Consider the following 65,392-nt stretch of genomic DNA (forward strand, 5'->3'; position numbering starts at 1 on the left):
CCGTGCGAGTGGTGGTGCTGAGCTGCACCAGTCCCTCTTGGGCCATTTTTCAGAGTAGTGGCGCGATACTGCGCCAGTTTGCTAGGCCATTTTCCAGAACTTTGGTGCGATCTTGTGCCATAGTGGCGCGATCCCGCGTGAGTTTGCGGGAAAAACATGACCGGTGTTTTTTAGGGTAATTTTGGAAGAAGCGCGAAGAGTAATATAAAAAGGATTCTGAAAAGACAGAAAGGGGGATCAATTATCGGAGAACCGTGCTTCAGAGAAAGAGTTCTTGCGAGGAAATCTTGTTCATCCTTTCTTCTTCCATCTTCTATTTACAGTTTATGTTGAATTTTTGTATGTTAGCTATGACAATGGTTGGCTAGTACTCTTTATTGTAGTTAGGGTCACAAACCCTATGTGAACCCTTGTTACAACGGATTGATTTATAATTACTCTTTTATATATTTATATTTATCTCTACTCTGTGCGTAATTTCTATCTTCTTTGTTAGAATTGATCAATCTAATAGTTGATGATAGTTTGAGGGTAAGAACCATAGATAGGAATATTGAGGTTTTTGATCTTGAAAGGGAGTAGGATAACAATTTATATGCGTGCTAGGAATAGACATATATATTATTGCAGATGTTTAATTTACCGTGCTCTTTGCTTAATTCCATGAGAAACCTTGCAAGGAATTGAAGGTTAGCTATTTAATATTTTTAGATGATAAATTATCTGAATATGTATTTAGATGAGTATTGTAAGTCAATCCAGAGTAAAAAGCGGGATCATATGGTGAGTGCACTCTAGCTACAATGCTTTCTTATATTTTTTTAAAATCCATCTCTGTTTTATTTTTCAGAATAAAAAGCTAAAAATACGTCTTTACCTTTAGTGCTTATTTTTACTCAAATCCACAACATTTTTCCAACTATTGAATTTCTTTTCGTCTTAAAGGGAACAACTATTTGATATTCGATCACAATCCCTGTGGAAATGATATTCTTCTTATCATTGTATTACTTGTTCGATTGGTATACTTGCCAATACGCATCACTGAGCCTGTAAATGTACAGGTCAGCGTATAATATATTATTTATTTTAAATAAAATAAATAAATTTTTATGTTAATAATTTTAAATAATAAAATAATATTATTTTAATTATTGAATGACTATGGGGGAAGGATATACTTACCACCAAAAAAGTTTACCACCTTTATAAGCAACCTAATCTCTGTTGATTTCCGTCAATCTAATGGTTATAATTTATTGGATCACATTTATTAGTTATTTATTAATTTCCAATAAATTCAGTAAATTATAACCGTTAAATTTACGAAAATCAACGGAATTAGGTTGGTTGTAAAGGTGGTAAACTTTCTTGGTGGTAAGTATATCCTGCGCCATGACTATAATATTAGGGTTAAACAAACTTAAAACAAGACTTTTATTTTTTAAATATAAGTCAGACCATAATCATAATTTAGGCCTATACAGACTAACAGATCAGGTCAGACCTAAAATATTTTATAGTATATTTAAACTAAAGTCTAACCCGACCCAGTTTATTTATACCTCAATTGAGAAGTATGTAGCATGTTTGGTGTTCAAAAATATTATAGTCAACCAGCCCGGCACAGTTGGTAGATAGCTGAGTTAAGCATGATGACAGGGAGTTCGATCTCTGATCGTGTGTATAAAAAAGACTTTGTTGGGAGAGACCAAGGTAGTCAAAATCGGGATTTTACCTAAAATCAGAAAGGGAATAAAAAATCGTAAATCGTAAAATCGTAACACAAATCGTAGATTTTACCTGCACTCTAAAATTAAATTTTTTTTATACATATGCTTATGTATAAAAAAAATTAAGAAAAAATAGGCTACCTGCCACCATCCTTATACATTTGCATACAATTGTCACACTCTAAGGGTCTAAGCTAATAAATCATTCAAGTTATTATCATCGAAGACATTCTGTTCCACGTGATCTTCAACTACATCATTCAAAATTGTCTTCATCTAAACTTTTATCATGAGATAAAGTTCCTTAATTTTTCACAATCCATTCATCTACGGATGAAACATCAGCAATGTTATATTCAACAATTTGTCTAACTTGCTTAACATCATTCCAATAGTTAAAATCGGGATTTAAATCTAAAAATCGGGACTTAGGTGTCTAAATCGGGATTTTATATTGAAAATGATTTTAAGTGAAATCTAAATCGTTTTAGCAAAAATAAATCGTTAAAATCGGAATTTTCAGATTTAAATCCAGATTTTAACTACCATGGGAGAGACTATACCCTTGATCGCGTGATTTCTCCGTCTCAAGGGAATTAGTCTTTGACTTTTGGCTAGGGATACCTTTGAAATAATTTCCAAAAAAAAATTAAAAATATCATAGTCAATACGTTAACTCGTTGAAAAATCATGAAATTTAATTGCTTTTCTCTTGAGTTTGACAGAAAGCAAATGAGTTTTAATTGTTCATAGTTATGAGAATGAGCAAGGTCGGTAAGCTAGTAAGATTGCCGCGTCAGTTTTTTTTCTTTCTTTTGAAAAGTAAAATATCACAAAAAAGTATTATTTATTATTATTATTATTTTTATTTTTTAGTTTTATCAATTAAAGTCACCGTATTTGAGCGGAAAATAATCAAACCGTTCACAATTGAACCGACTACGCAACTTGGGTCTCCTCCTTTTACGACTACGGTTTTGTGTCAGCTTGTTAGTATGGGGTGGGGATTGCGAGTTTAACGTGAGATGACATGCATTTTGTTGATGCAATTGACGTATAAAAGGTATAATAATCAATACTCCATCGTGACCTTGAACGGGAGTTGCTAGTAACGTTTGGACTAACATGCTAAATTTGCTTACAATGCCAAATTGGAATTTTTTTTCACGTTAACAGTGAGGTTATCTCTGCTTTTACATCATTTATAAAAATCATCACCATCAACTCAAAACCAAAGTTAAAACGCATGCCTGGTTGTACCTTTGTCGCAAGCATGGCCGAAAGGAGTGTTTCTTCCATAGCTTTACCATTGCTAATCATTTACATCATTTCAATCTTCGTGGTTTCTATTACTTGTTTTCAAGAAGAGCGATCATTATACTTAGTCTTATTGGAAGGAGACGCGGTTGCTTTCCATGAAGGTTCATGGGACGAACATTCATCAAGAATTGACCCCAACAGGTTAGAAAGCTTATATATTGACCATGATACTTCAGTTTACACCCCTACCTCACCACGTGACAATCTCTCTCTCTAATTAAAGACAGTTCATCCTCATTTTTTATTTTTATTTTAAATTTGTTAGTAATAAATTTTTTTGTACACACTGAAGAGAGGAAATGGATAAAAGCAAGATTTTAACTCAAATTTTTATAATCAACTGTAAATGAATTGCTAATTGACATCTTCCAACAATATCTTGTCACATATATAAATTAGAAATGATATTGATTAGTATATAAAAACCTCACTAAGCTGCCCTGTGAAAAAAGCAATATATATCAAAGTGAGGGATTCTTGGTGTGGTGATAGATCCTTATAAGCTCCTTTTATAAGGCTTGTGGCACAATTGAACATTGGAATTAGGCAAATTCTCCTTTTCTCACCTTCTATTCGCAGCGAAAAATAAATAAAGTGCACTGCTTTTTTGCACCACTTTGAATGAAACTCTTCAGTCATATAAATAATCCTTCGGAACAAATATAGTAGGCTGATAAATGATAATTTCCTTATTATGCAAATTTGTTGGAAGTGACTAGTAGGCTTTTGTCGCCTTATATAAATATATATATATATATATATATATATATATATATATATATATTTATTGTTTATCATGTTATTAGGGATAAATTTAACTCCTGCATACACATAAAATTATATGGACCTATATTTTTCTTTTTCTCTCTTCTTCTTACATAGGTACATATGGGCCCCACAAGCTTTTATGTGCGTATACAAAATAAAATTTATCTCCTACAACATAAGAAACATTATCCTCTTATATATAGATATATATATATCGGAAAACACTTTCTCCTTGAACAGGAGAATTGTTTTCTCATGTTAGTGAGAGATCATTTTGTGTGCAATATTTTTTTTATTTTTTGTTTTTTGTTTATGGTGGGACCCATTTAAATTATGTATGTGTAGGAATTTTTGTAACCTATGAGAAATGCAAAGCCATATATATATAAGTAAAATTATTTCTGCACCAAGTAAAATCATTTCTGTAGCCGCTTTATGTACGTGTATAATTATAATTCTCAACATTTAATGCTTTCATCCTTTGTATGATTATGATTAGCCACACTTTCAAATATATATATATATATATATATATATATATATATATATAACACCAGCAGATGGAGAATTGTAAAGCCCTGTATCTATGCTTCGATCATCGATTCCCTTAATCAACAAACCTGATCATATATATATCTTTGCTTCTTTGTGTGTATGGCTAATTAGCGAAGCCTCTAAGGCGCATGCAAAGAACTTGTTGGCATCTCACGATCTACTTCTGCAAAGCGCTTTAGAGAATGGAAGCTACAATAAACTCCACAGTTTCAAACACCTCATTAATGGCTTTTCCGTCCACACAACCCATTCCCAGGTCCTCCCCTTTATCTCCATCAATTTTGTACGTTTGTGTGTGTATGTGTACATATAAAAACACACAAACGTGTCCGTTCGTTTTAATTTATGTGCATGTTCTGAAGTTCCGGGTCATGACCAAAAATTTCAGGCTAAAAGACTGAAAGGTGTCCCAGGGGTGAAGTTGGTAGAGAAAGACAGAGGAGCGAAAGTGATGACAACGTACACTCCTGAGTTTCTAAGTTTACCAACAGGAATATGGGCGCAGGAAGGAGGAGACAGAAACGCAGGTGATGGAGTTGTCATTGGTTTTGTCGATAGCGGTATCAATCCACTTCATCCAAGCTTTGCTTATGATCCCATGCAACCTTTCACATCAAATCTCTCTCATTTTGAGGGTGCCTGTGAGAGTGGTCCACTCTTCCCAGCTAGTTCTTGCAATGGAAAGATAGTTTCAGCGAGGTACTTCTCAGCTGGGGCTGAAGCTGTTGCTACCCTTAATGCTTCAGTGGATTTTCTTTCACCATTTGATGCAGAGGGACATGGCAGGTATTCATTGTTATCACCCGGACCCATTTTGGCATCAGAGTTGTTTCCCTCTTTATGCAGAGTGCGTAGTAGTAATTAAAATGTTCCTTGTTATATTTGATTGGTTTCAGTCACGTGGCATCTACTGCTGCTGGAAATGCTGGTGTTCCTGTTGTTGTGAACGGTTTTTTCCATGGTCTAGCAAGCGGAATGGCACCGCGTGCAAGGTGAGCTTTCTGCTGTTTCTTTGTGGGTAATTGATTGTTTTAGATATTTACTTATATGCATGAATCAGTTATGCAAGGAGAAATCGTTGTTTGTCATAACTTTTTTTTTTTTTTTAAATGCTTACTTTTCTCGTATAGATATTAGGTTGTTATATATAACCCGTGTGTGTATATATATATATATATGTGTGTGTGTGTGTGTGGATGGTCCTTGATTTAACCAATGCCACTGCAAGAATAAAAATGTGAAAAAAAATTCACCACAAAATGGTGGGTAAATATCAGATTTGTGTGGCTACGAATGTTGCTTTCTTTTGCAGGATTGCTGTTTATAAGGCTGTCTATCCATCCGTGGGAACTCTGGCAGATGTTATTGCAGCTATCGATCAGGTAAGTGCTACTTCCGTTCTCAATTTGATTAGATCCTTTAAGCAGCTCAAATTATTCAACAATACAAACCATCATTTCCCCTTTGAATAGTAAAAGGAAGAAGGAATAATATTTCAGGAATGGACAAAACTAGCTTGTGGGCTAGCTATCGACAACAGGACAAGTTATTTGGTGGAAAAAATTTTAAATTGCTAGTTAAATCACATTATATTAGTACTAGTCTACTAAAGTAGTGAAGGCTACTCAAAAAGCATATAAAAAATGGGCTTAAAAGGAAATCACGTAAGAAACCCAGAATGTTTCAAAGAGAGAAGGCACAATTCTGTATCTGCAACGCTTCAGGGAAAGCTAGAATAGCTACTAATACTCCCTAGCTTGTTTGATTTCTGCAGGCCGTCCAGGATGGGGTGGATATCTTAACACTCTCAGTTGGACCTGATGAACCGCCAAAAGACACATTAACCTTCTTCAGCCTGTTTGATATTTCACTATTATTTGCACGAAAAGCAGGAGTTTTTGTGGTGCAAGCTGCAGGGAATAAGGGTCCATCACCTTCAACTTTAGTGTCATTCAGTCCCTGGAGTGTGAGTGTTGCTGCCTGCAGCACAGACAGAAGGTACCCTGCTTCACTTCTTCTTGGAAATGGCCAAATACTAAATGGCGTGGGAATGTCAGGTAGTTCTGGTTCCCAAGACAATCCTTATATGCACCTATGTTTTCTTTATGTTTAGCACTCCAAATGTTCAGTGTTTGAAATTCTTACCTATAGGACCAAGTTTTGGAAATGGATCAGTTTTGCATAAGCTCGTATTAGCTAAGGATGCAGTAAAAACAAACGGAACATTCCCTAGGACTCCAGAGTACATAGACGAGTGCCAACATCCTGAAGTTTTGGACCCTCACATAGTGTTAGAAAGTGTCATTATCTGCACTTTCTCAGCGGGCTTCTATAATGGAACCTCAACACTCGCTGCCATTATTGACACATCAAAGGCTCTAGGATTCATGGGTTTTATTCTAGCTGCGAACCCAAGCTATGGTGATTATATTGCACAACCAATACCTTTTTCTGTTTCTGGTATTATGATCCCTAGTGTGGCTGATGCCAAGGTAAGGAAGAGAATAAGTCATTTTTTTTTAACTGAAACCGTGCAATCAGATAAGTAAAAGGTTGCTTTTTGAGTGTAGGTGATATCACAGTATTATGAAGAACAAACCAAGAGGGATGAGAGAGGAACTGCCACAGAATTTGGTGCTAGGGCAGGTGTCGGGGAAGGAAGATTTGCTTCTTTCACAGGGCGATCTCCCGTAGTCAGTAGATTTTCTTCAAGGGGTCCAGATATCATTGACATGAACAGAAACCTTGCTGATGTACTTAAACCTGATATTCTTGCTCCAGGGCATCAAATATGGGCAGCCTGGAGCCCCATGAGTGCCTTACAACCCATGCTAAAAGGTATATTATGTTCTTGTTGCAAACAGGACTGAATTTTCCCCAACTCTTAGCATCTTTTGTGAAAAAGGAATTTAATCCTAAGGACTAGTGATTACTGCGAAAAAAACTTTCATTAGTTGAACCAGTTAACACACACTCAAGTTACATTTAACTCTTTTACAACCAAAACATACAGGGCACAATTTTGCATTATTATCTGGTACCAGCATGGCCACACCTCATGTGGCTGGAATCGCAGCACTTATTAAGCAATATAATCCATTATGGACTCCATCCATGATAGCATCTGCAATCACCACAACTAGCACAAAGTATGATAATCTTGGAGAGCATATGATGGCTGAAGGCTTTGAGATCAACGGCTTGCATCCCGCCACTCCTTTTGAATATGGGGCAGGCATTGTGAATCCTAAGGGTGCAAATGATCCAGGCTTGGTACTATCATCAGGTATGTTATTTGTAAAGTAACCGAGCCACAAAATTGAATGCTTGATCAACTTAGTTCTTTTACTCAAAGCAACATAAATATTCATTGTTCCTAAAACAGGATATGCAAATTTCATCAGCTTCTTGTGCTCTTTGCCAAACATAGATGCGACTACAATAATTGAAGCCACTGGAGAACAGTGCAATAACGCGTTTGCCTATCCATCCGATCTAAACCTTCCTTCAGTAACAATATCTGCACTGAGAGGATCAGTTTGTGTGCGACGAACTGTCATGAATGTGGGGAACCACACAGAGACATTCTTAGGCTCTGTTCTACCTCCTAATGGAACTACAGTCAACCTGTATCCAACTTGGTTTACCATAAGTCCACAAGGAACACAACATCTGGAAATACAACTCAGTGTCATCCAACCAATGGAGAATTTCAGCTTTGGTGAAATTGTTTTGATAGGAAATTTGAACCACATTGTAAGAATAACATTGTCAGTTTTACCAGTTTCGGTATATTGATGATTAAATTTTCAATATACCTGGCTTGGGTTATTAAGCACAGTTGAAAAAGCTGGGTGCTAGCCAGACGAAAGAGACACCTTTATAACCGGGTGTTTTAGTTGTTTAAACTCTGATATGGTTGTACGATAATATTGCATTCCAAAATACCGCTATAGCATAACGCCTAAGTTGTTCCAAAGAATCTAAGTTCGAGTCTGCAAGAAGCAAATTAATTCCTATGCGATATTTCGTCTATAACAAAGTGCCAATCACACTACGAGACATTCGCGCCTGGTAGTATTATATTAGTCTTGACTATTTTAACAAAGCTATCCCTGTTTATAGTTTCTTATTTAAATTAAATTTTCTTTTAAGTTTCAAAATTCAGAATAAATATGATGGCTTGCTTTATATACGAGCTACGAATTCAAGGGATGCCAAGATTACCGGGGTCGTCCAGTCCAGGATGAATTCTCTTTCCAGAGTCGAATGTTTGCAACACATCATGCTCAGAAATTCACGAAGGTAGGAATTCCACAACTAGTCTCATAACTATAGAAAGTTTGAATGATGGAACCAGTTTTTCCATTAAAACTAAAAGAAAAAAACGTACAATAAATAGACACCAGAAATATTCCAGTGCAACAAATCCCTATAATCAGGGAAAGAGATAAAACTAGAAAACTGAATCCTATTTTAACTAAACAGGAAAAATATCAGAAACAAACTAATCCTAGGAATTTAAATAACAAATAACGAAACAAACTCCTAAGATTAAGGAGGAAAAATAAAACATTCTAGATGCTGAAAACTAGGGATTGCAACACTCCCCCTCAAGCTGGGTGGTAGATGTCCAGCATTCCCAGCTTGGAAATTAGTCCTTCAAATTTAATTCTTGATAAAGACTTGGTTAAGATATCAGCAATCTGGGACCCTGTGGAAATGTGACTTAGATCAATAATATTTGCATCAATTTTTTCCTTGATGAAATTTCTATCAAGTTCAACATGCTTGGTACGGTCATGATGGATTGGATTATTGACAATTCCAATGGTGGCCATGTTATCACAGAAAATCTTCATAGGATCCTTGTATTCGAGGTGTAGCTCCTTTAGGACTCTTAAAATCCACATTCCCTCACAAGTGCCTAAGGACAATGCCCTGTATTCGGCTTCAGCACTGCTTCTGGCTACCACAGACTGTTTTTTACTCCTCCAAGTGACCAAATTTCCCCACACATATGAGCAATAGCCTGTGGTTGATCTTCGATCGATAATGGATCCTGCCCAATCAGCGTCCGTGTAAATCACAATATCACGGCTGGAATTTTTCTTGAAGAACAATCCTTTACCAGGAGTCATCTTTAAGTATCGTAGGATTCTGTAGACGGCTTCCAAGTGCTCTTCATTTGGGCTGTTCATAAATTGACTGACCACACTCACAGGGAAACTAATATCAGGCCTAGTGTGGGCTAAATAAATGAGTTTTCCAACTAGTCTTTGATATCTCTCAGTGTCTACCGAAGCACATTCTTGTTTGAGTCCTATCTTGTAGTTCGCCTCCATTGGTGTATCAGAAGGTTTACATCCCAACATCCCTGTTTCATTCAGCAGATCAAGAGTATATTTTCTTTGAGAAACTGAAATTCCTTCCTTAGTTCTTGCCACTTCCATTCCAAGAAAATATCGTAATTTTCCAAGGTCCTTGACCTCAAATTTGTGAGCTAACGTCTCCTTTAATTGCTTTATCTCATCCTCCCAATTACCAGTAATCACAATATCATCAACATAGACAATTAATATTGTAATTTTCTGATGAGGTGCAGTTTTAACAAACATAGTATGATCAGTTTGACATTGGGAGTACCCTTGATTTTTGACAACTGCAGTAAACTTATCAAACCAAGCCCTTGGAGATTGCTTCAAACCATAAAGGGATTTTAATAATCTACATACCTTTCGAGATCCTTGACCATCTTCCACTCCTTGGGGAATTTCCATGTAAACCTCTTCTTCTAAGTCACCATTTAAGAATGCATTCTTCACATCCATTTGCCAAAGGGGCCAATCTAGGCAAGCAGCAATGGACAAAAGAATTTTAATTGAATTAAATTTTGCTACTGGAGCAAAGGTTTCCTGGTAATCAATGCCCTGTGTCTGAGTGAATCCTTTGGCCACAAGTCTTGCTTTATGGCGATTAATACTCCCATCTTCATTATATTTGATGGTAAAAATCCACTTACAGCCAACCACTGATTTTCCTTGTGGTAAGGTAACTATCTCCCAAGTGCCATTTTTTTGAGTGCATGCAATTCATCCTGGATAGCAGAACACCATTCAGTAGTCTTAGATGCCTCAAAGTAGGATGTAGGAATGGTTTCCTTGTCAATGTTCTTGACTAGATGCTGCATCCTGGAGGAAAGATTAGCATAGGATATAAAATTACAGATGGAATGACTTGTACATGTCCTTACCCCCTTACGAAGTGCAATTGGCATGTGCAGAGCATCATCAGAACTTGGCAGCAAGGATTCAGTTTGGTCAAGTGCAGGACTAATGGTTTCTTCAGTTGGACCAGGAGCCAAGGTAATCTGTTTGTCAACATGTTCAAGCATCTCAGAAGCTGTTCTGTATTTGGGCCGTCGCGTGTAGACTTGCAGGGGCTGCTGTTCAGGCGGTTTCTGGAGCGGGCCGGAAGAGGATAAGCCATTAGATGAAGTGTCATTTTCCTGAGATTCACCTAAGACCGGTGTAGGGGCTGTTGAAGCAGAGTTTTCTGGAGTATTAGTCACAAACAACCATTCCTTGGAATTAGGGATCTCCCCCTGAATGGCGGTTTGGGAAAAATAAGGCTGATGTTCAAAAAAGGTGACATCTTTAGTAATGTAGAATCGATGTGTGGCTGGACTGAAGCATTTATACCCCTTCTGAGTAGGGGAATAGCCAAGAAAGATGCCCTTAAGAGCCCGAGGATCCAATTTACCACCTTGAGAGTTATGAATGAACACGGTGCAACCAAAAATTTTTGGTGGGAGATTTGGGGTTAAGGTCAATGAAGGGAATGCAGTGAGGAGTGTTTGGTAAGGTGAGGAGAAGTGTAATACCCGAGATGGCATGCGGTTGATAAGGTAAGTGGCTGTAAGAATAGCTTCCCCCCAATAATTTTTGGATGTATTTGAGGCAAAGAGTAGGCTACGAGCAACTTCAAGTAAATGGCGATTTTTTCTCTCAGATACACCGTTTTGTTGTGGGGTATTGACACAAGAGCTCTGGTGGATGATGCCATGGTCTTTTAGGTAAGCTGAAAGGTCCAAGTTAAAATAATCACGTGCATTGTCAGATCTAAGGGTAAGGATTTGGGTTTGAAATTGGGCAAGGATCATTTTGTGAAAGACTTTAAAGGTGGATGTGACTTCAGATTTATTGGCTAATAGGTACACCCATGTCATTCGAGTATGATCATCAATAAATGTGACAAACCAACGAGCACCCGTAAGGCTTTTAACAGTTGCAGGTCCCCACACATCACTGTGGATAATGGCAAATGGTTTAGAAGGAACATGCATTTGTAAGGGATAATGAGACCGAGTTTGTTTTGCAAGTTGACATATATCACATGAAGGAAAATTCGAATTCTCATTAAATAAAGAAGGGTACATCTTTTTCATATATTGAAAGTTTGGATGCCCTAATCTAAAATGCCATAAAAGAGCCTTATTCAAATTGCTAGTTGCTGCAAATGTGCTGTCTTGAGTCTTCATAACCGCGGCTGTGTAAAGTTGATATAAACCATTAGAGACCCTAGCACTGCCAATCGTCCTCCCCGATGCCAAATCCTGAAAAATACAATCAACGTGGGTAAATTTGACTGTGCACTTTAAATCCTTGGTCAATTTGGTAATAGAAATTAAATTGCAGGTAAGAGATGGAACGTAGAGAACTCCAGTTAAAGATATGGTTGACGATAGGTGAACAACACCAATTCCGTGAACCTTGGCTAAGCCTCCATTTGCTGTTTTTACTGATTTTGCCTCGAAAATGGGAAAGTATTCAGAAAGAAGAGAGGAATTACCAGTCATATGATCTGTAGCCCCAGAATCTACCATCCAGGAATCACATTTATCAAGATCGGATTGGAGAGCTGTATGGAATGTACCTGATTGATGACTATCAGATGAGGGATTAGATTTGTCCTTATTGCAATCTTGCAGCATGCGTTGTATGGCTATCACTTGTTCCCTTGTAAATGTATGGCCTTCGGATTTTGCTTGCGGAACATCTTCTACAACTGCAGCAACATGATTAAAGTCTCTGTTTTGTCTTGGCTTCCAATCAGCTGGCTTGCCATGGATTTTCCAGCATGTATCCCGAATATGCCCAGTTCTGTTGCAATGGTCACACCAGAGCTTACCATTTCGCCTAGGTCTGGAGTCTGCATTGTTGGGTCTAGAGACAAAGGCTGCTGCTTCCAAAGGTGCATCAACTTTTGGGATGCTATTGGTCAAAACTTTGCGGCTTTCTTCCCACTTTAATTCAGAAAAAACTTCTCGCAAGGATGGCAGAGGGCGAGTGGCCATGATGCGGCTGCGAGCTCCATCATAGATTGGATTGAGTCCCAAAAGAAGGTTGTAGGTGCGGTCTTGTTCAACAATTTTCTTATACTGAAGAGTATCGGCTGGAGTAGTCCATTCATGTTGATCATAAAGATCCAATTGTTGCCAGAATTTTAGGAGTGAATTATAATAGCTGGTGACATCCTTGTCCTCCTGTTTGAGATCACGAAGAATCCCCTTGATGTGAAACAAGGCAGCTGTGTTATCTTCCTTAGAGAAGGCTTCCTTCACGCCATCCCAAATTTCCTTGGCTGTGGAGCACAACATGTATGTTTCAGCTATTTCAGGCACCATGGAATTCAGCAACCAAGACATCACAAGGTTATTTTCAATGGACCACTTCTTGTATTGTGGATGACTGGTTTCCAGAGGAGCAGCATCACCCGTACCGGTGAGATGATCTCCCTTGCCACGGCCTCCAATGAACATACGAACGCTGCGTGACCACAACATAATTGTCTCCATTGAATCGATGACCAGTGATGACTAATGCTGGACTATCGTTGGTAATGACAGCTGCTGAGTTGTTGTTGGTTTGGTTTGATGCTGAAACATTGAGTGGGGTTGTTGTTGGAGTGGTATTTGTACCGGTGGTATTGGAAGAAGTAGTTCGGTAGGCTCTCATGGTGCCAAAGAGTGGCACATTGGTAGCCATGGGTGGATCAGTCCCTTAAAAATCAAGCTCTGATACCATATAGAAAGTTTGAATGATGGAACCAGTTTTTCCATTAAAACTAAAAGAAAAAAACGTACAATAAATAGACACCAGAAATATTCCAGTGCAACAAATCCCTATAATCAGGGAAAGAGATAAAACTAGAAAACTGAATCCTATTTTAACTAAACAGGAAAAATATCAGAAACAAACTAATCCTAGGAATTTAAATAACAAATAACGAAACAAACTCCTAAGATTAAGGAGGAAAAATAAAACATTCTAGATGCTGAAAACTAGGGATTGCAACAATAACCACTCCTCTTGGCTAACCTTAGGATAACGGAGCTTCTTGATGCTATCTATTCTTGAATTTTCAGCTTTTAGCAACAAAATATTCTGAACATAACCAGCGTGATGGAACGTAAAAGATGATTGTCACTCACTGTCTGTCAGAGATTAATCCCACGCAAAGTCATGGTCAAGAGTGTAGTTATACTGGCATGGATTAAGCAGATTAGCCAGAGGAAAAAATTGAATGGGAATAATGAACAACGGTGTTACAAATTACAATTGGCAATTACAGTCAAGCTTAGATAATTAAATCAATCTGTCCTGCACATACATTCTTTACACCTAGGATACCTATAAATACTTCTCGCCTTAGGCCTTGTCTGTACATGTTTAGTTTGTCTAACTGCTTTCCTCACTCTCTGTTCAAACACACGCCATTCTATGGTAGAGTTCTTCACAAATATACTAGCAAGCCTGCGTTTATTTGGACGTATTGTTGCCATTTTTCCTCCACCATAATATATTCGATACCCAGACACCAAAGATGATAGCTGACTTCCTGAATCAGTCATGGCAAATGCATCCGAAGCAGTACAGCCTATGAAATCCAATGCGGCTAACTACAATAGAAACAGTTTCTTGTCATTCTTCAAAAGACTAACACTAGAACCATAAGTTCTTTCTCAATTACCATGCTGATAAAAAGAAAAAGAGATAGAGCAGGTATACACGCCCAAATAATGCCAAAAATTGAATAATAAGCACAAGGAGCAACGTACAGAACCAATAGAGCCCGCAAAACAAAAAAATTTCTAACAAGGAACTTAATTAAACTTGTAATATCTTCAACACAAATGAAACAAGAATGACGATAGCAACTAACCTGAGATGAATAATTAGCAAATGGTTCCAGTTCGGCTGATGAAAGCAAGTTCTCTTTGGTGACTAATTTAGGGTACAAGCTTGTCAAAGCAACCAACCGTGAGCTACCTCCATACAAATTAGAACCAGCTACAAATATATGTGTTTTGCGGTTAAAACCAAGAGCAGCAAGCATAAGGATGGCTTCTTCAGGTGTCAAAGGACATAGGCCTTCAGCCCTGAGTTCTGAAGGAGAAGGTAATCTGCATAGAAGATTCTAATTATTTTGAGTCAAAGTAGTTAAATAGTAAGGCTCTTCTCTGTATAAATTGAAATTGCTGTGCGTAAAAGAAGATAAGTATGTCAACCAAGTTTTTGCAATCATAGTATAATAAGTGGGGAAGAGTTTCAGATGGAAAGATTATGATGCATACTTTGTAGTCTTCTTCAGCAGTGCCAATGCAGGAAAATGGATTTCACGGTATGCTTCCAATTCTTTCCTCTCTTCTTCACCTCCCCCAAATTCACATAAAGAATGAGATACCATGTCAATTTCAAATCTGAGATGCAAAGCTAGGTACTTGGATGCTTTCTTCTCATGATTTCCACTTTCCTCCTTAATTGATTCTGCAAATGGACCGACAAGATAACGGTCCAATGGTCCTATAAGACCTGCATGTTCGCGCAACCTTTTAAGAAGCAAAGCACCAGTTTCTTGTATTCTGGGAACAAATTGCAGGGCATGAAAATTACATCTGCAACGAAGTCTCTAGATGAATTCCCCAATTAGGAAGAGCATAGTAGGGCTTGAGATCAAGAAAGATGGTAATAGTAGAGCATTGCAGGGCTTGAGATCATGAAAATTATACTGTAAGGTTTAAGCATCAAAGGACATTTACCTGCAGCTCAAACGGTATTGGATCAAATGCCAAGCGATTCCCAAATCCAACAAAGTGAACAACTTGATTTTTAAGTATAATAGGTAGGATGTGTTTCAAGTAAAACCTTGGCTTGGCCTCCTTCTCCATGTCAACATCTGTCACCTGGAAAAGCATTCCAACAATTAAATACAAATAGAAATGATATAGTTAAGTTTAATTAATTTACTGGAGGGGATAGGGAGAGACTTACAACACTACCGATTGCCTCCAAGTTCAAAGACTGCAGTTCATTAGGAAGTTCCCTCACTATCCGAATATCAGGAGTCAAGTAGTTAATAAAATACTCCTCCTGATAGATATCGCTGAATTGACTATGAAATTATACAATAAGCAATTATAAGTTATGTTGACAAAGTCAAAACCCTTGGACTGCAGATGTGGCATTGAAATGATACAAGACAAAAGCTAAAACAAGGAATTCTCTTAATGCATGCTATTATGACCCTCAAATACATGAAAAGTAAAATAAAATTAAAAGCAGTAACCTATTAAGTCATATGTTCAACCTATCACCATACTTGTGAATAGCCCCGTTTTAGCGCGCTATAGCGGAGTTGCGTTGCGGTGCAGTGGCCAGCCACCTCAGACCGCGCCGCGACGGTCAGGCGAAGTGTAGCGGATGTAGCAGCCGCTATTGTGCCGCTACAGTAGTTTCTGCAAAAGTGTTCTCGTCGTAGAAAGAAGAGATTTACAACTTAGATACAAGTGAAAGTGAAGATTAAGATTTGGATGTTCATGATTTCAATTATGATTAGTGTTGAGATATATAATCCCACATTGGTTGTATGTGCAACTAATGTGGAGTTTATAAGGTCTTGGGCACTCACACCCTTTGAGCTAGCTTTTGGGGTGGTGCATCCCAAGGTTCTTTACATGGTATCAGAGCCTCGCCGCCCCCCACTTTCTCTTGTGGCGTTTCTTAGCACAGGTAGGCTGGGCCTGTTGCATTGTCCACTCTTCAAGCCCAATGGGCTCTCGTGTGAGAGGGGGCGTTTGGGGTGGTGACCTCAAGGTTCTTTACATGGTATCAGAGCCTCGCCGCCCCCCACTTTCTCTTGTGGCGTTTCTTAGCACAGGTAGGCCGGGCCTGTTGCATTGTCCACTCTTCAAGCCCAATGGGCTCTCGTGTGAGGGGGCGTGTTGAGATATATAGTCCCACATTGGTTGTATGTGCAACTAATGTGGAGTTTATAAGGTCTTGGGCACTCACACCCTTTGAGCTAGCTTTTGGGGTGGTGCATCCCAAGGTTCTTTACAATTAGTTCCTTAAGTTCTTTGATTTTGACATTTAACTTAAGTGGCAGTTTGAATTTTGACTAATTTTGCTACTTTATTTTGTTGTGTTACATTATTTGAGACTTTTATTCCTTCAATTCACTTATGATTTGAATTTTAATGTTTGAAATCATTTATGTTTGAGTTTAAGATCCTTCAAATTTGTTTTTTATGTCACATTTTCATATTTTAAATTTTATATTTGTGGAGTACAATTTAGTATATCACTTAGGTACACTTTGCATAGTAGCGTTGTAGCACTACCCGCTATAGCGCTATAGCAATTTGGAGGGTCAGCCGCTACGCGCTGCTATCTGAGATTAATAAGTATGCCTATCACCCAAAATTATTCAAAAAGCTCGTAGCTATTTATTTGAATAACAGATTTAATTCATCTACTACAACCAGATCAAAATTCACAGGCATATTAAAACATCCCACTAATCATCAGAGTCTCAACTGTGCATTTGGTCCAGCAACTAAATATTTGGTTTTATCAAATAAAGTAGGAAAACGAAATAGAGAAAGACTACGTGAGTAGGAAGAAGAAAGAGAGATAGACAGAGAATTACCTCACATCTCTCCATACACTACTGTACATAAATTTGGGCACAACCAAAGTTGAATTGAGTAACCGGGCCACAACAACAGCATTACAAACCTGTTGCGAATCAAAATTAACATAAACGGCATGCTAGTCACTTAAAATAAAGCTTAAGATTTTCTCCATTAAAATCAACCGAAACCCAATTAATTCAGAAGCAGTGACATTAAAACACACAGTCTAACAAAGAATACTCACAGCTACTCGTTGCTGATTGATTCCCCCATTTGCAGTAACCAAAATGTATCCATTATTTCCTTCTATTGGAGTACAGAAGAAGAGAGCAGACTATGAGTACCATCTTAGGGACCAAAGAACATTTTTTGCAGTTACACATAGACATATCATAAACAATTGTTAAATTTCAGGCACACGTACCATTAGGTGCCCAATTACGCTGATCAGCACAAGGTCTCCAAACAGAAGCAGGGGCGAATGGTTCCAGCCACAAATCTTTTGGTTCACGTTTATTCTGTCCCATACAACACACTAAGTCAGAGTCAATAAGAACTTGCTCTGAAGAGAAATAAGTGGAAATCAATCCATAACCTAATGGCTTATAACTACTAGTACTAACTAACCACAGATCCCTATACTATACCTCTGCTAAAGCATGTGCAGTCAATGCCAACATCCTTACATAATTTCCCTTCTGTGATTTTTTCCTATTTCCAGACTTGTTCCATTTCCCCTGCAAAATCAAATATCAGAAAAAGAACCAAAAGGAAGAAACTCAACAAACTCACTCAGAGGCCAAGAAATATTAGACATATCATATCACATCAGTGTTTCAAATATTCTGAAATTCTATATATTGAAAACGGCGCATACACGCATCGCATGTAATCAAAATCATTTAACTGTTCATCACCGTTGGTAATAATAAAAGAAGCTTAACTACCTGAAGGGAAACCGAAACAGACGAAGGAGGCGTTGGCTTCGGAATAGGATGGGGTCCATCGTGTTGATGTTGTAGCCGTACAAGCATAATCCAATTCACAACAAAAAATGAAGCTAGCAACGCAATAAGCGCCAGAAGCACTTTGGTTCGTTTCCTTCGATACCACGACGAAAACGACAAGGACGAAGAAGAATGGGATCTACGGGAACTGGAGATGCGTCTCGGCGAATGACTCGAAATTGGCGAGTTGGACCGGCACCGATCTGGCACCACGTCGAAATCGGAAACGGATACCATGATTCGGGTTCGGGTCAGATCCGTAAGAAGAGGAGTTGAAATCTGTTGTTAAATAAATTAATTTTGTTTAGTTAGCAATAGCAATTAGCATTAGGAACGGCAACGGCGGCGTCGTTGGGTGAAGTAAAGAAATAAGGAATCTTCGAATTGATGAATTTAACGCAAACTTGAATGCCTTGTGACTTGTCCGAGTTCCCATTCTAGCAGTTTAGTTAGGTCGGGAATTATATTTATAAATGTAAATCTTCATTTATTATAACTATTTTGTTAATTATACTTCATTAAACGAATGGTCAATTCATTTGAAATATTAAGTTTATCCTAGATTGACATCAACCCGTAAAATAAACAAAACTAGAGTTGACATTGCTCCTTCGGGGATACCCGTTAAAAGTTGATGACACTTCTTCATTCATCTTAAATGCTTTTATTTTGATTTTGTATGAATTATAAATCAAGAACTGAATTCGATATCAGATTCTACTTCCCAGTTTGTAATAAACAGGTGACTGAATTTGAACATACTGTCACCGACCCACACAATTTATATGTTGTTTGTTTAGTCTTGGTTGGCTATATAACAGGAGTTAATAAGAGTTTATGGAAATCTAGCTATACACTCGTAGATTTTGATCTATTCCTACCACACGCGGATATAAGGCCCAACTCGTAAATGGTCCAACAGTCAATGTAAGAAAAATGTACTTGATATGCGTTCACATGTTCTTTTTACGAAAAACATGTCTGGAACTGGAAGAATACAGATAAATAGGAAGCTATTGAGCTAAACTCATTCATGAACGTAACGTGTCCCCGCTTTTCCTCTCACGTGACTAAGCTAACTTTTCCAAATAGTGCTGGCATCTCGATATTGCCGTTTTACCAAAAACGTTTGGCAGAAATCAGATCAGGTAGCACCGATTGATCTCGCGTTAGTCGCGCAAGTTAACAAAGAGATATTAACTAACGGAAATACTTACCGGAATGGTATTGTTTATTTCTGTAATTATTTTTTTAATAATATATTTTTTAAAGTATATAATTAAAAAATAATAATTTTAATATTACAATTATATATTTTTTGAAAATGAGTTGCATGATGTCCTCAGGACATCCGATCCACCCATTAACTAAAATGCATATTCAAGCACTTTCCCCAGCCCCAAAAGAATTATATTTTTCACTTTTAGTACCTGGCTTAGTTTTTCTTAATTTTTCTTCACCTTTTAAAAAAAATTAAATCAAACACTTAAATAAAAGTTCTTAAAAATGTATTTTTTAATAAATAAAAAATATAAAAATAACATTTTATGAAAAGCTTTTAAGAAAAGTTTCTAACTTTTAACTTCTGTCTTGAAATCAAAAAAAGTCCCACTCACGTTGCCGTCAGCCCGTCACTTCTACAACCCTGAAAAAACTCAATTGCATTTCACTCATCTCATCTCTTCAACCATCGCTTCTGGCCTCCTCAGATTTTGATAGTAATCAGATTACTATCAAAATTTAGACACCGTCGGAGAGTCAGCCATTTTCACACACCGTCGATCATCGCATTCCAGTCACCACCACCAAAAGCCCTCACTTTTCAAATTCGGCTTCATCATCATCATCGACGGATGAGGATGCCCCATGCTATGAGGACCCAAGTCCTGGAGCCAAATACCATAATGAACAAGCTCGCATGCTTCAGGCCTCGCTCCCTCACATCGTTCATACACTGATTTCTCTTCCTCTTATTTTCAAATTTTTTCATTACTTTTATTTATGTCAATATTTCAATTGCCCAAAATTATAATCCAAATAGTTGAGCTTTTTTTTTGTTCTTATTGCAAATCTAACTGGGTGTATTGGATTGGGATTTTAATGGATTATTTTCGGACAAAAAAATCCGTTGGTATTCGATTAGGATTTTAATGGATTGAAAAAAAGTCACGTGGTATCCGATTAGGATTTTAATGAATTATTTTAAAATTCGTCCAAATCCGTTGGTATTCAATTAGGATTTTAAACAATGGAATCACAATCTCGAGGTATTCAAAAATTCGAAGATTTTAATGGATTTTCTATTGGTGTGAATTTCGTGAGACTTTTTAGTGAAAAATATAAATAGATGTCTTTCTCACAGTCTCACCCTAACACCTAGGATTTCTTCAGATTCTTCTATTGCAGTGTTTTCTTCTTCCTTTGACAGGTGACTGCTCGAAATTGGGTTCCGCCAAGGGAGCTTCATCAAAAATAAAAATAAAAAGCTTATTTTTGAGCGATTTTCATCACAAAACAACACAGAAACAACAAATCAAGGAGATTTTAATATAATCTATCTCAAAAATAACATATTTTTGAGCCATTTTTGAGAAATTTGGGAAGTTTAAAAAGTGATTTTTCAAGCTATGGGTCGAGGTTTTTTGCGGAACAAAAACGTGTGATTTTTGTATTAAAAACAACATAAAATGGTTAAAAAATAACAAGGGAACTAAAACCCTCAAACTAATTTTTCGTTTTATATCAATGAAACAATATCAATTTAAAGAAAGATTGAAACTTTCATAATATGAACCCTATATTTCGTAACAATACATTCAAGAACGAAATTTCTTCACTATAGGAAACATTTTCAAACAATTTTTGTGTCAATACATAACTAAATACTTGTTTCTTATCGATTGAAAAAACTTTGAGAAAATTTCGAAACTTTCATGTAATTAAACCCAAAATTTCAGATTCAAAATTTTCTTAGAATATTCAATGAAAATATGCATATGATATATGGTTAGAAAACTATCATCACGTAAAACAAAAACCCCAAGGTTTTCAAGATCAATTGCAAAAAATTCCAAATGAAATTTTATCATGAACTTTAGGTTCTATATGCAAATTTAGAATTATTTTTATAATTAATAAAAATTTGGGTCTTATAATCATATATGCATAACTTTGATAACAAATGAAGAAGATAATTTTCAACCCATTAGATATGTGAAAAGCCGTTGTTTAGTAATTTTGAATGTTTGTTAAAAATTATATTTTGTTTTACTGATTGAGAAAAATATATTAGGATTTACTTTTTTTTATTAATTTCATTGCATTTCTTTGTTATTTTTTTATGGAGAATATTATACTTACAATCTATTTTTGTTTACAACCTTTTACAACCATATCTTAACCGTTGATTTCCGTCAATCAATGGTTATTATTTTCACAAATCAAACTCATTAATTAATATTTAATTTCAAAGTTAACCGTTGATATATGGTTACTATTTTCGCAAATCAAACTCAAACTCATTGAGAAAATTATATTAGATTTTATTGATATGTGGAGAGTTGTTGCTTAGTAATTTTTGAGATAATTTTCAACTCGTTGTTAAGTTTACTTTTTTTTATTAATATCATTGCATTTCTTTGTTATTTGTTTTTATTGACTCTTGTAATTTTGAATATTCGTTAAAAATTCATATAGTTTTTTAAAATCTTATAAATCCATATTGTCCTTTCAAATCTTATGAATTCTATTAAAATCCTTTAAAATCCAATCGTATGAAATCTTGATTGTAAAAAAAGTCTTTTAAAAAAGTCTATAAAGTCTCTCCAATTCTAAAATGTCTTTTAAAATCTGTAGGATTTTTTATCTCAAAAAAGTTTTTTAAAATCCTAATCCAATACACACCCTTAAATTCTATGGTTTGTTTGCTTGGGACTGGGTGTATTGTAATAATGGATGAGTGTGAAATTGTGGTTTTTCAAATGAAGTTGGGATGGACAGAAGTAGCGCTAATTGCAGGAGCAAGGGATGTTGGTCTGTCTTTACCATTATCCATTTTTTGATCCAATCAGCAAGCAATTTTTTGAGGCAACCTGAGTGTCAGTTTTTTGAGCCAAACTGAGAGTCATTTTTTTGAGCCAACTCGCGAGTTTTTTTTTTTTTTGAGCCAACTTATGAGCCAACACTACCCGACTCAGGTCTAGTTGGGATGGGTTTTTTGGCTCTCTCTTTTTTTCGGGCCAACCCTAACTCAGCTTATTTTTTTGGGTTGAATGCGGGTTGGCTCGTTCGTTGACAAATGTTCTAAAAATCATTAAACAAAAACAAGTCACCTAACTTTGTTTTATGTTACCTCGTCCATTAAAAAATGTGTAACATTGCACCTTTTCATTCATAAAGCCATTATATAACATAATGAAAATAAAAATAGAAATATTCATAATAGAATTTAAAATAAAATTTTGACTTGGTATAATTCCCACTATTCACTCACCTAAGTATTAATAAGTCAAGACTATCATTTAATGTGAAGATCTTGAACAAATGCTTACTTGTTAAGCACTTACTTTCCAATCTTAGTGTGTAGGGGTGAAAGTGGGCTGGACTAGGCCAAGCTTTGCCCCAAGAAGCCCAAGCCTACGCCAAAAAATTTCAATTTGGCCTGGCCCAAGCCTAGTACGAGTCTAACTGTTAGCCTTGGTTGACCCGTTTATAAAAAAAACAAATGGCGTGGCCTAACCCATTAGCCTGTTAATTTTCAACTTTCAAGCGGAATCATTAATCAACTTTACAAAATACTCAAATTTTGTTGCTAATCCAAAAATCATAATTTCAACGTCCAAACAGAATCATGAATCACAACAAAACTCATACAATCTGCATTTAAGTCACTTTCAAAAGCAAAATTCTCAAACTAAATAACATATATTCCATCAGATCCAACAAACAAATTCATACTACGTAAATTAAAATAACTACTTGAATCCAACAAACACATCATGATGTTTGTAGTAAGTATAACCTCTCCCAAAAACCTTTTAATATATTCATATACACAATCTAACATGCTAAGATGTTGGTTCCTCCTACATAAAAAATAAAGTCAAATTTTTATTAAAATATAATCGAATATAATTAAGTTTTAAATAATTGCAATTGATTAATTTAAGGCTTATAGGCCAGACCTTGGGAAAGTGGGCCTATGGCATTTTTATTAAACAAGCTTTTTCAAAGCCCAAGTTCGACTTATTTTACGAAATATACTAGGTCAGGTCTGACCTGACGTAGGCCGAGCCGTAGGCCCCTATAAGCCGGCCCGGCCCAGTTTCACCCCTATTAGTGTGTTATTTTCTCTATCTTTATATTTCTCTTCACTCTCACTACTAGAAGAGTTATAATTATTGACAGAATTTATCGATGAAAAATATTCCATTGCAAATAGTGATAGAATATTCGACGGAAATTCAATTTCGTCAAAAATAGAGACGAAAAATATTTTCTTCGAAAATAGAGACAAAATTTATCGATGAAAAATATCCCGTTGAAAATAATGATGGAAATTTTCAACAAAAAAATAATTTCGTAAAAATTTTAGAAGGAAAGCCAATTCCGTTGAAATTTGCAACGAATTTTTTTCCGTCGAAATTTGCAACAAAATTTTAAATTCAAAAATTCCGTTGCAAATTTTGGCGGAAAAAATTTCTGTCAGATATTTCAAATAAAAACACAATCAACATGAAGCCTCATTAGCTTGAATAATTTAATATTTTTGAAGGAATTTTTTCCATCAAAATTTGCAACAGAACTTTTTCCGTCGAAATTTTCAACGAAATATTTTTCTTACTCCTTAATAATTTAAGATCTTACCATCAGCTTCTTACTCTTCAATTTTTCTTCTTCTCCAACTTCTACTAAAATTTCACTTATTTATTGACATTCTTCCTTTAGACAATAAGAAATTGATATTACCACTTTTTTCCTTGCCATTTCTTAGGACAAAGGAGGCCAAGTAGATTGACAAACATATATTACAGAGGTAATAGTATTAGGATAATTATTATATCTCTCAGCCTTTTTAAATCTTGACTAAAAATATTAAATTTTCTTTTCTTCAAAATATAACCAATTAAGAAAAGGGAAAACAATAGAAAGGGAATTCCCAAAAATAAGAAAGATCCTAGTCTTTTCCTGCAATATAGAAGATTATTCTAACGAACCATAAAGAAAATCATAGATGATAATATTAACTAGGGTTGGCAAAACGGGCCAACCCGGCTCGACCCGGCCCAACCCGCATTCAGCCCGAAAAAAATGGGTCGGGTCGGGTTGGCTCGAAAAAAAAAATGAGCCAGAAAATCCAACCCGGCTCGACCCGAGCCGGGTTAGGGTTGGCTCGCGGGTTGGCTCGATAATCAGCTCGCGGGTTGGCTCGTAAAAAAGCTCACGGGTTGGCTCAAAAAAAGCTCGCGAGTTAGCTCGAAATGATGCTAGTGGGTTGGCTCGCGGGTTGGTTAGCTCAAAATATTGGCTAGCGGGTTGGCTCAAAAAATTTAATTTTTGTGGTTTGTTTTCCTGTATAAAATTATTGTATTTTGCAGTCCAACTACAAGTAGAGTAGTTTACAAAATCCAAAAACATTAAATGAAACACAAACCACTCCACAAATCACAAGAGTCATTTATCATGATTTTTTGAATTACTCTAACTCACGATAACCATAAAATGTATGTAAAGCCAAAAAATAAAAAATAAAAGAAGTCCATCAGTGGAGAATCCATCAGTAGAGTCCATTGTATTAAAAAAAAAAAAAAGAGTAACCCGCGAGCTGGCTCGTTCAACCCGCGAGTTGGCTCGTTTGAGCTCGGGTTGGCTCGGGTCGGGCTAAATCGAGCTGGCAGCTCATTTTTGCCAACCCAACCCGGCTCGTTTTGTGCGGGTTACGAGCCAACCCGACGGGTTGGCTCATTTTTGCCATCCCTAATATTAATGTAAAGCTATATTAGGGACAGTGACCAAAGTGTCAGTGTTGGTAAAAAAATTACCAAACTACCACGTCAATAGTAAATTTTGTCAAAATGTCACGTGACATATTTCGGAAGAGTGACCATTTTGCCACATTTGGCAAAAAAATTTACCAGACTGCCACGTCAATAGTAAATTTTGCCAAAATGCCACGCTGCACCCTTAGCCGTAGTTGAAAAAGTCTGAAAATATAACTAATTCGCATTATCTTATCTTAACTCTTAATTATTTTCAGACTTCTTCAACGACGGCTAAGGGTGCAGCGTGACATTTTGGCAAAATTTACTGTTGGCGTGGCAGTCTGGTAATTTTTTTTGCCAAATGTGGCAAAATGGTCACTCTTCCACATATTTCGCTATACTGTGTAGCGAAATATATGTGCAAATAATTCGCTACACAATGTAGCGAAATATGCCACGTCAAAATTAAAAATGCCATGTGTCAAAATTGGAGAAATTCGCTACACTGTGTAGCGAATTTCTCCAATTTTGACACATGGCATTTTTGATTTTGAGCATTCTGACGTAGCATATTTCATTACATTGTGTAGCGAATTATTTGCACACGTATTTCGCTATACAGTATAGGAAAATATATCACGTGACATTTTAACAAAATTTACTGTTTACGTTGTTAATTTTTTTTTGTCAACAATGACAAAATGGTTTGACTCCGCTATATTAAATTTCCAAACCATGGGTTGTGATGGAATACTGACAGGCCAACCCATCAATCCATCATGAATGATAGCTTTTGATTCGCTCTGCATTAGTCACGATAATCATTTTTTTGGCACACTAAGCATGCGGTTAGTAGGCCACCATTGTTTTACTTTTAGATCTTCAATTATTGTACTGATTTTCCTGTAGATCATATAAAATTATTAATAACTATACAATAGATGTGGGGTTTTAAGTTATCCTTTGCTAATGAGTGCTTTTGATTTTATTTACTTGGGTCTATAAAGAGCTCAGATCAGTTTCAACAAATGTTGTATTTCTTTCTCAGATATGCACAGTATGGTGACATTTCCCCCAAAATAGATGTATATGCTTTTGCAGCAGTTTTTTATGAACTCATATATGCCAATACTTAACTTGTTTTTTTTTTTTTTTTTGTTAACACTAGCACGATTCTTTCCATTCTGAACTTGTAAATAAAAAAGTATCTTCAATTTTTCATATGATTGTTTTCCTTTTTTTTCTTTAATGCTAACATAGTATTAATCTAGAATTGGATCAAAGATGATATGAGTAAATGACTCCATACACAACTAACCGATGAATGGACAATTTTTGAATTAGCAAGCAAGCTAAATGTCAAAATCGCAAAATGACAAACTCTGACTGGGCCGTGGACTCGTGGTACATAACGTGGGGTCTATTTACAATAATCCTGTATAAGTTAAACACAACCCACAAACAAGAAACCATTAGCAATATTAAACTACAGAGATTTTTCTCACCAAAATCCAGATTAATACAGCTTGCAATTTAAAAAAAAGAAAAAAAAAAAAGGACATGCAATGACATTGACAACCTTGTCCATCATATTTTACTTTTGAATTATCTTTTCCAATTTCTTCAATAAACTTTCAGAACGTCCCTTTTGTATGCCACTCTGGATGCTGCATTCTACACTTAAGAAAATACAGAAATTGAAAACAAACACAAACAACATTCCAACTTCAAACTTCCGCACACCTATTTCAAGATAAGTACTTCTTCATATACTCCAGGGCTTTAAAAAGAAAAAATACAGAAAAAGAAGAATTGGGTTTCTTTGATTTTCTTGAGTTATAAATAACCATCCATTTGACAAAATAATAATAATAATAATAATATCCAATAGAACACCTTATAAATTTAGAGGAACAACCTAAGGAAATAAAAAGGGGAACAAACCAGAAATCACAAAACTCCAATTTGTGTGTGCTATCACACCTCCTTTTGCATAACCTCGAACAGGCCTCTAACGAAAAAGTAAAACAAAGTAAAACATTAGGATTATAAGTAGTGATTACGAGTCATTAAATTTAAAATTAATCTAATGATAATTAATTTAATAATAAAAGTGGTAAATATTTCTGTAATTTAAATATGAATTCGCTTTTTCTGCAATTACTGCTGTTTACAGTAAACTCAATACAATGTTATTTTGAGGCAAAAATCATAATATTTTTATAATTTTAATTTATTTTAAAATTATTATAATTTTTATAATTATAATTTTCTAATCTTTTAAATTTAAAATAATATTATTTTAAAAATAATTGTCAATAACTTATCTATATTAAATACAAAAATATTTTTCTGTTTAAATATATGTCTCCCCTTATATTATTTCTAAAAGTTGGTGAATTGCTTTATTCCCACCTACTTTCTATGTAAAGCGTTAAATACAAGAACCGTTGGGAAATTATCCAAATTAATTGTCGCAAGAGTACAGTTGTATTGTACCTATCCGTATATATCCATTCTGATCTTATTCTTTGGGATTAATTTCCAATATTTAATAATGAACACGGAGTGATACACTTACTGGTTATTAAAATTTAAAACACATACGTCATTCTTGACAAAAAAAAAAAAAAAAATTTATTTCATTTATTTTTTTGATATCTTTATTGCTTAATTATAATGAGATAATATCTAATAAAGAACTCCTCAAAATTCACTCATTACGAGAGAAATATCTTTTATATTTCAGGATCATCTAATGATTTAGTAGTATCTCTCACAACATTAATTTTGTCTTCTTTTTTTTATTTCTGATAATTTTCTTCTTTTCTAATTTTACCCTCTCATTTACACTAAGGAACCACCTAAAAAATAATGATCCCGACCGCAATAAATTCTATCCCGTACGAGCGATATCCATATTCCATACAATTCATTGTGCTAGCAGAGCACCGCTCTGGGTTCTGTCTTGTCATTGGACACAGTCTGATATGGATTTATAAAATAACAAAAACAATCGAACTCAAACCATTGGCCTTTTCTTTCACATAAGAGGCATCGCACAACATAAGCTTCGAAGCAAGTCAATTTTATAAAACAACGAAAATAGACGTTAAATCATTTTTTTTCTAAATAAAACAAACAAATTTTTTTTGTATTTATTTTTTCTTGATTATTATAAAAACTTATTTTGTATAATCTGTTTTCTAAATAAAAAATGAAGAACACATATTTTTATTTTTTGTTTTTTAACCTGGAAATTCAAGTGTCAGTACTAAAATACTACGTTGGTTAAAAATAAATTATGCAAGATACCGGTGTTGCAGTATCTACTATTACCACGTCTCCTCAAATTTTTAGGATATATATGTGGCATAAAAGTTACTTTTGAGTTAAAATTAAAAAAATAAAGTTAAAAATTATTCGATAATTTTATTTTAAAAAATTAAGTTAAAAAAATTATTTGATAAAATAATTTTTACATATTTATTTCTAATTATTAAAAAATATTTAAAAAATTATTACTTAAATAAATATAAATATGATAAAATATGAAAGACAATTATTTTACAGAAAAAATTAAAGAATCAATAAAATTAATCGGAAAACTTATTATCAATTAGCATTAACACGGCTGAAAAATGCCTACATTACATAAACAAATAAAGAGTAAGAGATTATAAGATCAATTATAATCTCCTTATTAAAATTTGATGTCTGCTAGTCATGTGAAATAAAGTGAAAAAGCTGAAAAGGGAAATTAAAGATTCTTAAACAAAAATATCAAGATATTATAGCCGAATATAATAACATAATTAAGAAATCACAAATTAAATAGGTTTATTTTAAATTTAACTCAAAATACATACACAATAATGTATATTTGTGACAATGTCATGTGAATTGAAATTTCAATTATTTATTTTAATAAATTTTTTATGAATGCATCAAATCACATTAACACTCACTTTACTATTTTTTACTTCTGAAAGGTTTCATGATGAACTTATGGGTGTATTGGATTAGAATTTTGAAAGACTTTTTTGTGATAAAAAATCTTATAGATTTTAAAAGACTATTTAGAATTAGATGGACTTTAAAGACTTTTTTAAAGGATATTTTTTACAATCAAGATTTCATAAGATTGGATTTTAAAGGATTTTAATAGAATTTATAAGATTTGAAAGGACAATATGAATTTATAAGATTTTAAAAAATCATACGAAATTTTAACAAACATTCAAAATTACAAGAGTCGATAAAAAAAATAACAAAGAAATGCAATGATATTAATAAAAAAAAATAAAACCTGATATAATTTTCTCAATCAATAAAACATAATAAAATTTTTAACAAAAATTCAAAATTACTTAGCAACAACTCTCCACATATCTAAAACCCGTGTTAGTCCTCCATGCATTAACATTTTCTCGTTCATGCTCTTGAGTTTGACCAATGAGTTAAAAATTATCTTCTTCATTTGATATCAAAGCTATGCATCATTGCATATATGATTATAAGACCCAATTTTTATTTATTTATTAAAATAATTCAAAATTTACATATATAGCCTAAAGTTCATGATAAAATATCGTTTGGAATTTTTTGCAATTGATCTGGGAAACCTTGGGATTTTTGTTCTACGTGATGAGAGTTTTCTAACCATATATCATATGCATGTTTTCATTGAGTATTCTAAGAAAATTTCGAATTTAAATTTCTGGGTTTTATTATATTAAAGTTTATAAATTTTCTCAAATTCTTTTCAATCGATACATTAAAACCTTAAATTGTTTTAGGGCTTTTGAAAAATAAGTTTTTAGTTATCTATTGGTACAAAAATTGTTTTAAATCGTTTCCTATAGCGAAGAAATTTCATTCTTGAATGTATTGTTATGAAATATAGGGTTTATATTATGAAAATTTAAATCTTTCTTTAGATTGATCTTGTTTCATTGATGTAAAACAAAAATCGGTTTGAGAATTTTATGATATTTTTAATACAAAAATCATACATTTTTGTGCCAAGAAAAATCGTGACCCATAACTTGAAAAATCATTTTTTAAACTTCCAAAAGCTCTAAAAATTCTGTTATTTTTGAGATGGATTATATTATAATATTGTTGGCTTGTTTTTCTGTGTTGTTTTGTGATGAAAATCGCTCAAAATATATTGTTTTTGAGCTTTGACGAAGCTCCAATAGCAGAACCTGATTTTAAGTGGGTCAACCCATCAAAGAAATAAGAAAACACTACAATAGAGAAATCTCAAGAAATCCTAGGGGTTATGATGAGATTGTGAGAGAGAAATCCTATTTATATTTCTCAATAAAAAGTCTCACGAAATTCACATCAATAGAAAATTCATTAAAATCGTTAGATTTTTGAATACCACAAGATTATTTTTCTTTTGTTTAAAATCCTGATTGAATACCAACAGATTTGGATAGACTCTAAAATAATATTTTAAAATCCTAATCGAATACCATATGACTTTTTTTCAGTCCTTTAAAATCCTAATCGAATACCAATGGATATTTTTGTCCAAAAATAATTCATTAAAATCTTTTGAAATCCCAATCCAATACACCCTCTTATTTTATAATTGAGAAATAGTTTTTTCATTTTACGTAAGAAATTTTTTTCATATTATACTCACAATTAAAAAGTAAGTCTCATCCTAATTTTTTATCTTCTTATTTTGTATGGACTTCACTCATACATTATGTTTAACATGAAAAAATATTCTCACGTAAAATAAGAAAATTAATTCCCTTTATAATTACTCATTTTACATTCGATTGCCGTAATCGTTTTTTCCCATAATTGTCTCATCTTCACCTCTTTGTACTTGTAATTCTTCTTCAGCATTAGAACAAAATGCAACGCGGCCTTGTGGTAATTTACGATGCGTAAGCATGCAATTTTTTTATTGTCTTTTTCTTTCTAACTCTATTCAAGAATATAATTTTCTTTCATTTTCATTATTAACCATCATAATTTGAAAAAAAAAGGCAACTAAAGGAAAAGATGGTGAAAAACCACTTTCTTTGACATGCGCTCAGAGATACTGTATAAACTGATGTATACTTGGCTTATAGTCGATGTCTCAATCACTGCGCACAAGCAATAGGCTTATAGCCAAGACGTGGGTGTGTGCGCAGTGTTGGCAGTATTAGTAAATAGGTTAGAAGTGTATACCTGAGGTCTTTAACCTCTTATTTATAAGGGTTATCTCTTGGGCTTGTGTAGATCTCCTAGTTGTAGTAGGATTTAACTTCCTTTCTGTTGGAATAAGGACTCTATCCTTAACTGCCTTACTGTTTTATATTGTTAGGATAATTGAAGAATTATGCTTTAAGAAATCCTTGGATACGTGGTTAGGATATGAAAATATTCCATAACAACCACTAAAAACATTTTTGTACTTGTAATTCTTCTTTAGCATTAGTACAAAATGCAATGTGGCCTTGTGGTAATTTACGATGCGTAAGCATGCAATTTTTTTATTGTCTTTTTCTTTCTAACTCTATTCAAGAATATAATTTTCTTTCATTTTCATTATTAACCATCATAATTTGAAAAAAAAAAGAGGCAACTAAAGGAAAAGATGGTGAAGAACCACTTTCTTTGGCACATGTGAATTTTTAAATGCTCCACATATAATTATTTATTTAATATAAATTATAATCTAAAATATAAATAGGAGATGAATCAACGACAACTTAGTGTGTAAAATCTCCCTTCAGTACGAATATCCTGGTAACATGCTCTGCATTTTATAAGAGAGGAGAAGAGTAAAAGATCAAATGATTTGTTATTGGGATAGAAAATAAAATTTATAAATATAAACTTAAAATAAAGACATTAATAAAAAATAAATACGAAGAGTTAAAAAAATAGACATCCATCTTTAAAAAAAACTTTCCTTGGAAACTTTTGGGCTATAGCTTTTTTCTATTCATTATAAAAAATCATTTTTTATAAGAGATTTTATAAAAGTATATTTTGCCTAACTCCTCCTTGTAGAATAAAAGAAGCTTAAAAAAAAACCAAGCAGGTATTAAAACTTAAATTTTTTATATTTTTATTTGATTTTTGGCCACAATGACATTCTTCTTATTGGCTTTAGTCTTTAGATAGCCACGTTAACCACCTAGCATTGACGTTTGCACATAAAAACACCACAAAATATATTATGACGCAAACAAAATTAGGGGTTGGTGTGGATGTCACGAATATACTTTGTGAGGATCAAAGACCCCATAATATGGAAATATGATCCCCACAAATGGCTGAATTTTTGTCGTGATATCACTTTAATTTTTTTATAATATTTTTATTATTAAATTATTCATTGAAATATTTAAAATATTATCAGTCTTTTTTTTAAATTATCACAAAATTAGTCTCTCAATAATTAAAATTTATCTTTATAGAAAACTAAAATAACAACACAAAAAAGTAAATTTAATCATATAAAATGAAAAATTAAGTGATAAATTAAATTCTTAAGAGATTGATTTAATAATAAAATATTAAAAAAACTAATATACTAACGATTAAGATTTTAAAAAATTATATTAATTAAAAATATTTAAAAATAATGTAATTAGATTCTAACATTTGAATGTCCAAAGAAAGGGTTTAGTTTTTGATACCAAAAAAAAAAAAAGGTTTAGTTTTTCATATTTTATTTTTGTAACAAATTAACAATCCGCGTCAATGGTCCAAGGAAAACTTGACGAAAGATAAAAAAAAGTGTTTTCATGAATCATGGTCCCACTTATAACATGCATTTATAAAATGTATCTCCGAGATATCGTTGATGAAAATAGAAACAGATCTAATCCAGGTGGGTTAGAAATTCTATTTCGGGGAACATAAAATTATTGTGAAAAAGAACGTCTACTATTTCGGGGAATGCCATCTAATTTTCTGTTCACAATTTTAATGTCTTGATTAACTTTCTGCATGCTCCGACCCCACTTAGGATTTTAATATCAAGACAATTGGGTCCACACCGTATCCTTCTCCTATTAACTTCTAACATGGGGATCGTTGTTCAATTCCCACAGCCACACAAACGTTATCTACGAACATCTCCCTGGGATTTTTTGTCAAGACAATAATTATCAATGTCTTAACTTTTCTGATGGCGATTATTCTACAAATGATAATATATAAATTATTTATATCGTTGCTGTTGCCGAAATCTGGCCGTACTCATTTAAGATCCTTTTGGGAGATACAGAAGATCTTACTGTAAGTACATGAAAACCGTAACTTCTTGAAGTATGTTTGTGATCGTGTCTGAGGATCCTATATATAAGTACGTGTGATTAGTATTTTTTTTTATTTTATTGTATTAATATCGATACATTTTTTTTAGTACATAATCTTGATACTTAAACCAGGGGATTTCATGCAACAACTCAACAAGCTTCCTACTTCCTAACTTAGAGTACGTTTGGATTGCATTTTAAAAAAATTTACTTTAATGCCTTACTTATTTTAAAAGTATTTTTTATAAAAGTTAAAACTATTTATATTTTTTAAAAAATATTTATAATTTGAAAAAAAAATAGCTTTTGACAGTTACTTTTTTGAGAATCTAAAATTTTTAACTTCTAAAAAAAGTAAGTTTGTGATTTTTTTTATGACTTCTGTTTTTTTAGAAATAGCATCTAAATGCACTTTAAAATAAAAGTGTTTTTTTTGAAAAAAAAAAAAGTAACTTCTGACCGAAAAAAATCTCATCCAAACATGCCCTTAGTCTCTTTTTTTATTTTATTTTATTTTTTTTATTTTCAGATTTGGTTGAACCTAACACAATATATTTTTTAAAATAAAATAGTAAACAAATTCTACGATAATCTAACAGTCTTTAATAAAAGGAAATCATACCTGTTCAGTTGTTCCTCTTAACATGGGTGGTTTGGACTAAATTTTAAAAACGGGGGCTCCTTCAAATGTCCAGTTTGAAATGCCAACTTTTTTTATTTTTTTTTGGTGTGGTGAAATGCCAATTTAATTTTGGGAAATATAAGAATCATGTTGCAGGAATGACACTGTTCATTCCTGCAACAAGGATACGACGTCGTATCATGACTTTAGTCTGACTTTTTTTTTAAGCGTGGGACCTACACTTAATTTGTGTGTGTAGGAAAGTGCTCTTGTCATGTCAAATGACAAAAAGGAAACCCTTTAATTTTATATGAACAATAGAAAGTAAACTTAATTTTTATCATAAATTTTTTAAAATAAAAAGGGTAATATGTTGTACGCGTAAATGATTATTAATAGTCGAAGAACAAGTTGATTGATTGATTCAAGGTCAAGGGAGATGATTGATTTTATTTACGTTCTTAATTAGCTGCCAAACTACTAAAAGTACAAACGAATAACTGATATTTACATTTACACGCAAAATATTATTATTTACATACTAAAAATAAATTTTCATGGGGGCTGGGGATAATACTAAAAATAATTTAGAAAAATGGCCGGACACGATAAGCGTGGTGCTCCACGTGGCCCATTCCCACCAAAAAACCGCATTCTCCACACGGGACACACCGTCGCTTTAACTGTCTGTCGCTAGCTCATCTTTCTGTCTCTGACACCAAAATAATCTCTTTCAGTTTTGGGCCATTCCCCAAACCTAATTTCCAACGCTCTCTAAAAGCGCGTGAACGTACCCTTTCAAATCGGAGCAAACAATGAAAAAGTAGCCGTTACCAGAAACCACGTGGCACCTTGCCGACACAGTTGTGGAGTCCACGATGATGAGCTTATTGAATCTTTCTTGCAACGAATAATTATTTTATTTTATTTTTTTAGTATTCAACGATTAATAATAATTAACCACCTATTTATATTTAATATTAATATGTTATATTAGCCAATTTTTTCAGAAAATCACACACTTTATAAACTAAAGCCATAGTCCACACATTGTGTGCGGTGTAACAGTAATGTAACAAGTAAACAACAACACTGTCTTTTTTCCTTTCTAGCTTTCCTACCATGGAAGCCAATCTCAATTTCAGCGTGTGAATCCTCATTTCAATTCTTGCTTTTGTTTGTTTAAGATAGTTGGTGTGTACAAGAGGAAAGGGCCTGAAAGTGGCGTGTCTTCTACGGAGGTTTCACCACAAAACGGTGGAGGAATCTTCTTCCTTCGTTCCATTTCGAAGATATCCGAGTACCCTTTGATTCAACTTTGGATCTTCAGCTCTGATTTTCTGTCATTGGTGGATTTAACAACACTTGGGGTTTTTTTTCCCTCGGGCGAATTGTGAGCGACAAGCACAAAGTACGACCTTTTTTTTTGTTTTTTTTTTTTCCCCCTTCCCCCCGCTCTGTCCGTTTCTTTTCTTGTTTTGTCATGTCCTAGGAAGGATTTGCATGCCAATTGATGTGAAAATCTTGGAACTTATTTTAGGAGTCGATGAATTTTCTGTTTCTGTAAAAAAGACTTTCTAGTTGTGTCTCTGTTTTGAACCCAGCGGAGTAAAATTTGTTGTAGGAAACGCTTGATAAATTATTTTCCTTTTGGGTGTCCAAAATTTAGGGTGCAAGAGAAAATGGAAAGAGGATTCAAAAAGAGATGAGAATCTAGTTATTAACAATTTCTTATTTCAAGTTATGCTTATGTTTATTAAAGTATGAGATTAAATACAAATTTTATTGGCAAGTCATGATCTTTTGGTATTTTCACCTAGAGTTTTGTTGCAGTTAGCTGTGTATCAATCTAACCCCCTTTATCCATTCCTTTTCATAACAGGAAGACGTGCATTCTTTCTAGAAGGGAGAGAAAATGGCGACATTTCAAGATATTGGGGTTGCAGCTGCCATAAACATTTTGAGCGCATTTATTTTCTTTGTGGCATTTGCTATTTTGAGGCTTCAACCTTTCAATGATCGGGTATACTTCCCAAAATGGTATCTGAAGGGTTTAAGAACAGATCCTCTACACGGAGGAGCATTTGTGCGCAAGTTTGTCAATTTAGATTGGAGATCATATCTTAGGTTTTTGAATTGGATGCCAGCTGCACTTAGAATGCCAGAACTCGAGCTTATTGATCATGCTGGATTGGACTCTGTTGTTTACTTGAGGATTTACTTGCTAGGGTATGACCAATGAGTGAATACCACATCCCCAAAAGAGAATATAATCCTAATATTTTCTGTTTTCGTGGTGCAGACTTAAAATCTTTGTTCCTATAGCATTCCTGGCATGGGCAGTTCTGTTTCCTGTCAACCGGACAAGTACTGGGCTAGAAGGAGCTGGAGTAAACAACATAACTTCTAGTGACATTGATAAATTCTCAATTTCAAATGTCCATAAAGGATCTGAAAGGTTTTGACACTGTCATTAGTGCTATTACAGTTTTGCTGTCGCTTCTTGATATTGTTTAGTATATTATATTCAAATCCAAAGTACCTGCATGTCAAGATGTGTTTTTGACCTAAAAATATATATGGTTTAACTATGTTGAGGCTTTAGGTCTAGTGTTTAACAAGGTGCAACCTTGATTTACAATGAAAATCTTAATTGCTTTGCATCTCTTCTCTAGATTCTCTGATTATATCTTAATTACTTTTTCTTCTCATCTTAAAACAACATCACTTACTTCTCCAATCTGATTATTAGCGATACCTTTTTTATGCATAATATCACTTGTTAAAGTTGTAGAGTTACTTTTATGGTGCCTTCATGTCAGTATTTGATTGTATTAATTATTGTAAAGTATTTGGCTTTTCTTAAATTGCTACTAAATCTCACGCTGTACTAAAATTTTGTACTCTACCTCAGGTTTTGGGCACACATTGTAATGGCTTATGCATTTACCTTTTGGACATGCTATATTTTGCTAAAGGAGTATGAAAAAGTTGCCTCAATGAGATTGCAATTTCTTGCAGCAGAAAAACGTCGTCCGGATCAATTTACGGTAAATTGATTTTTCTCCATTTTTGGCGAGGAATTTTTTTCTGGAATACTTCTTGGTTGCATAATGCGTTTTGCTCTGTTTTTTTTAACTGTTCTCTCTTTTATCAGTTTTGGGCAGCTTTGATATGAAGCAATGAAATCCTGATTTTATGTTTCTTGTGTTAGAGGTGGTATTCTAGTTAGTCGTTTTTCTTGGTAGATCTCAACTGTATATTTTAACATTTTCTATATTAAAAAAGTTCTGTAGATTACAGGTGTGGATTTGCTTGCTAGTCATTAGGCAAGCATATTAATAACCTAGCTTCAACAAATAAGTAAGCAAAGCAATGAAGTGATGACTATTATATGCAGCCTTTTTAGATGTAAGAAAATTATATAAGAAAGATAAAAGGATTACGAAAAAGTTTTATAATTTTTTTTTTTTAAAAGCAAAAAACAAAGCTGTAGCTAACATAATTTTAATACAGAAGAGCTCTCCAATCCTTCAGCATCTTTGTACTTCGCAGGTTGGGGGAAATTGCAATTTTAGGCTAAATTGTCACGTGTTAGCATTGAGATATGTGAGAGATTACATCATGCATATTTTGCTTATAGAAATGATATTATTTTCAGGTGCTCGTTAGAAACATTCCACCAGATCCTGATGAATCTGTAAGTGAGCTTGTGGAGCACTTTTTTCTGGTCAATCATCCAGATAACTATCTTACTCACCAGGTTGGTTCCTCCTTTATACACTGTATTAATTATCTCGTTGATTCTGATATTAAGAATTTAAGAAGCATTTGGTGGTTTCTGCTTTGATAGTTTCATTTTTTACTGCAATGGTAAATTCACTAGTTGTCTCGTTGATTCTGAAATGATGTATATGAAATGTGAATTACATTGTTTATTATGCCAAATTAATTTTCCGCTTTTCATTTGGGACTTTGAGAGGCAAAAAAGCGTATGTCAGCATATTTATTGTGACATTTCTGCAGGTTGTTTATGATGCAAACAGACTAGCAAAGGTTGTTAAAAAGAAGAAGAAGTTGCAGAATTGGCTTGTCTATTATCAAAATAAACTTGAACGAACTTCAAAAAGACCTGAAATGAAGGTATTTGAGATTAATCTGGTATGCCTTCAAATTTTTGTCATAATTATCTTCAGATTTCCCACAACCTTTCCCTCTTATATGTTTTTACCAGACTGGTTTCCTTGGTCTTCGTGGAAAGAAAGTGGATGCTATTGATTATTATACCACTGAAATTGACAAGCTTGCAAAAGAAGTAAGTGCCATATATATATATATATATATATATATTTCTTTTTCTGTTAGGACTTTTACCCCCCTCTGCATCCAAATGAATTTTCTCTTGCCAGTCATATATTGAAAAATAATTACAGAATATCAAATGCTAATTTTGCAGAATACATATAACAAAACAGACTATGATATACCAAAATTTTACCAGTATCTTTTATCTTTATCACGTGCAATAGTATTATTCTGCTTTCAGAGAGTTATTTCCTCATGTAACAGCTTCGTGACTGCTTGCCTTTATCTATTATTGCAATGGATAATTTTCTGATTGTTCACTTGAACTTTGTGCAAATAGACTTGAACAGATGCTGAAGGAACTCGTTTAACACAAAATTTCACTTGGGATAATATCTGTTGAAATCATGAGTCTTATTGTGGTATCATGACTTTTCTGTCTTAGAAATTCTCATGATGCTTACAGTGATTCAAGTTTATCATTTTTCGCAGATAGCTTTAGAGAGGGATAAGGTCACTAATGATCCCAAGTCTATCATGCCCGCTGCATTTGTTTCGTTCAAAAGTCGATGGGGTGCTGCAGTTTGTGCACAAACTCAACAAACCAGAAATCCAACAATTTGGTTGACTGAGTGGGCTCCCGAGCCACGGGACATCTATTGGTCAAACTTGGCAATTCCATATGTTTCCCTCACTGTCAGAAGGTTGATCATAGCTGTTGCATTCTTTTTTCTCACTTTCTTTTTTATGATCCCCATTGCTATTGTACAAACTTTTGCGAGTCTTGATGGAATCCAAAAAGCAGCACCATGGTTGAAGCCACTTATTAATGTGTAAGTCTAATCTCATAGTTGGACCTCTGAAGATACAATTCCATCCACGTGCATCACTGGAGAATACTTATTTGAATTTACTTTATTGTGCAGCCCTATCATTAAGTCATTCATTCAAGGTTTTTTACCTGGTATTGTATTGAAGCTTTTCCTCATCTTTTTGCCTGCAATATTGATGATAATGTCAAAATTCGAAGGCTTTGGATCTATATCATCTCTGGAGAGAAGATCAGCTTCTAGATATTATCTTTTCAATTTTGTGAATGTATTTCTTGGGAACATAATTACCGGAACAGCATTTCAACAGCTGGACTCTTTCATTCACCAACCAGCCAATGAGTAAGTCATTCAAATAGTACCATATGGTTTTTCCTTAGAATTCAAAATATTTATATTTTTAATTGTCATATATTTTCTGTGTTTTGCGTGCATACATATGCTATGCTGCACCTTAAAGTTTGGACGGACATGTAAATTTGTGGTAACCTTGTATCTATGATCAATTTAATATATAATGTCATATGACCATATATAAAAGGGGAAAAATTTTCTTACTTCTGGATATGCTTCAGCTATTTAAGAACCATGATGTTAGTTTTCACAGCTAAATATGTTTACACGCATTACTCTTAATTTATACCGTATAAATTTGATTAAGAATTCTTTTAATATTCTTGTCAGATATCCTGTAACAATTGGAACTTCGATTCCTTTGAAAGCAAGTTTCTTCATTACTTATATAATGGTTGATGGTTGGGCCGGTATAGCTGCAGAGGTTTTGATGTTGAAACCACTAATCATATATCACTTGAAGAATTTCTTCTTGGTGAAGACTGAAAAGGACAGGGAAGAGGCCATGGATCCTGGGAGTATTGGTTTCAATACTGGAGAACCACGTATACAATTGTACTTTTTGCTGGGTCTAGTCTATGCTGCAGTGACACCTTCTGTTCTTCCTTTCATAATAATTTTCTTTGGGCTTGCCTATGTTGTGTTCCGTCATCAGGTATTGGGATGTTAGAACTATATTGTACATGTCAAGGATGATTGTATAATTTGAGTCCCCTATTTTTAGTTTCCATATATAAGATGAAGACTCTCTACCTTCCAATTGCAGATAATCAACGTTTATAATCAAGAGTATGAGAGCGGTGCTGCATTCTGGCCAGATGTCCATTTTCGAGTCGTGTTTGCACTGATAGTCTCACAGATAGTTCTGATGGGACTCCTGACCACCAAAAAGGCTGCTTCATCAACTCCATTTCTCATTGCACTCCCAATACTGACCATATGGTTCCATAGATACTGCAAAGGCCGTTTTGAATCTGCATTTGTTAAATATCCCTTACAGGTATATCAATTAATCATTTGGATGGTTAATAATCCTCACACATGGAATTTTTATGTTTTTTTGTAAATTTGTATATATACAGGAAGCAATGATGAAAGATACATTAGAACGAGCTACAGAACCTAACCTGAACTTGAAAGGTTACCTTCAGAATGCCTATGTTCATCCTATTTTTAAGGCTAGCATGGATGATGATGATGATGATGATGAGGAAGAGATAATGAGTCAAAAGTGGGAAACTGAGAGTGTTACTGTGCCCACAAAACGCCATTCACGAAGGAGTACACCATTGCCCAGCAGAATTAGTGGTGCATCATCTCCATCTCTGCAAAATCATCCAGAACCATAAATCATGGACCAATGAATGATGTCATCATTATTGACCGGACATACTAGGATGGATGTGCATATATTTACATATATGATGGGTTACATACATCAGTGGACATGTGCTTGCAGCAGCATAAGCTGGGAAAGCTATCGGCGGATGAAAAGTACCACGTGCAGACTATAAGGCAGAGATTCTTTGATAATATTTCGGATTTTGTTAATATTGAATTTGTGCCTCCAAGTAGATAAACATGCTTTTCAAATCTATATACCAAGAAGCACATAGAGGATGTGCATGACATTACACCACGGAATAGTGTAAATTATCCAAAAACTGATCATTTAGATTGTGTGTATAATTTTTCTCGTTTCATCTTACCTTCTGCTTTTCCTTCAGATTCAGCATAAGTATATACATTTTTAACACAATCGGAGGCTTTCCTTTCCTTTAAAAAATGTCGTCCCACGTCACCTGTAAGAAAAATAATGACACAGCTGGGTAGATGTATAAGTATAACGATCTAATCAAAATAAATTAAAATAAGTGGAAGAAAAGAAATTTACTAAAAGATAGTATTGGATTTCTGACCATTTTGCCCTTCATTAATTAATTAATAACTATTTTGTCTCTTATCCAAAACTATCTATCAATTTGTCCCAATTAATATAAATTACCCAAAACTAAATGAAAATGAATGGTTTTTGAGTTATTAAGGGGGTGTTTGGTAGATGAGAAATTTTTTTTTACTAGAGAAATACAATTATAGGCATATGGTGTGAAAGTGATTTTGGTAGACAAATTTAAAAAAAGTAGTTTGGTAGGTAAAAATCTTACCAGAAAAATTGGGTTAAAAAACATTTTCAACAGTACACGAAGGACAATTTGGTCAGCAATTTCATGTTCAATTTTTTCTTTTCCCATCAAACCCAAAATACCACCATCAATATGGGTTTCTGAAACAGTGTTTTCAAAGAAATCTTGCAAACAAAATGGGTTAAGTTCAAATTTTGTTAAATCTTCTACCAAACATAATTAAGTTCAAAATCAATTTGAAGTTGCCTGAGCAAAGAAACCAAAAGCCCCTACCAAACACTCCCTTGGACTTGTTATCAAGCTACGACTAAATCAAGCCCAATCTCATTCATCGTATGATAATAGGCCCAGTTGGGAAAACTAGACGAAGAGCGTGGTTGTTTAGTTTTTAAGCGCCATCTTTATTCTTCACGTTATCCACTTTCTCTCTTCACTTGTCTGCCACTCTTTCTTCGTTCCTCTCTCACAATCCAAATGCTGCACACTCATTTTCATCTTCATGTCCACTTGCTTTCACCACACTCCTATGCATCAGCATTTCCCTTCCAAGATTCCCTGCTTCACTCTCCAAGATTCCCTGCTACTGCCATCAGAAGACGTTCTTCCGCTCTCAGACTCCGAAATCGTGGCCGCAGTATTAGTAGCTCGGCGACAAATGGCGGAGAGAGTGTAAAGGAGCAGCAGAAGCCGTCGCAGCAGGCGGTCAATAGGGCTTACCCTTACCATGAAATTGAACCCAAGTGGCAGCGTTTTTGGGACCAGAATCGCACTTTTCGAACCCCTGATGACGATATCGACACATCAAAACCTAAATATTATGTTCTCGACATGTTCCCTTACCCTAGGTTTTGAATTTTAGTTTCTTTGCGTTTGCAGTTCTTGATTCTTGTGAATTGCGATGAAAATATTTGTAATTGGTTTCGCTTGTTCAACTAATTCTTGCAGTGGAGCTGGGCTACATGTTGGTCATCCACTCGGGTATACTGCCACAGACATTCTTGCTAGATATAAACGCATGCAGGGATATAATGTCTTGCATCCAATGGGGTGGGATGCTTTTGGATTGCCAGCAGAACAATATGCTATTGAGGTCTGTTTCTTGGTTCTCACCCGACTTGTGTATGTTATTAATCTTTTGGAATTTCGTCATAACTTTCCTTTTTCTTGTTAATGTGCTGCCCTGTGTTTCAGACAGGAACTCACCCAAAGCTAACTACGGTGAAGAATATCAATCGCTTTCGCGCTCAGGTAAATATAAACTGATGATGTGAGACTTTTACTCTAAGGAACACCAGTAATTCTTTTGTTTAATTATTAAATAACTAGAGATATGTTCAAGAATTTAATCTTGCTGCTGATTTTGAGCCAGTAAATAACTTTGAGCCATCTGAAGATTCTTTACGCTTTAAATTAACTATGTTAGGCTGTAAGCATGAATCATTCAATAAATGATTATATTGGAATTTGTGGCGTTGATTTTCTGGATAAGCTTCAAAGTAACCAGTACAACTGTGCTTGGAATCATAATTAGGGCTTTATGTTTTACAATTTAATCCTTTCATTACATAATACATAGTTCATCTGATTGTTATCCTTAAAAACTGGAAAGTGATTTGAATGGCCTCCACTTAATTGAAGAAGAAAAGCTTTCCATACCTCTGATGTGATGTTTACCCCGGAAACATGGTCATCTTCAGCTCTAGCCTTAAAATTGCTTGTTTTAAATTCATGTTATATCATCTTACGTCTTTGCAGTTAAAATCATTAGGATTCTCATATGACTGGGATCGTGAAATATCTACCATAGAACCTGAATATTACAAATGGACTCAATGGATCTTTCTACAGCTTTTAAAGAGAGGATTAGCATATCAGGTTAAGTGTATGATAACTTCTTAAAAGTTTTCCTTATTTCATTTAATTCCTCAGTATTGAAGGTCTTATGGTGTTCCTATAAAAAATTCAGGCTGAAGTTCCAGTTAATTGGTGCCCTGCGCTTGGCACTGTGTTGGCCAATGAGGAGGTGATTGATGGTGTCAGTGAACGGGGAGGTCATCCTGTAGTAAGAAAGGTATGCTGGATTGTGTATTTATTCATTTCACAATTTACTTATTTGGGTGGTTTTTCTCTTATATTTTTTGAATGGTTTCATAATCTTTACAGTGTGGTTGTTTATTACCAAGCAGCCAATGAGGCAATGGATTCTCAAGATTACTGCATATGCTGACCGTCTTCTCGAGGATTTAGATGACCTAGACTGGCCTGAAAGTGTAAAAGAAATGCAGAGAAATTGGATAGGGAGGTCAGAAGGGGCTGAGTTGGAATTTGGCATTCTTGATAGTGATGGAAAGGAGCGAGACATAAAGATTATTGTGTATACTACAAGGCCTGATACAATCTTTGGAGCAACGTATTTATCTATTCAATTTTCTAATATATTTCACAAATTCTATGAATCAGAAGAATCACTCTTGAAAGAAACTCTTATCAGTTTCCTATTTGCTTTGTTTGTGTTCAGCTACCTAGTTGTGGCACCAGAGCATTCCTTGTTGTCATCATTTGTTTCCGCTGCCCAGAGCAAACATGTAAGCTGTTCTATTTCATTGCCTAATATATTCGAAGGCTTGAGTCATGGGTGATAAGGAGATGGTGATTCTTTGGGCTTTTAATCACAGGTGGAGGATTATATAGACCTTGCCTCAAGGAAGAGTGACCTTGAGAGGACTGAGCTTCAAAAGGAAAAGACTGGGGTATTTACTGGTTGTTATGCCAAAAATCCAGCGAATGGGCAAGCCATTCCAATATGGGTGGCAGATTATGTTTTGGGGAGGTACGTGTACACTAGTCTCACTTAGAATGCAGATTGCATAAATTCTTTGCTCAATATGCCTTGGACATAACTATGGGGTGTAGAATAATATTTCAAAAGTTTATATGTCACCAGAATATAATTGCTGTTACTGGTGCAGTTATGGAACAGGAGCAATCATGGCTGTTCCTGCACACGATTCTCGTGATTATGAATTTGCTTTGAAATATGATGTTCCAGTTCGCTGGGTTGTGATGCCGAATGATAAAAGTATCAACGAGTCTGGAAAGGCTTTTTCAGGTGAAGGCATTACTATAAATTCATCAAATACATTGGTGGGGCTTGACATTAATGGCTTGTCTAGCAAAGAAGCTGCTTTAAAAGTCATTGACTGGGCTGAGAAAAGTGGAAATGGAAAGATGAAGGTGCATGTCTCAAATTATAATAAACTTGTTTGTTTTATCAGATTTTATTTTATTTTTTATGGTTTGTATAATATAAAATACACTGTTCATCCTTCAGATTAACTACAAATTAAGGGACTGGCTTTTTGCTCGGCAACGTTACTGGGGTGAACCTATCCCTGTCATCTTCTTGGATGACAGTGGTGAGACTGTCCCACTGCATGAGACTGAACTGCCCCTTATACTACCTGAATTGGATGATTTTTCCCCCACTGGAACAGGGGAGCCTCCACTGTCTAAGGCAGTGTCTTGGGTAAGTTTACACAAATAAATGCTTTTCTTTCTTCTTCTTAACTTATGGTTACTGATCTTGATTTGACTGGCCCCTTGGACTGTGAGCCTGCCAACCCTGAATCTTGGCTGGACTTGTTTAGTTATTAAGTCCCTTGTTATTATACCTTAACCATTAAGTTGAAAAGACTGTTTGATAACGGTATGATGTATTAGTTCATGAATTCATATTTTCCTTGCATATCACGACATGATCGCCGGGTCCATTTCTAATAATGTTAGTTAAAGATTGAATCATTGTGATACAACCCCTATCTGTTGACTCACCTATTGCAAAGAATATTCTAGATGATAAGTCTTTTAGAAGTAGAGAGTGGGTGCTGACGTGGACTAGTGAGAACGTTGTGCAAGTCTGTTAGGGGAGTTTGTTATATATTAGGGGTAAGGCTCATGTAGAGGTAGATTGGGGATTTGGACACACTTGGGCTGGGAAACCAGATTGGGAGAGAAATCTGGAGCCTCTCGAATTGCTCCAGAAAATATTTTAGCTTTTATTGTATTTTTCCTTTCTTCTTTCATTACTTTTGAATTGTCTCTGTAATTTATACTTTCTCTTACTGATATATCAAAGAAAATCCAGTTCTCTGGGCCATTTGTTGGTGTTTCGTTGCGTTTTACTTTGATATTTTGCCATATCCTATCACATTGCCTTATCTCGGTACGATTATAGTTTTGATGCAAATGGCATTATATGGAGAAATTTATGTGCTGATTTTAAAGTAGCTTTGAAGGAACTATTTTCTTTACATTCCCTAAAACCTTTTGTAACAGGAAGAGAAACTCAGTCACACCACAGGTCATTATTTATGTCTGCATGAGCTGCTTTGCATATCTACCTATCTTCTTATATGCTGGCTAAACATTTTTTTTCTGAGTAGGAATATTCTGCCTATATCAGTTCTTATTTTCTTAATGCATAAGTCACATAACAAAAAATTAAACTGAGCTAAATTAAGAGGAAATAGATGCCTGTTGTAACAGGGCATATACTCTCTTAAAAGTTTATAGTAGTATAAAATCATTTTGTCACGACATAAGTTATAGTACTTCGATAATTATGATTTTTCTGTTTGTGTTTCCTTAGCTAATTTTTTGCTCCCATTTTAATTATTCTACTTTATTTCTTGGCTGGTATCACTGTTTTAGATGAAGACCACAGATAGTTTATCTGGAAGACCAGCTACACGGGAAACAAATACCATGCCACAGTGGGCTGGTTCATGCTGGTAAGGCATTGGGGAGGATCTTGAGCAGTATTAGATTTATTTAGTAAGCACTAAGTGGTGTTTTGGTCGCCAAGTTTGGTAGTTTTGATTCAGGATTTTTATGCATTAGATACAGATGAAAAATTAAATTACTCTTTGTGTGCTTATCATATGTCACATTTTATTTTTCTGCCCAGGTACTATTTGAGATTTATGGACCCAAATAATTCCAAAGAATTGGTTGATAAGACAAAAGAAAGGTATAACTTCATCTAATTCTGGTTGTTTCTTATTTTTTACTTTCACAATTTCTAAATGATTTAATTTCCTAGCTTAAAAATTGTTCTTCTCCTGCAGGTATTGGGGCCCTGTTGATGTGTATGTCGGGGGTGCTGAGCATGCAGTTCTCCATTTACTGTATGCTAGATTCTGGCACAAGGTATGTATTTTATGTGAGTCTCAGTTTGGGGCATGTTGATTTGTGATTTGTTTCACTAAGCCATATGAATTCAACCTCCATGTGGAACAGCTATATCCCTGCCTCTCTTATTCCATGATATCTATGACTAGCTGACTACTAGTAAGAATGTTGTTTGATGAGTCTCAAATAGTAAAGGACTTGTGTGCTTTGGGTTGTTATAAAGCCAGCATTCTTAATGCAATATATTTTAGTTCCTCCGTGACCATGTTCGATGTGAAAAGATAGCACCAAAGATTGGCTTTGTTAATTTAATTTTTTTAAGCTATAATGTTCTTTTTAAATTGTTGATAGAAATTACAAGCCTACCTGTAGTTATATTGGTGCTTGTAAAATCAGAGAAGACTGTGATTTAACCATTTTTTAATACTTGTTTGTCCAGTGTATGGGGGAATGAAAGTGTTCATTGTAATTAAAGTAATCATAAAAGGAAATCAAATAATCCTTCTAGCAGTTAAATAAATAATTGATGACATGGTTGACTGTTGACTGAAGGTTTGGGAAATCCACCAATCAGGGGTTTGAATGAGTTCAACAAGCCATTAAATTCCCTTTAACATTTTCTCAGGTTTTGATGCAATATTTGTGCAGATTTAATTCAAGTTTTATATCTCAGGTCCTCTTCGACATTGGTGTTGTATCCACCAAGGAGCCCTTCCAATGTGTCATAAACCAGGGGATTATCCTTGGGGAGGTAATGTCTATTCTTCTGCTTGAAAATTTAGGGGGGGGTAAATAACTAATTGTAACAAGTTTGTAATGTGGCAGGTTCAATACATGGCTTGTAGGGATCAAGATGGAAATCTGATTTCTGCTGATTCAACTGATATGTTGAATGAACATAATCTAGACAGAATTCCTGAGGAAAAGGTTTCTCAATTAAGATTCTACTTCTTTCTCAATGCATCCGTTAACTGTCAGAGTTAAGCTTTTGAACCTAAATTTTCTTTTCTCTTGACAAGAATTTATTTTCTTTTTCCTTGAGTGTAGGTGATGAAGTCCGGGGATTCTTTTTACCTGAAAGAAAACCCTGACATACGTTTAGTTGCCCGTGCTCACAAAATGAGTAAAAGTAGGGGAAATGTTGTTAATCCTGATGATGTTGTTTCTGAGTACGGTGCAGATTCTCTTCGTTTATATGAAATGTTCATGGGACCGTTGAGGTAGGTTTGATCACGAACCTTATTTCTAATGGCATATTGTAGTGATTGCTCCTTAATTAAGACTACTTTCTGTTTCTATCCCCCCCTCCCCATTTTTCTATTCTTTTCTTTGGGTGAGTTTGGGACTATGAAGTTGCAGTACTTGTTATAATGTGGATTTCAACCTTACATTACTTTTCTCATTGATTTTACCTTTCAACATGCTCCCAGAGACTCAAAAACATGGAGTACTAGTGGCATTGAAGGTGTACATCGGTTTTTAGGAAGATCTTGGAGGCTGATTGTTGGTTTACCTTTGTCTGATGGCACATTTAAGGATAGAACTGTATCAGTTGATGAGGAGGCTACTATTGAACAACTTCGTTGTCTTCATAGATGCATTGCCAAGGTCAATATCTCAATTTTTAATCAGAGTTTTATAGTTTCCATTTTATGGTTGTATTTAACTTGCAGATTTGAGACAATTGAGCTAAGAGTTTAATCTCAGTATTCAGGTAACAGAGGAAATTGAGGGCACACGGTTCAACACTGGAATTTCTGCAATGATGGAGTTCCTTAATGCAGCATATAAGGTACTTTTGTGTTTTCTACTTCATTCTATATCTCCCCCCACCACATAAAAAAAAAACTTTCTTTTTCCTTTTATTTTATTTTTCTGGGGCGGGGAAGTTAGGTGTCATTTGATATGGTCGATAATGGAATGACTATTCCTTTCCATTTCAATGTTTGATATGCTGGATTCTAAGCAGGAATGGAAAAGAAAAATTGCATAATGGCAACAGTACTCTTACATAATAGTTAATGGTGGTTGTGGCAATGGCAGAGATGGTCATTGCGGCGCCAGCAGGGTTAGTGGATGGTGGTGGTATGGTATTGATATAGTGGCAGTGGAGGAAGCAGCGTGTCAATTGATGGTGTGTGGTGATGGCAATTGCAATGCGGGGGCTGTAGCAATGGTGGTGGCAGTGAACTTATGATTCCAGGAATGGCCTTGAAATGACCATTCCTTCCAATTTGTAGTGAATGATATTATCTTATTTGGACGAAATGACATTCATTTCAGTAGTTGATATCATTCACACTTTCGCCTCATTTACATTCCATTACCATTCCTTTGACCCTAATTCTAGCAAACCAAATGTCACCTAAGATTTGGGACTGGATTTATTTATGGAAAGAAACTTTGAAACCCAAGCCTATTTGGGGTGACATTTTACACTGTATTTAGTTGCTCTGGGTCTGTTTTTAGAAAACTAGACTTCTCTATATTTTTCATTCAGTATCCTTTTCTTATTAATAAGCAGTAAATTCCTCCCCACCTATTGTTACAGAGAATCAGTGTGATCTCTATATTTTTTTGGGCGTATATTTTCAGTGGGATAAACATCCAAGATCAGTTATTGAGGCATTTGTTTTGCTGCTTTCACCATATGCACCACACATGGCTGAGGAGCTATGGTCTCGGCTTGGGCACACAAAATCATTGGCCTACGAGCCTTTCCCTAAGGTATGAATTTGGGTCCATACCAAACCAATCCTACTCTTTAATTACTTGTCAGGTTCTGTGCGTCTTAATTTTCTATTTCTTTTATCGATAGCATACTATTCCAATGACCTGACACAGACATTTCACACCCGTAGAATATTGTTCTGTAGTTATTGGAAATAGTATGCTATCGATAAAAGAAATAGAAAATTCCACCGATTAACAGAACAAATATTTCAGGTTTTTCTACCATAGGTATAAATTTCACACTAACAAAAAACAAATTGTGGCTGAGCATTAGTGGCACAACTTTCAGAAAGTCATAGCTCACAGCCACAACTTATAGCAAGTGTGTGTGTTTATGATATGTAAAGTTATAAATCATATGATTTGCAACAAGTCGTTTCTCTTTAGGATTCAGGAAGAACTTTTTTGGTTATTTTGAACATTTTAAAATTTTAAGTTGCTTGGAATTTTAAGAAAAGATTAAATTAAGTTTTATGTTATGGTTGATTTTAATTAAAATTAAGAAAACAAAATAAATTTGAAACATGCATTAGCTTGAAATTTAAAAAATAAATTAGAAATTTATACAAGAAAAATTGAAATAAAAAAATATATTTATGCATTCTTACTTAAATAATTACTAAGTTACAGATTCTCATTTAAGCTTGTGGGAGAGAAACTTTTTTATATATAATAAATGAAAATATTTTAAATTGAGTGGAGCAATTGCTCTGAAAATGAAAGTTTAAAAAAATGAGTGAGTGCAAATGTGGATCCATCCCTGTGCAGAACTTAGTAGCTAGTTAATTGATGTATGCATGACCAGACTATATTCCTCCATCTGCAAAATTATTGTGTTGTCAATGTAATTTAGTGATTGTACATTAAGAAAAATGCTCCATGGTGAAATGATGAGGGAACTGAAGATGAGAGGATCCTGATCAACCATTCGCTATTAGTTCTGGCTGTGTGCTATGACTTGCTACAAGTCATGCCATTGACTCCTAGTTACTGTAGAATTTAAACTTTAGAAGTAAATAATTTGGAAGTTACACGTAAGTGGAAAAAACTTTCCTGCTTCCAATTGTATGGTAAAAAAGCCAATATTTCATGCGATTATAATTTTTTTTCCCCCAACATTTCATGGTAATTTTTTTTTTTTAGCCTAATTTTCCTTTAGAGTTGTTGAGTTGAGCTAATATAATGAAATATAAGTCATTTACATTGGCTACTATTTAAATACCCGGACTGGGGTTGTGAAGAAGATCCATGGCTTTGATACTTAAGTAGCAGAAAAAGTTTGGATTCTTCATAGTGAAATGTTACCAAGGTTGAGTTTTAATCATGTGTACTGAGTTCCATATTATACACTAAACAGTAACCATGTCTGTTATATGTTGTAAGTGCAGGCAAATCCTGCTTACTTAAAGGATTCCAAGATAGTCCTCCCAGTTCAGATTAATGGCAAGACAAGAGGTACTATCCAGGTTGAAGAAACATGTACAGAGGACGATGCTTTCGCGTTAGCATCTAGGGATGAAAAGCTATCCAAGTATTTGCAAGGTCAATCTGTCAGAAAGAGAATTTACGTTCCGGGCAAGATCTTGAATGTTGTTTTGGACCATAAAAACATCAAGGTTGGTGTACAGTAGCTACTTTCATACTGTGTACATTTCTACAGGAAGCAACAGTCAACCTTCAATTTTCTTAGCGCATAACTTAGTAACGGCCCTGCATCCACTCCCAAGAAGGTAGCTTTGGCTGGAGTTGTCAAGTTTGTTTTGGATAGAAAGTGACAGCAAAGCCAAGTATTCACCCCATATGACTGTTAATAATTTATGTTCAATTTTAAGAAGTGCATAACTTAGGTAGTGTTTGATACGGAGAGAGAATCACTCCCTTTTGTGAAACGTTCTACTATTTAATCTGTCTGTCTTATTCTACGTTATATTTATATGCTATGTTTTATCTCGTTGTAACACGTCTGCCAAATGACAACTTAATAGAAAAGCCATAATTGGTTTCCAACTAGCTTTGATCATTTATTTGATGCCCCGCTACATGCGTAACCAATTTATTTTAATAACATTATAAGTTTATAACAAAAGCGGAGGGTATCTTGGCGCATGTGAAAACGTGTTCTGATATTAAGTGATTGTAATTCAGCTGGCATCATATAATTGAGCAGGTGAGTATATGTGTTTGATTTTCTTCAATACTAGGTTTTATAGAATTTGAAAGCGGAAACTACTTTTTTTATTTTTATTTGGTGTAACTAAGCCGGATGAAGGTAGACCTGTTAAGAATAGAGAATTACTATTCTCATTAATGACATTTAACCAATCAGGCAACCATATGCTCCGCCCCGCATTGAACGCGGACTATTTGTTGAAGATAAAAGTACATTGAAGGGATTTATAATCTTAATTCTGGGATCCGTCTTGAGTTGAACTAGTCGCGAAGCGATGAATAGATTGAAATATCTCTAAAAAAATAAAAATAAATAAGCTCTGTCGTCCGGAATCAAGCCTTATTTATCCGGGCCTTTAGTTAAACTTGCATCCAAAAATGATCATGACATAAGGATGTCTTGGAATTTCAAATGTGGAATAAAATGGTTTTTTTACGTGCAGAGTACGTGAGAAATCCATCTTCATCCCTAACTTGGTTTTTACAAATTGAAGAGAGAGCAACGTTGGATAGTGACTAAGATAAGGGGACCACCGTTGGGAGAGGACGTGGGAGAATCGATGGATCCGAAATCGCGAGAAGTGACAACGGAGAAAAGGTGGAAGAATGACCTTCTATTCCAATGACCCACGATATTGGGGTTTGAAGCTTCCAACTACAGGTTAGAAATTGTGGGGACCCTGCCCTAAAGTTTGAAGCTCGTTAAAAGTTTAGCCTTTACTTTCCCTTACTAGCTTGATAGTGATATAAAACGCAAGCACATGCACGGAGAATGGGACATAAGCATAATGTCAATATCTGTATTGGAACGTAAATTTGAGTGGACCTCTTGCCTGCTTTAATTCTGCATTTGGCAGCAGCATTATTTTATTTTTATTTTTATTTTTATTTTTTGGGTGAAAAGCGTTAATCTTTTTTAATTCTACAGATTATTTATATTTTCATCTTACCATACAGTTAAACTTGAAAGATGATAATGGAGAAACCGTTTGTGGATAAATCTTTAGGGTTTTACAGTTAGACGGCATATGCGTTGGATAAGCCTTGTAGTTAGTTGTACATGCATCGTAATTTTCCTTATATATACTTAGAGAACATATTACAAAACAAAACATTCCCTCCATTAGTTTACCCGGTTGCATTGCATTGCCTTCGGACTTCACCGTGCCCATTTGTGAGAACATTGGTCGAAGATAGCTTAACAAATGCAGATGAGAAAGCCTCGAAGAAGTAGTTCTGATCCATAGCAAACCGCATGACAAAGGGTGCAGTTCGGGGATGTCTAGAAATGCTTGCGTCAATACCAAACAAGCCTCTCCCCATTATAATGTCTCGGTAATAGTGGTTGTCAAATATCACGGGGTCATGTCATTAGGCACAAATGTGAGGTTTGTCAGAGGAATCTCAGTTGGGCATGCCATTCTTAGTGAGGCTTCAAACTCAAAATCCATGTTGTCCCTTGGCCGTGCATCATGCAATCTGCCAGCCATGTTTAAGCAGTGTCCAACACCTAGCGTATGCGCTCCTGTCAATAGTAATAATATCATCATATCAAAAACTATTCCTGGCCTTGGCTTTCGGTTAACAGTTTTAAACTCCTTAGTATCAGAATGGGCAATTTATATTCTGTAACAGAGAGATTCTTCAATGTTTTACTAAGCCTTCCCAAATAAACTTAGCTTACTTATTTATGGTTGGCATGCATTACCTAAAATGGAAACAGATTCTTCAATGTTCATTCCTTTAGACATGAAAATGGATAAAAATTCATCAACCGTTATTGTTGGGGAAGGAAGCTCAGCATCAGCATCAGCATCAGCCTCCTTGAAACTACATTTTCTAGAGTCTTTTCTTCCATGCGGGACTTGAATATGGGGTCCTCCAGAGAAAGACATTGATTCCTTAGCAGCTAATACAATGATATCTGCACAAGACACCTGTCCTGGACATTCTTCTTCTAATACTGACTTTATGTGACTGATCGTGTCCCGCTTTCTGATGCCAAAGTTTCTCGAAGAAATCATTTCAGAGCTGGAAGTAAGGTAGTTGGAGTCCAACAAAATTGAGGCATCACATCCCTGTATGAAAATGAATACCAAAAGTGAGGCTTTTGTTGGGAACTCGGTTCCCTCAAGCTCGGCTAAGCAGTCTTTGTGCGGAAGTCAATCAACAAGATCCTGATCTCGGATCTCTGCAATACCTCGACCTGAATTTCACCAGGTCAGGCAGCGCAGCGGAAATATCAAATCGAAAAACACAAAACAGGAGAGAGAGAGAGAGAGAGAGAGAGAGAGAGAGAGAGAGAGAGAGAGAAGAAGAACACAACCAGATTTAACGTGGGAAAACCTTCTCCAATGAAGAAGTAAAAACCCACGGGACCTAGTCCAGATCAGAAATCCACTATGAAAATAATGGTTACAAATAATCAGATACACCAATGTGGTGGTTAACTCAACCTCTCCAACAATGGTGATAATCAAACTACTCTAGAGATGTTTCACTCAAACTCTCTCTAGAGATCTCTCAAATGCAAAGCATAAAGCTTTACTCAAACAATCAAATAATTTTTCTCTCAAATTTGTTCTCTCAAATTTGACCTAGCCTCCACCCACAACTAATGAGTATATATGGAGGATGTGGAAATTAGGGTTAGGATTTTTAGGAAACCCCTAAATGGGCTTGGGCTTAGCATTGAAGGAGGAAGCCCAACAAATCTTCCCCTCCGACTTTAATGCGTCGGCTTCAGCATCAATCCGGCTCCTTCACAACAGTCTTCAAATTTTCTGGCTGGAACCGACTTTGTCATCATGTCGAACCAATTTTGGTCAGTGTGCACCTTGATGAGTTCGAGCTCTCCACCTTCCACCACATCCCGGATCCAGTGATACCTTACATCAATATGCTTAGTGCGGGAGTGATAGGTCGAATTCTTCGCAAGATGGATTGCGCTTTGATTGTCACAACCCAGCTCGTACTTGTCTTGATCATGGCCGAGTTCCATGAGGAACTTCTTCATCCACAGCATCTCTTTGCTTGCCTCAGTAGCGGTAATGTACTCAGCCTCAGTTGTTGATAGTGCAACACATTTCTGAAGTCTTGATTGCCAAGAGACAGCTCCTCCGACAAATCTCATGAAATATCCTGTAGTCAACTTCCTCGAGTCGGCGTCTCCCCCTAAATCAGAATCCGAGTAGCCTTGCAACTTGGCTTTGCCTTCTCCAAATCAGAGACATAAGTCGGTCGTACCTCAGAGGTACTTGAAGATCCACTTCACTGCTTCCCAGTGCTCTTTGCCGGGGTTTGACAAATACCGGCTTACCATTCCAACAGCATACGCCAAGTCGGGTCTAGTGCAAACCATTGCATACATCAAGCTTCCGACAGCGGATTGGTATGGGACCTTCATCATCTCATCTTTGTCTTCATCAGATCTCGGACATTGCTTCTGGTTCAGCTTTATGTGTCCGGCTAGGGGAGTGCCCACTGTTTTGGCTTTGTCCATGCTAAATCTCTTCAGAATCTTCTCAATATATTTCTCTTGACTCAGCCACAGTAGCTTCTTCTGTCTATCTCGGATGATCTTGATTCCGAGAATCTGCTTTGCAGGGCCGAGGTCCTTCATTGCGAAGGACAAGCTCAACGCCTTTTTCAGGACGGCTATCCTCGATTTGTCTTTCCCTACAATAAGCATGTCGTCAACATATAACAACAAGATCAAAAGATCTCCGGCCTCATACCTCTTTACAAATACGCAATGGTCGGCATCTGTCTTCTCAAACTTATGATCAATCATGAATGATTCAAATTTCTTGTACCACTGCCGAGGTGCTTGCTTCAAGCCATAGAGGCTCTTCTTCAACCGACATACCAAGTCTTCTTGGTCTGGAGCTTGGAATCCTTCAGGTTGCTCCATATATATCTCTTCTTCTAAGTCACCGTGAAGAAATGTCGTCTTCACGTCCATTTGTTCTACCTCGAGGTCCATTGAAGCCGCCATGGCTAACACAGTTCGGACCGAGGTCATTTTCACTACAGGAGAAAAAATCTCCTCAAAATCTACTCCTTTCTTCTGATTGCAGCCTTTCACTACAATCCGGGCTTTGTATCTCGGCTTTTGCCCGTTCTCTTCATTCTTAATCTTGTAGACCCATTTGTCCTTCAGAGCTCGTTTTCCTTTAGGCAACTCGGTCAGCTCATAAGTCTAATTCTCGTGCAGAGACTTCATCTCGTCTTGCATTGCCTTTCCCATTCTTCTTTTTCTGAGCTCGTCACAGCCTCATCATAACTCTGAGGCTCACCGTCTTCAGCAACAACGATGTATTCATCAGATGGGTATCTCGTAGAGGGTCTTCTTTCTCGAGTTGGATATCTCGGCTGTTCTTCAGCTTGAGAACCCGGTTCATCATTCTCATCCCGGATCTCATCATCAACTCGGACATCAGTGTCTTGGTCATCTTCAGCTTGTTGCTGATCATCATTTTCTTCATTTTCTTGATTTTCTCCCCCTGCTTCAGCTCGGACAGGAGGGATGGGTTCTTCACGTCTGACAGTAACTCGGAATTTGGGCTTTGAGATGTCATGAATGTTCTCATGCTCATGAAAGATCACATCTCGGCTTCTCTCGATCTTCTTATTGATTGGATCCCAAAGTCGGAACCCGAACTCACATCTCGGCGAACCAAGATAGATGCATTCTTTTGTCTTCGCATTAAGTTTTGCCCTTTCATCTTTAGGGATATGCACGAAAGCTCGGCATCCAAACACTTTCAATTGATTATAGGCCGCTTTTCGACCTGTCCAGACTTCTTCTGGAATTTCTCCTTCAAGTGGCCGTGATGGTGAGAGGTTGATCAAGTCAACAGCGGTTTTGACGGCTTCTCCCCAGAATGATTTCGGTAAGCCGGCATTGGATATCATGCTTCGTACCTTCTCTTCAATTGTTCTGTTCATCCTCTCAGCCAGTCCATTCGACTGTGGAGTCTTGAGGGGCGTCTTCTCAAGTCGAATCCCGGCCGCTCTGCAGTATGCATCAAATGGGCTGCAATACTCACCACCATTATCAGATCGGACCACCTTCAATTTCTTACCATTCTCCCTTTCAACCATCGCATGGAATTCTTTAAAGGATTGGAGTACCTGGTCTTTAGACTTCAACAAATATACCCACACTTTGCGGGAATGGTCATCAATGAATGAAACAAAGTACTGAGCTCCTCCAAGGGATCTTTTCGACATGGAGTAGACATCAGTATGGACGAGGTCAAGAATATACCTACATCGTCTAGGTTGATCCGGTCTCACAAAAGAAACCCGGTGCTGCTTTCCAGCTAGGCAGTGCGTGCAACTCTCCAACGCTTGGCCTTTCAACCCGGTCAATAATCCTTTCTTGTTCAGGATCTGGAGCCCTTTCTCGCTCATGTGGCCGAGGCGCTTGTGCCATAGCTCCAAGCTAGGTTCATCTCGAACAGCATTGGCTTCTCCGCCATTGATCTTTCCTTGCATCACGTACAAGGAGCCTTCCTTCTTACCTCGGGCCACGACCAAGTTTCCCTTGGCCAGCTTCCATCTAACACTACCGAAGTAGTTCACTAACCCGGCATCATCAAGTTTTCCTACCGAGATTAGTTCAAACGCATGTCAGGAACATGCCTTACATCTTTCAACACAAGTCGGCAACCGACATCCGTGGTCAGAGTTACATCACCGACACCAACAATCTTGCTGGTCACTTGATTTCCCATCTTCACGACTCCAAAATCACCACCTCGATAAGAGGAGAAAAAACCTTTGTATGGAGTAACGTGGAAGGAGGCACCGGAGTCAACAATCCAGGTGCAGTCATCATATGCAACATTCAAATAATTATCTTCACCAAGGAGGAATATCTCGGCATCCGAGTTGGCAGCCACCGCAGTGGTGCTCTTGTCTTCCCTCTTCTTGGGAATAATCTGATCCGGCTTCACAGAGCTGTTCTTCTCATCATTCTGCAGGGTCCAGCAGTCTGGCTTCTTATGGCCTGTCTTTCCACAGTAAAAGCACTTCAACTCATATTTCGGCTTTGACCGTCCTCTGAACTTTCCTCTTCTGTCACGATCTCGACCCCGACTTTTGCTTCTACCGCGGGAGTCAGATTTCCCTTTGTTCTCAGCAACGTTGGCCTCAGACGTGCTCGAAGTACCTCGTTCTCTTCTCCTGGATTCTTCGCCCAGGAGGCTGTCTGTCACGACATCCATCTTCAATTTTCCATCTGGAGTCGAGTTATTCAGGGTCACCACCAGAGTATCCCAGCTTTCTGGCAGCGAGCTAAACAGCAGCAATGCCTGCAATTCTTCATCAATTTTCATATCAGCCTTTGACAGCTGATTCACAATACCTTTGTAGGTGTTCAGGTGTTCAATCATGCTCATGTCGTCCTTGTATTCAAGCTTAACAAGTCGGCGAACCAGGTGTGCTTTGTTCCTGGGAGTCTTCTTCTGAATCATGGACTCCAGCTTCATCCACAACTCATACGCGTTCGTGAATTCAGACACGTGCTCAAAGAGGCTTTTATCAATATATTTCCTGATCGTGGCTACCGCCTTCCTACTCAGGATCTCCCACTCCTTATCGGTCTTGCCTACCGGTCTCTCATCAAGGGTAATGGGCTCATATAGATCTTTGCAGTAGAGATGTCTTCCATCATCGGTCTCCAATAAGTGAAGTTGTCTGCGGTCAACTTGAACATGTCTCCATCATTGGTTATGCCACTGGTCTCCATCTCGTCTCCCTCAGAACCCGTCGAACTCGGGCTCTGATACCACTGTTGGGAACTCAGTTCCCTCAAGCTCGGCTAAGTAGCCTTTGTGCGGAAGTCAATCAACAAAATCCTGATCTCGGATCTCGGCAATACCTCGGCCTGAATTTCACCAGGTCAGGCAGCGCGGCGGAAATATCAAAACGAAAAACACAAAACAGGAGAGAGAAAGAGAGAGAGAGAGAGAGTAGAAGAAGAACACAACCAGATTTAACGTGGGAAAACCTTCTCCAATGAAGAAGTAAAAACCCACGGGACCTAGTCCAGATCAGAAATCCACTATGAAAATAATGGTTACAAATAATCAAATACACCAATATGGTGGTTAACTCAACCTCTCCAACAATGGTGATAATCAAACTACTCTAGAGATGTTTCACTCAAACTCTCTCTAGAGATCTCTCAAATGCAAAGCATAAAACTTAACTCAAACAATCAAATAATTTTTCTCTCAAATGGAGTCAAATAATTTAGATGAGGTTCGATTGAGCTTGGATTTAATTCTCTCGTATCTCATTTATGTAAAGTGATCTTAATTGTCTATAAATAATTTTTTTTTGTCAAACCAAACAAAAATTAAAGTAACTTTTTCTTTGTAAATAATAATATTTATTTAATTTTATTTTAAGAGTAAATATCATTTTTGGTCCTCAACAAATTTCACGATATCCACTCTAGTCCCTAGCAAATAAAAAGGCCCATTGTGATCCCTAAGAAATTTAAAATAAATCCATTTTAGTCCTTTTAGAGACTAATATGGGTCTTTTTTGAATTTGTGAGAGACCACGATTTCAACTAAATGGGTCCATTTTGAATTTCTTAGGAACCACGTTAGTTAGGCCTTTTTATTTAGGGACTAAAACGGACATCGTGAAATTTGCTGAAGATCTAAAAAGATATTTATTCTTATTTTAATATTGCAGGAGTAAATCAGTTTAGGCACAACTCACTTGCGCCCAATGTTGAATGCATCCAGTTATATTAATTTTGTAGATACTTTCCAAATAAAATTATTTTCGTAATTATTTATTAAAATTAAAAAATTTAGATTTTTTATCTAGGAAGTAAAACATGTGTTGCTTGGTTAAAATGTTAAATAATGGGGTCACGTATGTCAGCCTCACTGTTTGGTCAACTAAATTTTAAGGCAGAAACTTCTAATAACCCAACTTGCCGACATGATAGGAAAATGAAATGAGAAATTTATATTGGGGTTAAATTGTTTTTTATTCTATTTATTTTTTTATATATACAGACTTTAATTACCTTTTCAAGGGGAGTCATTTTTCCAATATTTTCAAATAGTTTTAACTTTTTGAATTAGCTATGAAATTAATTATGAGTCGGGACTTCAACTCCTTAATTTTAAATTTGTACTATGTTCAGGTTAATAAAAAATAACCTATAAAAATTTGTGTGCCCAACGAAAAATATAAAATTCATTGTATTAATCTTATCATAAATTATTCGTATCATATTATATTGTATTAATTCGCATAGTAAATAACACATTTTAAAATTGACAAATGATTTGTATCGTATTTTATTATATCAAACGCATAATAAATAATATATTTTGATGTTGACGAATTATTCTTATCACTTCGTGTCCATCATAAAATAAATAAATTGTATTGGCGTCGAAATTTTAACTAATTTTTTCATGTTAAATATATTCATATTCACAACTTACATTACACTCTAGCTAAATCCATATAACTCGAACCACATTGCAAATTCGCGAGTATCAAAGCAGGAGGAGGGGACATGGTGATCTAGTGCTGCTTATTAAAATAGTCAATTGAGGTTATTAGCCAAGCCTAACCAAATGCGTACGCTATCGTAGCTGTACCATTCGTGGTGAGTTAGGTCCACACTTGTGGTTGTGGCTCTCCGCCATCTCACGTTTCCTCTCAGTGCATTGTATTTAGTTAAATCACATCATTCGGGAAGGTTTTTTCCCCCTCAAACTCAAAGAAGTTTGAAGTTTTTTCTTCTTTTATTAATTAATTCAAAAAAAAAAAGGAAAAATCTTCACTAGATAACATTTGAGGAATAGTTATCAAAATGTCACTGTTCACCAAATTTTTTATCCAAGTATCACGTGAACAGTATTATTTTCTAATATGCCACATAGGCATGTTCGCTGGACATTATAGAGAACTCAATTTGCTAATGTGTAACGTTTTTAGTAGACACCAAGTTCGCAACTTAGGGTAGCGAACTTGGTTGCAATACATAAAATTTATGCATTCCAACCAAGTTTATTACCCCAAGTAGCGAATTTGGTACTTGATGTTCACGCGACACGTCAGCAAACTGAGTTTGCTACAGTGCTTATCGAATTTGTCCATGTGACATATTGAGAAATAACACAATTCACATGACATTTAAATAAAAAAATTTGGTGAAGAGTGACATTTTGATCAGTGTTTCCTAACACTTGAAACTGAGACAAGACATTATGTGTTGACATGTCGGTAACTAACTTGTGAGCCATAAGGACCTGTTGTTGCGAGGAAGCAACCCTCGTAAACTTAAAATTAAGGTTACTTAAAACTTAATTTGGTCAGATTTTAAAAATTTTATTGAGTGTATTGCATATGGGGAATGCGTCACAATTTTTGTTACTGATCCACTCTACTTTGTTCATATATATTATTATAAAACTTATTTTTAAAAAAATAGTTCTAAGTAATAAGATTATTTAAACTTAAATTAATACGTTATATATAAAATGATAATTTTTAGAATTTTGCTAATTAATATCCCAAAAGCACTCATTAAGACATTTAAAATAATAAATATCAAATAGAAAATATCAAATTTGATATGTTTAGAACTTTAAATAGTTATTATTTTTTAAGTAATTCAAAGTATTGAATAATAAATATTCAATGCATCTAAAATATGTTATTAAATCCGCACTGACTAGATCGGGTGCTCGGTTAATGGTTTACTATTTTTGTAACATTTTATTTTTGGACCAATTGGTTAACATCGCATATGGTATTTAGCGCAATTACAGTCACAATAGTTAAATTAAGTAATTATGGGTAAAGTTTTTCTTTTTGCAACATCAACAATATCCTTTTTCATAATCAATTAAGTCCAACACTATAATTGTAACGTAAACTTAGTTAAAGGGTATATCTTTAATTATATTACCTACAAGCAATGCCCCTAGCCCAATGTTCTAAAATTACAATTTTTTATTTTTAGTTACAGCAGGGGTAGCTTTTTGCGTCACCCCTATTTTTTGGCTCTTTGACTAGACCGGTGTCTTTGTGCTTTTAATATATCAAATTGGCATCTGATAGAGAAAAATTACCATTGGGGGGCCGTTTGGTACATGGCTTATCTTAGGATTCCCGAGAAAATAATTTTTTGTAAATTTTAAATTTTCAGATATTATCGTAAACTGAATGTAAAAATAATATTTTTGAAAATCGAGATTTCCAGACAAAAAAAAAAATTTCTCTTGTACCAAAGGCCTGCTGAAAGTCTTTAAGTGTCGAGGGAAGTCCCTTACGACTCCAAATCACGCTCTCAATCCCTCGCAACACTTATTCTATTAAAAAATATATGTATTTGATCCTAGTTTTCCCTCAGTTCCTCCCAAGACATTCAAATTTTTTATTTATGAATGTCACCTTTTATGGGGAACTCAAACAGCGTGCCAGGTGGCACAACCCCAATGGTCCGAATCCCCATATAAAAATTCATAAAATATCTATCCTCTCCTCTCACTTTTTTACTTTCTATCGATCATTCCTCAAATCTCTCTGTCTCACTTTCTTCATATCACTTTTTCTTCAAATATCTTTCTCTCTTTCTCCAAATCACTTTTATCCCATCTCTTTCTTCAAATAGTAACTGGAGCTGAAAATTTTGGGAACAGACGCAAACCAAAAATTTGGCAAAAATGCATTTTGATTCACCAGAGTAGTAATTTTTGTTTTCTGAGAGCAACTGAAAGGTAAGTAATATCATTTATTTTTAGTTTTAATGTATATTTAAATTTAATTATGCTTTATTTTATTTAATTAAAATATATCATGATTTTTAATTAATAATTGTTTTAATTATTTATTAGATATAATATATTTTTTATGTTTTTTTTTTGGTAGACAATATTTTTTTTATGTTATTCTAAATATTTGATATATATAAATAGATAATTACCTTTCATTTATGAAGATAGATTTTATTTGTAAAAAAAAAAAAGAGAGATCGGTTTATTACACCATAGAACACAAAGTAATCAAACAAAAAGATTGTAATTTAGGAATCTAATCATTAAGGACAGTATTAACATTAGTGCTTTGGCAAACACTATATAAGCAAGACAAGGAGTGTAAAAAAAAATCATAAGCTGGAAAAAGTGTAAATTTCTAATTAAACTTTTTTTTTTGTAGGTAATTTCTAATTAAACTTATTATGAATTCGAACTCCTGAAACTTATTAACTAAAAATGAAACTTTAAGTGTTTTTAATATTTCTTAATGATTGTTTTATTTATTGATTACTTATTAGATGTAATTTTTTTATGTTATTATAGATATTTGATATATGTAAGTAGATAATTATATAACAATTATATAACAATTAAATAATTATATAATTATGTAATTAGATAATTATAAATTTACATAATAACAACCATGAGTGTTTAGATATTTACTTAATAATTAGATATTTGATAATTAGGTAAGTAAGCTTTTTTTAAAACTTTACTGCATATTTAAATTTGGTTATATTTAATTTTATTTTTAAATATATCACGATTATTTCTTACTGATTATTTTAATTATTGATTACTTATTAGATGCAATATTTTTTATGTTATTATAGATATTTGATATATGTAAGTAGATAATCATATAAAAATATATAAAATTAAATAATTAAAATTATGTAATTAGGTAATTATAAATTTACATAATAACAAGCATGAGTGTTTAGATATTTACTTAATAATTAGATATTTGATAATTATGTAAGCAATTTTTTTTTAAACTTTACTGCATATTTAAATTTGGTTATGTTTAATTTTATTTCATTTAACTATATCATGATTTTTTCTTAATGATTATTTTAATTATTGATTACTTATTAGATGCAATATATTTTTATGTTATTATAGATATTTGGTATGTGTAACTAGGTAATTATAAAATAATTAGATAATTATGTAATTAAATAACCAGATGATATTTACATATGTGATATGTGTAATATAGAAAATTATTCTAGATATTACTTATTAGATGCAATATTTTATATTATTATTACTATTATTTACACATAAAATTATTCTAGATATTACTTATTAGATGCAATATTTTATATTATTATTACTATTATTTAGGGATGGCATACGACATTCATCTGAGAGACATCTTCATCCTGGTCCTCGCAATGATTCTGTATTATTCATGCAATGTACACATCGTTCAGAGATGGCTTGGATGGAGGATGTGAATTATAAGTCTCTGAATATAGATGTATGCGGCTGGCGGGGTTGGATATTATTCCTGAGCCTATTGTACCTTATTTACACCGTGCCGATTTTCTTGGCGCTGCTTGGATGGGCCGTATAGAGGTATTCTATATGCTACATATATTAAATTATAAAAAATTTATCAAACAAAATAATTGTTTGCAAATTGATAGCGCATTAGTCACAGCTATAGTTGAGCGATGGAGACCGGAGACCCATACATTTCATATACTTCTGGGAGAGGTTACTGTGACAATTGAGGATGTTTCAATGATCACAGGTCTTCCTACGGACGGTGAACCTGTTACTGGCATGTCCGAAATGCGACAGTTGAGAGTTTGGTACCACAACTTCTTGGGAGGACCTCGAGTGCATCTGATATACATGGTGGTTGTCTTAAGACCTCATGGTTGGATCGTAATTTTGCAAATGTCGAGCATTGGATGCAGGATGAAGAAAATCTTCTCCGATTCACGCGAGCATACATATTATGCCTTATCGGAGGATTTTTACTTGCGGATCACAGTGGTGGTAGGGTGCAACTCTGATATCTACCTTTTCTAAGTGACTTAGAGGAGTGTGGACGATTTAGCTCGGGATTGGCAGTGTTAGCCTTCCTTTATCGGGAGTTGTGCGTAGCCACCTTACCTGATCGGATTGAAATATTTGGCGCATTGGTAGTGTTGCAGATGTGGGCTTGGGCTAGATTTTTTACCATCGCTCCAGAAACTATTCCATCTCTCCCAAAGTTTGACGATAGCACACCTGTTGGCGTAAGGTATGTTAATCTGACATGTAAAGTTTGATTCTTACGTCTATAATGTGATATTTATTGTACATATATTATATTATGTAGATGGACTGGTCATAAGACAATTTTTCACGATCTATCTTGATATTGAGAGAAGTTTGATAGGATGACCAAGCATCAGGTACTTGCAAAGTGCTTCCCACTTTTTTTTTGAATGATATATATTGTTTTTTATTTTAATTTCTATTGTACTTTTTTTAATTGCTTTTTGTGTGCAGATTATATGGACTCCATACTCGAAGATTGATTTGCCAGAGCATATACAGGAAATTAGTGATCATTGGAGAGCAATCGCGTCGATGATATGTTTTCAG

The 65,392-nt window shown here is 35.1% G+C and overlaps 5 protein-coding genes and 1 pseudogene across 7 annotated transcripts; 3 read left to right on the plus strand and 3 right to left on the minus strand.

Moving 5' to 3' along the window:
- The first annotated feature begins 3,006 nt into the window (after positions 1-3,006).
- Positions 3,007-8,174, plus strand: LOC133303439 (subtilisin-like protease SBT2.4). Its single transcript, XM_061503349.1, has 10 exons — positions 3,007-3,194; positions 4,488-4,632; positions 4,765-5,162; positions 5,273-5,368; positions 5,689-5,758; positions 6,151-6,433; positions 6,528-6,868; positions 6,947-7,214; positions 7,390-7,662; positions 7,762-8,174. Exons 1-10 carry the CDS (start codon positions 3,007-3,009, stop codon positions 8,172-8,174), a joined length of 2,475 nt encoding a protein of 824 aa, XP_061359333.1.
- A 3,570-nt stretch (positions 8,175-11,744) lies between these two features.
- Positions 11,745-13,051, minus strand: LOC133303456 (uncharacterized). The gene is made up of 2 exons (XM_061503366.1): positions 12,312-13,051; positions 11,745-11,991 (listed from the first exon to the last, which is right to left on the minus strand). Exons 1-2 carry the CDS (start codon positions 13,033-13,035, stop codon positions 11,957-11,959), a joined length of 759 nt encoding a protein of 252 aa, XP_061359350.1. The 5' UTR covers positions 13,036-13,051; the 3' UTR covers positions 11,745-11,956.
- Positions 13,052-13,815: 764 nt separating this feature from the next.
- Positions 13,816-18,755, minus strand: LOC133303445 (O-fucosyltransferase 15-like). Of its 2 annotated transcripts, none has more exons than XM_061503355.1 (10): positions 18,300-18,755; positions 18,000-18,089; positions 17,777-17,870; positions 17,597-17,658; positions 17,367-17,455; positions 15,713-15,830; positions 15,478-15,621; positions 15,013-15,347; positions 14,601-14,841; positions 13,816-14,337 (listed from the first exon to the last, which is right to left on the minus strand). In XM_061503355.1, exons 1-10 carry the CDS (start codon positions 18,594-18,596, stop codon positions 14,029-14,031), a joined length of 1,779 nt encoding a protein of 592 aa, XP_061359339.1. In that variant the 5' UTR covers positions 18,597-18,755; the 3' UTR covers positions 13,816-14,028. The 2 variants fall into 2 exon arrangements, with proteins under 2 accessions (XP_061359339.1, XP_061359338.1); XM_061503354.1 differs by having other exon boundaries at positions 15,710-15,830; positions 18,300-18,754.
- Positions 18,756-35,312: 16,557 nt separating this feature from the next.
- On the plus strand, positions 35,313-41,458 carry LOC133303434 (calcium permeable stress-gated cation channel 1-like). Its single transcript, XM_061503345.1, has 12 exons — positions 35,313-35,657; positions 36,129-36,475; positions 36,549-36,704; positions 37,161-37,296; positions 37,908-38,009; positions 38,273-38,389; positions 38,481-38,561; positions 39,044-39,384; positions 39,478-39,723; positions 40,066-40,390; positions 40,502-40,735; positions 40,818-41,458. The coding sequence occupies exons 2-12, from the start codon at positions 36,162-36,164 to the stop codon at positions 41,082-41,084; spliced, it is 2,319 nt and encodes a 772-aa protein (XP_061359329.1). The 5' UTR covers positions 35,313-35,657; positions 36,129-36,161; the 3' UTR covers positions 41,085-41,458.
- Positions 41,459-42,313: 855 nt separating this feature from the next.
- LOC133303444 (leucine--tRNA ligase, chloroplastic/mitochondrial) lies at positions 42,314-51,772 on the plus strand. Of its 2 annotated transcripts, XM_061503353.1 has the most exons (20): positions 42,314-42,724; positions 42,825-42,969; positions 43,071-43,127; positions 43,635-43,754; positions 43,846-43,950; positions 44,066-44,289; positions 44,398-44,464; positions 44,555-44,709; positions 44,849-45,113; positions 45,211-45,405; positions 46,590-46,669; positions 46,846-46,908; positions 47,006-47,087; positions 47,743-47,820; positions 47,895-47,996; positions 48,117-48,289; positions 48,500-48,677; positions 48,784-48,861; positions 49,665-49,796; positions 51,191-51,772. In XM_061503353.1, the coding sequence occupies exons 1-20, from the start codon at positions 42,354-42,356 to the stop codon at positions 51,431-51,433; spliced, it is 2,913 nt and encodes a 970-aa protein (XP_061359337.1). In that variant the 5' UTR covers positions 42,314-42,353; the 3' UTR covers positions 51,434-51,772. The 2 variants fall into 2 exon arrangements, 1 of the variants encoding a protein (XP_061359337.1); XR_009750465.1 differs by lacking the exon at positions 51,191-51,772 and having other exon boundaries at positions 48,777-48,861; positions 49,665-49,794.
- A 1,327-nt stretch (positions 51,773-53,099) lies between these two features.
- Positions 53,100-60,664, minus strand: LOC133303440 (peroxidase 29-like; annotated as a pseudogene).
- Positions 60,665-65,392: the final 4,728 nt, after the last annotated feature.

Source organism: Gastrolobium bilobum, unplaced genomic scaffold (genome assembly GCF_033153095.1).
Source record: "Gastrolobium bilobum isolate Gb01-03AN ecotype WA unplaced genomic scaffold, APGP_CSIRO_Gbil_v1 utg8714, whole genome shotgun sequence".
NCBI lineage: Eukaryota > Viridiplantae > Streptophyta > Magnoliopsida > Fabales > Fabaceae > Gastrolobium > Gastrolobium bilobum.

What these genes read in the sequence shown, in the direction of transcription:
- LOC133303439 (XM_061503349.1), top strand. Translation starts at nt 3,007, where the DNA reads ATGGCCGAAAGGAGTGTTTCTTCCATAGCTTTACCATTGCTAATCATT. An exon ending in TCCACACAACCCATTCCCAG is followed by an intron (nt 4,633 to 4,764) that starts GTCCTCCCCTTT and finishes CAAAAATTTCAG; the next exon opens with GCTAAAAGACTGAAAGGTGT. An exon ending in AAATGGCGTGGGAATGTCAG is followed by an intron (nt 6,434 to 6,527) that starts GTAGTTCTGGTT and finishes TCTTACCTATAG; the next exon opens with GACCAAGTTTTGGAAATGGA.
- LOC133303456 (XM_061503366.1), bottom strand. Translation starts at nt 13,035, where the DNA reads ATGTTGTGCTCCACAGCCAAGGAAATTTGGGATGGCGTGAAGGAAGCC. An exon ending in ATCTGATAGTCATCAATCAG is followed by an intron (nt 11,992 to 12,311) that starts GTACATTCCATA and finishes TGTATTTTTCAG; the next exon opens with GATTTGGCATCGGGGAGGAC.
- LOC133303445 (XM_061503354.1), bottom strand. Translation starts at nt 18,596, where the DNA reads ATGGTATCCGTTTCCGATTTCGACGTGGTGCCAGATCGGTGCCGGTCC. An exon ending in AGTGTATGGAGAGATGTGAG is followed by an intron (nt 15,831 to 17,366) that starts GTAATTCTCTGT and finishes ATAATTTCATAG; the next exon opens with TCAATTCAGCGATATCTATC. An exon ending in TGGAGGCAATCGGTAGTGTT is followed by an intron (nt 15,622 to 15,709) that starts GTAAGTCTCTCC and finishes ATGCTTTTCCAG; the next exon opens with GTGACAGATGTTGACATGGA.
- LOC133303434 (XM_061503345.1), top strand. Translation starts at nt 36,162, where the DNA reads ATGGCGACATTTCAAGATATTGGGGTTGCAGCTGCCATAAACATTTTG. An exon ending in TTGAGGATTTACTTGCTAGG is followed by an intron (nt 36,476 to 36,548) that starts GTATGACCAATG and finishes TTCGTGGTGCAG; the next exon opens with ACTTAAAATCTTTGTTCCTA. An exon ending in ATTCACCAACCAGCCAATGA is followed by an intron (nt 39,724 to 40,065) that starts GTAAGTCATTCA and finishes TATTCTTGTCAG; the next exon opens with ATATCCTGTAACAATTGGAA.
- LOC133303444 (XM_061503353.1), top strand. Translation starts at nt 42,354, where the DNA reads ATGCTGCACACTCATTTTCATCTTCATGTCCACTTGCTTTCACCACAC. An exon ending in ATGCTAGATTCTGGCACAAG is followed by an intron (nt 47,088 to 47,742) that starts GTATGTATTTTA and finishes TTTATATCTCAG; the next exon opens with GTCCTCTTCGACATTGGTGT. An exon ending in ATGTTCATGGGACCGTTGAG is followed by an intron (nt 48,290 to 48,499) that starts GTAGGTTTGATC and finishes ACATGCTCCCAG; the next exon opens with AGACTCAAAAACATGGAGTA.